The sequence below is a fragment of the Zalophus californianus genome, chromosome 8, assembly GCF_009762305.2.
Source record: "Zalophus californianus isolate mZalCal1 chromosome 8, mZalCal1.pri.v2, whole genome shotgun sequence".
Taxonomy (NCBI): domain Eukaryota; kingdom Metazoa; phylum Chordata; class Mammalia; order Carnivora; family Otariidae; genus Zalophus; species Zalophus californianus.
In genome coordinates this window covers 8,919,007-8,974,640 of record NC_045602.1, presented here as the reverse complement: position 1 = coordinate 8,974,640, position 55,634 = coordinate 8,919,007, and the positions used below count along the sequence as shown (strand labels likewise).

The following is a 55,634-nucleotide window of genomic DNA, read 5'->3' as shown; positions in this document are numbered from 1 at the left end:
CTACTTAACTTCTCTGTGCCTCAGTTTCCCCTTCTGGGAAAGGAGGATGATGGCATCAACACCGACCTCGTAAGGCTGTTGTGCAATCTGAATGAATTGTATGGTGAAGTGCTCAGAAAAGGGCATGACCCCAATTTTTAAGTGTGTTTTGGGGGGGTAATGTTTTGTCAGAAGAAAAACAAATATCTCCTTAGAACCATCTTTTCTAAGTTTGTGAAAAATAACTATGTGATATGATAAAAGTATTATGTTAAGCCATATGAAACTGCCAATATTTTACCACTTTGACCCACAAAAATAGCAGTTCCACGTGGTTCTGCCTAGCAGGTAAATCTCGGGGCCTCAGTTTACCCATGTGTAAAATGTTTCCTAGGCCCTACATTTCCAGGCTGTGGTGAGGCTTAGGGGTAATGTGAAACGCTGGCAAAGTAGGGGCTTAATGAATGACAGCAGCCGGTGTGCCAAACGACCAATCTGCTTCCCAGTTGCGATGCTCAAAGAACACAACTTAAAAGTAACATCGCTGGGGCGCCTGGGTGGCTCAGTCGGTTAAGCATCTGCGTTCAGCTCAGGTCATGATCTCAGGGTCCTGGGATCAAGTCCGGCATCAGGCTCTCTGCTCGGCAGGGAGCCTGCTTCTCCCTCTGCCACTCCCCGTTTGTGCTCACGCGCGCTCTCTCTCTCTCTCTCTGTCAAATAAATACGTAAAAATCTTTAAAAAAAAAAAAAGTAACATAGCCAAAGAAAAAGAGGTGAGATAAGCTAATGATATTACTGGCCCGATTCCCATGCAGACCAGTCAATAACATGTAGGAGGAACCTCTTCCCAGGAGGTCATAGAATGACCCAGCGCAATCACCACAGAAATGAGCAGGAAGTGTGAATAGTGAGAAATGAGCACCCCTGTGGGAAAGCACTGCTAAGGCCAGCCCCCCAAGACAGGTCGCAGGTGTGTTCTCAGCATCTGACTAACACACGGCATGTTGAATTCTTGCAACACCCTATGAGGCATTTATTAGTATTGGTCCCATTCTACAGATGAAGAAACAAACCTAGAGAGGATTAAGTAGCTTGCCCAAGTATAGTTGGGCTCAGGTTTGATACTGGCTCTGCGTGACTCCACACAACCAGCTCTTAACTACACTCCCATTACCTTAACCACCCAGGTCACCCTCATTCACATAGAAGTAGAATCATTAACTAAAAGCAAGACCGACTAAGAAGGCCAGAAGTCGGCAGCTGTGTCGGGGATGGAATGGACTCCAGATTTATAGACGAAAGATCCCTTCCGTTGACCTCTTGCCAAGGCAGCTCTAAAGCAGCTTCTAGAGCAGTGTTTCTTGACCTTTAGCACGCAAAAGACTCCTTGGAGGGCTCCTGAAAACAGATTCCCAGGCTCCACCAGCAGGGATTCTGACTCAGAAAATCAGGGGGGGGTACCCAATAATTTATAACTCTAACAATTTCCCAAGTGATGCTGATGCAACTGGTCCATATCCTACAACTCTGAAGTCTCATGGGTCTGTGGGATGGGAAGTCAGGGAAAATGGCTTGTGTGGGGTACCCTCAGACCAGACTGCCCCCATAAGCCCATCTTCTCAGCCTGGCTCTGTCCAGCCCCACTCCCACTTCGGAGCCAGACAAAAATGGGTTCTCCAACATATTCTGCCCATATAACCTTGAGTAAGTCCACTGGCTTTTCTCCACCTCTATTTCATCTTTACAATGGGAACACAACTCCTCTTTACCAAATAAGGTTTAAGTGAGGCAAAATATGTCAAGTACTTAAGCTTAGGACAAAGTCAATAATGATTTATTTCTTCTCTCACTTTTTCTCAATCAGATTTATTTTCCCTACCTCCCCAAACATACCAGCCCAAATTCTACTTTTTTAAAACTTTTTTCATGTCTGTAGTCATTAGTAAGAATAGCAACAATACTTTCTATTCCTATAGATTATGAACTGCCTCATGAGGGCAGGGCCCGTGGCTCACACATTGTGTGTCCCTCACCACACCTAATGCAATATCTGGCAGAGAGTAAGCATTCAATATGGACTTATTGATCAAACAAACAGGTTGAATTTGCTGTCAAACTAACATTTTGAGAAAAATATTTAACCTTCAGAGATGAGAGCTTACACTAGTTCTCGCTTTCTGCCCAACCAAGAACCTTTCCTCTCTGCTAACTTCTAAGGGATGCTGTAGACAGTCAATAAACAAGAGGAAGTTTGTGATTTGAAGGCGAAGGTAAAATTGAGCTAGCATCCTAGATACAGTGGGGCAAAGCAGCTCTCTTGGAGCTATGAAAGTCCTAATATCTAATTCTCAGGCAAAATCAAGACTACATCTTAGTAAAAGAGGGCCAGAGAAGTTTCTAGACTAATCCTTCATAATAGCCAGTGAGAAAATGCAGGTTCTCAGAAAGAATCAGGAAAGATGATGGAAGGGAAAGGGGCAGATTTATCCTGAGATACAGGTGTTACTCTGACCAGCCCAGGGGCAGACAAATAAGAAGTCCATGTAGAAATTAACCGGAAACAGATGAAAATTTGAAAATTTCATAGAATGGACACAGACTTTTGTTATGCTAAGATTTGGCTTGTCTGTTGTATAGCTCTATAGTCAGACAGATGTGCGTTCAAATCCTGGTACAGCATCTTCCTGCTCTATGACCTTGAACAAGTTACTGAATGTCCCTGGACTTTGGTTTTCCTGCAAACAACATGGGAATGATAATGCTTACTCTTCACAGAGTAGTTGTGGGGAACTGAATGACATACCATCTACATCTGGAACCTGGCCCAGAAGAGCCGTGTACTTCTTGGTTCCCATTGACTTTGCCCCACTGGTAATCACTAAGGGAACAGAACCCGCTCCATCTGACGGCCTAGAGTTCTGCAGTGACTACAAATTACTTCCATGTATCCAACTAGATAACGGCAACGTTACCTGTCGCAAAGGAACCAATTTATAACACTTACGATGAAAACTCTGAAACGTCTACAATTAGATAATACGATCAAACTCCATGGACCCCACAGCTAACTTTGTAGTTAGTTATTTAAACGCTTTCACTAGTCAACGGTATCGTAATCCCGCTGTGTGGTGACAGACGGCGGCTATGCATGTGGTGAGCACAGCATGAACGCCTAGGCAGTACACCTGAAACTAACATAACACTATGTGTGTCAACTGTACTCAAAAGACAATGGGTACTGCCTTCAAGTAATCAAATGTGTTTGGTTTTTAAACCTTAACTAGAGGCGCCAGAATCAGCTGTCCCCTACATGTGCTCCAGCCTCACCCACCAGAAGAAGAAGAGTGCCCTTGTTCCTCGAAGTCCCCCAAGCCAGCACTGGGAGCTCCTGTGTGCTCTTACAAACCGATCCTCTAACTGCAGGATCCAAAACTGAGTATGCTCACCTCAGGGGTAATCCTTGGAATGTGTTATGGACTGAAGGCCCATGTCCACCCCCCCCAAAATCTATATGTTGAAGCCCTAACCCCTAATCCCAGTGTTGCTGTATTTGGAGACAGAACCAAAAGGAGGTAATTAAGGTTAAGTGCAGTCATAAGGGGCAGGGCCCCAAAAGCAGTGGAATGAAAGGTAGTTATGAATCAATGAAATGCTCTCATATGTGTGAGTTCCTTATTTTATTCTCTTGTACTGCCCTGCACACTTCTCCCCAGAGTCTAAGACAGAGCTAAGCATAGGATACTTTTATTCGACAAATACGAAACTAACTGGACTTTTGACTCAAATTCTCCTACATTAGAAGTCAAGATCTCAAAGTAGAACCCTTAATTGTCCCGTTTCTATGAGGATTTGGCTTGGCTCTCTATCCAGAGTTCTGTAAGGTCCTGAAGAACAAAAACTCATTCATTCATCCAATATTTACTGAGCACCTACTACGGACCAGCCATTGTGCTGGGCGCTGGGCACAACAGTGAGCAAAGGAGACTTGATCCTGCACAGCACTTACTGAGTACCATGGGGAGACAAGACCCTAAGCAAGTATTTGTGTCATTACAAATGTGGTGAGTCACATTAAGTGGTTTTCAACCTTTTTTTTTTTTTAAGTAGGCTCCATGCCCAATGTGGGGCTTGAACTCACAACCCTGAGATCAAAAGACACATGCTCTACTGAATGAGCCAGACAGGCACCTCCCAACTGTTTTTTTTTTTTTTTAATGACAATTGCCTACATATACCAGAGTTCAGAAACATTTTATCTCATAATTTCTCCCAAATCTTTTTGTCAAGAACACGTAACTGCCAACCAGATTTCCTGATCGACAAAAGATCTTGCAGTCACTCCACAGTTAATAGCAGTCTGCACAAAGGGAAGAAGCCAGTCATTGGACTGACTTACATGGCCAGATGATGGATAAAAGCACAATTTCCAGCAGCTTTTTGTTTCTGTCTTTTTGAAAAGAGCTCATAGACTCTCGGCTTAACTTCGCAGATTAGTGGTTCTCAAGCTTGGCCGTTCGTCAAAATCACCCAGAGGGCTTATTAAACCACAGATTGCTGGCCACCACCCCCAGGGGTTCTGAGTAGTCTAGGCAGGGGCCTGAGAATCTGCATTTTGTACAACTTCCCTAGTGACGCCGAAACTGCTGGCCCAGGGATTACAATTTGAAGAGTGACCACACTAGACTAAAAGGCAGGCTTTAGCGTGAACAAAGTTAAAGTTGGAAGGAAGCTTACAGATCACCTAGGTCAGGCTCCTCAGGTGACAGGCATAGAACATGAGCCCAGAGAGGAGAACCAATCCTCTCAAGCTCAAAACCAAGCAAGTCAGGCCATTTCTCTAACTGTGGGATCACTGGCCTTTCCGTGACACAGCCTCCTGGCTAATCCACTTCCTTCTGCTGAGCCCCCAAAGACATGCCCTTCTCACTGGATAAGGAGGTAAACTCATCCTCAAAAATACAGGGTTCGGGTATGGTATCATGTCTTAGATCTCAAAGAGATCCAGTAGGGTTGCGGGGTGTGGGGGCAGGAGGGAGATAAAAGAATAAAAATTGTCAAAATGTTGACAATTGTCAAGGCTGGATGATGATCACAAAGAAGTACACTCTACATTCTTCCCACTTTTGTCGATGTTCAAAGTTTTCCATAATAAACTAGGTAACGGGAATCCACTGGATCAAGTCTAGTCATTGCACATCTCTGAGAGGGCTTCAGGTTCTCACACAGCCCCTGAAATATACTCCCCTCCCCCCAAAATAGTTTGAACATCTGTGACATGCCAAGCCTTGGCTGAGCACTAGAGGGATTTAGAGAAAATTAAGACACCCGTTTCTGTCCTCAAGAAGCCTGTAATTTGGTGGAATAAATGAAAAGCATATCATTGTGTTAGAGAGAGAGATAAATGGCAGAGACGATTAAGAGTGAGCTAAGAGATTAAGTGGACAGAGGCAAAACGGCCTCCTTTCCCACTTTATATCCCAGATGTTAAACTTTTTTTGCCTCTAAGAGCAGTCAAGTTTTAGAAATGTGTACTACCATCAATCGGTAATGTTTTATCAAAATGAAAAGACATCAAAAGTAGAAATAATAGGAAAAGGCCAAGGATCTGCTAAAGAAATAGTAAAATTACTATTTTTTATACAACAGAATATAAAATTATTTAAAATGATAATATGAAAGAAGTGATAGGTAATATTCACAACATTTAAATGAAAAAATATACAAAGTGACATAAATAACATATATAAAACACGTAATTTTGAGCAATGTTTAGAAGCATATAAAATTTAGTTTTAATACCAGAAAAAAATACACCAAAGTGTTAACAGTAATTGTAACTGGATCATAGATTTTTGGTGTTCTTTTGTTTGTTTTTAACTCTTCTGTATGTTCTTAAATTGTTTGTCACAAATATACATTACTTCTATCATAACCTTCCTCTCCTGCTTTTTTTAAGTGCAATTAACTTTAAAGTCCTACAATTTATCTGTATATCCAGAAACCGAACCAAAAAGCCAAGAAGGCCCATTAAGCAGTGTATGAGCTGAGGAAAGTAACTGCCTGGAATCTTTCTGAAGAGATTAGAGGTCCCTGGGCCCTCCGGGATGGCCAGGCCAGGCTGCCCCAAGCCAGCTCTCATGGTCAGTTGCCCCCACAAAAGCCCAAGAGACTACCTTTCCCAGTCTGGGCCAGAACCCCTGAAGCATGGTTCTGGGGAAAGGTGCAATTATTAAAAGCAGGCTCCCTTTACCCTCTTGGTGCATGAAGGGTCCTATACCACAGCCTTTGTTTTCATGTCCTGGTCCCTCTCAATTCTGATGACGGCCTGGCATGGTGCAAGGGTGCAGGGGGACAGGGGGGCAGGGGCCTAGGGGCTCAGGGGGGGCAGAGGGGCAGGGGACCTGCCCTCTCTCTTTAAGCTACAGTCTGTCTTCTCATTCTGATTTTTCAAACTTTTACTAGCTCTACTTTGAAATTGCCTCTGAACACTGGAATTGCTAAACAATTCAAATGTTGAATCCACAAAATGAACACCATTTTCTTCAAAAGGGGATTTCTAGTGTCAAGCATGATGGTAGTACCAGAATGAACACCTACAACGCCATGGGGGGGGGTGTCATTAGGTTGCTTACTAAATGAAAGAACAAGTGGTCACTTTCACATTATGCACAGAAACCTTTAGACAGGCTCTAGGAGATTATAAGCTTTCTTGTTAAAAATTCCAAGACAAGGGCGCCTGGGTGGCTCAGTTGTTAAGCGTCTGCCTTCGGCTCAGGTCATGGTCCCAGGGTCCTGGGATCAAGACCCGCATCAGGCTCCCTGCTCTGCGGGAAGCCTGCTTCTCCCTCTCCCATTCCCCCTGCCTGTGTTCCCTCTTTCGCTGTGTCTCTCTGTCAAATAAATAAATAAAATCTTTTAAAAAAAAATTCCAAGACAAAAATACACATATTTAAAGTGTAGCTTCAAAGTACCCACACCAAGTAGGATCACAGGTATTAGTCCAACTGGCTATTTTTCACTAATTAAAAACATTTAAGCCACAAACCGTTTAAACCAAATGCAATAACAAGAAAGGGCAGGATGGAATTTCAGCGGCAACCAAGCTTACTTCTTACGCCATAAAGAATACTCGTTCTAGAAAACAGCAGCGACCCTCGTCCGCTGCTCTGGGAAATGGAAACTGTCACAGATCACATTGCAAATTTTAAATGAACCAGATTCCAGCGCGAAAAGACGTGCAGAAACTTCTCCTCACCTGTTTCATTTCCTCATTTCACATTTTAAATTTGGTTTTTGTTTCCCAGAAACAAACTTTTCTAAGGATTGGTTCTAAGGAATTCTTCAAATCTGCCCAGAGATTTAAGACATTCTCAACGAATAGAGGTGGGGTTCTAACGTCTTTAAACTAATGGCCTTTAAAACTCCCAATTACATTTTCCTACAAAGTGCTGCAGACTAAGGTGACATTAACACATTTCTTTAAGACAAAGCACAGAACCTCCCCAGACCTCCACTTCTCCCCATGTCTACCATCCCGTGTTAATCACAGAAATTAAAATGCTCTCACTGGGAATCAAAGTTTTTGTTCAAGTGAAATGTGCACATTGATTGTTTTAAAGATCTACTAAAAACACCCTTCAAGCCCGGAAGGGGCTCCCCTCTATAATAAGAGTTTAGTCAAGAAAAGCTTTAGTCTACAGATTCAGGAGTCCCTCTTTTCTGTGGGTCCTCAAGACCAGGGATCAAAAGAGGGTTGACAGCAAAATGGCCCAGCATCCTTCCCAGTGAATGGCGGGTCGCCCTGGCCTCCACGCCGGCTAGGCGCCCCGGCGGCCACACACACACACACACACACACACACACTCACTCACTCACTCACTCACACACACACACACACACACACTTTCTCGGACTTCAGGAAACCAGCCTTTGTTCCCAAGACGCAAAACTGGCCTCCAGTTACTAACCCCCCACCACCCCAGGGCCGTAAGCCCCATTTTCTCCCGTGTCCTTAGTGCTGGGGAGATGTGGCTGCCGCCTCGGGCTCCAGCCTTTTAAACACACAGACGCAGACACACACCCTCAAAAATAATCGTTACCGCCGGCATTGTCATCTGTAAGAGCTCTCCCCTGCAGAGGGCTCACCATGTGCCAAGCGCCCAGGGCGCGCTCTCTAACTTTCACGATCGCTCGCACACACGCGCGCGCACACACACGAGGCAGCAGCACCCAGGTCCCACGTGCCCTCGAGACTGGACCCGGCCCCTACAGCGCCTTCTTCGCGGGCGCGGGCCGGGGGAACACCCACGCCCACCCGCGCCCCGCGCTCTGGGCCCCGCGCCCGGCTCCGGAGCCCGGCGGCCCGGCGGCGGGGCGGCTCTCACCTCGGCCTTTGTCCTCCCGCCGACGCAGCCCCGCTCGGGTGCGACCGCCGCCGTCGGAGGGCCAGCCCAGCCTCTCGGCTGCAGTCCCACCCACAGCTCCCGGGCTCGGGCCGGGCGGGGGGCGCTCGGCAAAGCCCGGATCGGCGGAGCGAGGCCGGCGCCGGGGACGCGACCCCTGACCCCGGCCGCCCACCCCTCGAATCCACTTCTCCGGGTCTTCGGGCCGACCGCGCGGTGGGCTCCGCGCCCCGGGACCCGACAGGGAAGGGTCGCGGCGAGGGCGGTGTCTGGCGAGGGGGGGCGGGGCGGCCGGAGCGAGCCCCGCCGCCCTGCCGCCGGGGTTCGCGCCTCCGTGGGACCCCAGCCCCCTCGTCTCCCGACCCGGTGCCCGGGTCCCCGCGCTCAGGCCAGGCCGATGGGCGGGTCAGTCGCCAGCCCCAGCCCTGCGCCGGCGCCCACCTCGAGGAAATTCCCAACTCCCTCCCGAAGCTCCCAGCACCGGCCTAGGTGCGCCGCCTGCGCCCAGGAAATGTCGCTTTCTTCTCGGTTCTCCCGGAGGGAGTCCCCCGCCCCCGCAGCGGCCCGCGAGCCCTCCACCCTGACATACCCCTCCCCCCCTGCACTTCCGCGGGACCGAGACCTGGAGCCGCTCCAGCCACAGCAGACTCCGCGGGGCGGGGGGTCTAGACAGAAGTGGGAAGAACCCTCGGAGAACAGAGGTCATTTTGTCACCTGGGACCCAGGCGCCCAGAGGAGACAAGGCAAGTCTGTGAGGCAGCGAGAGAGGAGCCCAGACCTCGCAGTGACTCCACGCCCAGGGCCCCGGAACCCCCCGCGCCCGGCCGCCGGGGCTGAGACCTGCAGAGGGTCCTTGTCGGCCGGGCGCCCAGCAGGACCCGCGCCCCGCGCGCGGGTCTCCCGCAGCGCAGCCGAGCGGGTCATACAGCGGGGACAGGAGGAGCCTGGTCCCCAACAGCCCTAGTCGGCGAGCGGCCCACGAGGGGGCCTGCCTAAGGCCCGCAGAGGAGAAGGAAGATTCTGGAACTTCGGGCTCCGGCGGGTGGAACCCGGCCACCTTTGCCCTGGCCCCCGTGTCCGGTCAGAAGAAGGGGTGAATGAAGGAAGGACTAAAAAGCAGGAACCTCAAGACTTTGCAGACCTCGCTGGCGCGTGGTGCAGAGGTAGCCAGAGCAATGAGCACAGGGCAGGGGAAGTAGAACTCGAGATGTCGTTCTTCTTTTAAGCAAAAGTCATTGCCCCTGTGATTTCAGGAACCTGCGAGATGCAGAACGAGTCAGGACCTGCCCTGTACCCTCGCTGCCGCTCACCTCCTCGCCCTGCCAGTGAGGTCTTGGGCCTAAGAGTCAGTGACTGGAGAGTCACAGTTCACGGAGCTGGGGGGGTTAACCGAGGAAAGGAGAATGAGGGAAGAGCTCCCAGCAAATGCCTGCGCCCGGCGGGTCCTCAGTAAAAATGTTGCGTGAAACACTCCTGGCAGATCTGTGCTGCCAATGGCAGCACCATCATTTTCCTTTTTATTATGAAAGATTTCAACACACACTGGAGAGATAAGATCATGAGCCCGCCCTGTGTGCCCAAGAACCAGCCAATCCTAACATCTTGCCATACTTTCTTCAAATGTTCCTGTAAAAAAGAAATATCACAATGCATTAAAGCCCCTGGACAGCCCTCCCTGATCCCAAGTCTTCCCTCCCCAACCCCGCAGTACTCTTCTAAAACATCCCAACCATGTTTTTGTACCATTACTGCTATTCATGCGTTCATGAACTCTATATAGCATTTTTCCTAGTTCTACAACTTTCTGTGTTTTGTTCTGTAACCAGGTGGGTTGGCTTTATATTGTTTTTTGTAAGAGCCATCTAGTCATACACAAAGCCCTACTTTATTCATTTTTTTTATTTTTTTCCTAGTTTCAGAGGTAGAATTTAGCGATTCATCAATTGCACATAACACCCAGTGCTCATTACATCAAGTGCCCTCCTTAATGTCCATCACCCCAACACCCCATCCCTCCACCCACTACTTTATGCATATTAACTGCTAAGTGGTATTCCAGGGGCACCTGGGTGGCTCATTTGGTTAAGTGTCTGCCATGATTCAGGTCATGATCTCAGGGTCCTGGGATCGAGCCCCGCATCGGGCTCCCTGCTCGGCAGTGAGTCTGCTTCTCCTTCTCCCAGCTCATGCTCTCCCTCTGTCCCTCTCAAATAAATAAAATCTTCAAGTCTGTTGTATGGCACAATTTATATATACGTTCTTCTGTTGATAGATATTAGAGCTGATCCATTTTTTCGTGATTATAAACAAGACGGTAGTGGACATTCTTGAAATTACATCCGTATTTCTAGAGTACAGGCCATTTTCAACCAGTCCAGTAAAAACATGTACGGAATAGCTATGTTGAATTAACACTAACCAATATGTTTGCTCTATGGTTTAGGGTAGTCACTGCAATTGCTAAAGCAGTAATCGTTGTAAGAAATGCCTGTACTTTTTTTTCCACTTACATTTTGACAGCTTACATTTTATCAAGCAAATAAAATCCTACAGAGCAGAGGTCCACAAATGTTTTTCTTAAAGGGCCAGAAGTAAATATTTTAGGCTTTACCAGCTAAGATGCAAAATTTAAGCTATTCTTTTATATAAGTACTTTAAATTATAACCTTTTAAAAAATGTAAAAAAAAATTTATCTCATGGACCATAAAAAAATTTTTAGGACCCAAACAAACAAAACAGTGAGCGGATTTGGCCCATGGGCCAGAATTAGTTTGCCTACTTCTTGTTATAATAAAGTCATTCCAAAAATTAATTCCTTTCTTTGAAAACCAACATTAAAAAGGAAGTCACTTTCAATAAAGACAAAAATATAATTCGGCTCACCAGAAGAAGCAAAGTGAATTTGATGTTACTGCTAGGGAAAAATTCTTAGAAAGATGTCCCATGCCTTAGCTAATTAATACAATGACTTTGGAGAAGCCATTTAATCCTAGTCTTAAAATCTATAATAATTTTAGAAATGCATAGGCTCCTACCAACGAAGAAGTAATTAGACCAGAAAGGAAATCTGATGAAAAAGCTGTGTGCTTAATGAATCATCTCTCTGTTCCTAGTTTATTGATTTAAACAACTAGCACACAAATACAAATGATGAGATCTGTTTTTTTCTGAACTGAACCTGACCCGGTTATTTTATACGTCTTTATTGAACTTGAACCAAAACTTGAAAAAGTAATTTCAAGATATTTTCTTAAATGAGGAGAATCAACCTCGTTTAAAATGTTAGCAAGAATGGGACCAAACTAAAAATCTGTGGTGGCTAATCTGAAACTTACAAAGGAGCTGCTAATCTCGAAGCACATTGAATAAGCAGGGTTCTGGAGGAGGCCGTGAGGTCAGGAAGGCAATTAGACATGGCTTCTGGGCACATTTGTTTCTCTGACCAGCATTATCCTTAAGAATCACATGCGTACGCTTCTCACACACCTACACACGCACATGCATTCTTCTATCCTTCACACACACTTCCCCATTACATGTCTGTAAATGTGCTAACAAAAGTGTTCCTTACCCGTATCTGCTTTCCTAAATGCATACAGCACACGTGCTTCACATGTATAGCCCTTTTTCACATACAGACGTATCTCTCATACACGTGTTTCTTCCCACAGATACCAAATATTTCTCCTGATTTCACACACACACGCACATGCCTTGTCACACAAACATTTCTCCCCTTGCAGAGCGTTTCTTGCACAGCCAACTCTTCTCATACCTCGTTCTTTCTAACATAGACACAGTTTCACACAACTTCGCCCAGATATACGTTCATTCTCTCACACATTTTCCTATATATGTATCTTTGCTTATCTCACCACACGTACCAATATACACACAGTCCCCTTCCTTTCCTGCCTTGGTACAAACAGCTTCCACTTGTAATCAGTCATCACAACCGCCCAAGGAAAATGCTGCAGAGTGGAATTGGACGAAGCTTCTAGAAGCTCCCATCTGTGTATGTCAAGCAGTTTAGAATTGTTTGCTTTCAGCATGCCACTTATAATGGGGGCTTCTAAATGGCTTAAGGGTACTTAAAGTCTATTCTCTTCCAATAATATTTCTATAACCTGGTGTGTGTTAACTGTCACTTTCTGTACAGAAAATGTCTCTCTAGCGTAGTAAATGCTTATACCCAGCTTGCTTCAATTCTCCCAAAATGTGAATGGACAGATGCATTGGTTTGTTCAGGTTGCCGTAACAAAGTACCACCGACTGGGTGGCTTAAACCACAGAAACCTATCAGCTCACAGTTCTAGAGGGTAGAAGTCCACAGACGAGGTGTCAGGAGAGTCTGTTCCTTATGAACACTGTGAGGGAATCTCTTCCGTCCACTGACTTTGATCTGTAGACGGCTGTCTTCCCTCTAGGTGTATCTGTACCCCAATCTACTTTCTCCTAAGGACACCAGTCGTTGAATTAGGACCCATTTTAATGACCTTATTTTAGTTTGATTACCCCTGTAAAGACCCTATCTCCAAATAAGGTCACATTCTGAGGTACTGGGGGTTAGGACTTCAACTTACAAATTTGTTGGGGTTTTTTTATGATTTTATTTATTTATTTGAGAGAGAGAGAAAGCACAAGCAGGGCGAGCAGCAGAGGGAGAGGGAGAAGCAGGTTCCCCACTGAACAGGGAGCCTAATGCAGGTTTGATCCCAGGACCCTGAGATCATGACCTGAGCCAAAGTCAGACGCTTAATCCACTGAGCCGCCCAGGTGCCCCTCAATTTAGGAATCTGGAAGGGGGCAGGGATAAGGAACACAACTCAACCCATAATAGCAGGATTTGACTTGTTTCCACAGGTCGTTCAGACCAGAGATACCAAATTCTTCCTTGATCAGTAGTACATCTGAAACCTAGATGTGGCAGTTGCTCACTTGAACCTTAAACTCAGATCCGACTGCACCGACTCTACCCCTCTCCACCTCCATTTTAGCGGGGATATTGACCACCCAAAATTCAGAAGCCCTATTCAATGGACTCCCTAAGGTGAAACTGCTCCACCTGGTGGACAGTCAAGGCGATTCACTTCAACAAATGAAAAACCTGCTCGAAACGCCACTGTGACCTCTCCCTGGTTGGTATCAAATACGCGATAGATAGGTAGATGAACAAAGGAAAGAGTCCCAGGAGCGAAACAAAGTTGGGGCAACCGATATATTTCATGGGGGTAGTGCATGGAAGGTGAACATTTAAGTAGAAAACATTTAATGATAAGACATTCGTAAACACAGTAAACTGTGCTTGTATAGAAATAAATCGCATCTGCCTGGTGTGCAGCAAGATTTAAAAACCACCCTCACAATCTCTAATGGCATTTACAGAACGAAACTACGTAGAAAGGAAGACAATGCAAAGGATGTAAACAACATCACTGTAGCTATTGGTACCCATCACACTTAACTTCTTCATTCTCTTTTTCTCCAAAGAGTACCTCTTGGGAGTTGATTCCTGCAGGAATGTAATGGGATAATGTACAGTATGTACATTACAAACATGTATAACAGACCTGGATTGTTGTAATGTATCCCCAAATTCATATTTGCATCTCACTGACGTGTCAGACTTCTATTTAGCCCAAACGTTTGGAAAACCTTTGATAGCATCAGCAAAGAAAAAATTACTACTCTGCAAGCTGGTAGCTTTTTGACGGGTAGCTTCTTTCTATTCAGAAGAACAAGGATGCCTTTGTTGAGAAATGTATTAATCCAGAGTGAACAATGCTATTTCTTAAAGGCCAACTGAAAATGTATTGGCTTTATCATATTTTTCACACCCTCAGCTCTTGCTAGAGGGAAAGTAAGTTGATTCAACTTCTTTGAAAAACAATTTGACAATTCCTATCAAAATCGCCAGTACATCTCTGGTCCAGTAAATCACTCCTAGCCACGTATCTTTTAGGTATACTCACACCTGTGTGAAAGGAAGTCTGCACAAGATTAGTCCATATTGCATGTTGTTCGTGGTAACAAAGTGTTAGAAATAACCTAAGTGCCCAGCCCTGGGGACCAGCACAGGTGATTTATGATACATACACCAAGGGGAATACCATATGGATTTCAAGAAAGAGTGAGAAAAACTTTCATTGCATTGTTATGGAACAGTCTGTAAGATATTTTTCTAGGTTGAAAAAAATAGTATGATTATTAGAGTGCAAACAAGGGGCAGGGGAAATAGCACAGGTGAATGGGTGTGCCTAAAACATCCCTGCAAGAATACATAAAAAACTGATGCAATGGTAGCCTCCAAAGACAGGACTTTGCTGCTGAAGGACAGAGTGGGAGGGAGATTTTTCACTGTTTACTCTTTTGTACCTTTTGAGTTTTGAGCCATATCAATGTAATTCTTCAAAAAACTAATTTTTTAAAGATTTATTTATTTATTTTAGAGAGAGAGAGAACACAAGCAGGAGGGGCAGAGGGAGGGGGGAGAGAGAATCTCAAGCAGACTCCTCTCTGAATGCAGAGCCTGAACTGGGGTTCAATTCTCATGACCCTGAGATCACAACCTGAGCTGAAACCAAGAGTTGGACTGTGGGACCCAGCGCCCCCCAGAAAACTAATTTTTTTTTAAGATTTTATTTATTTATTAGAGAGCGAGCGAGAGAGAAACAGCATGAGAGGGGAGAGAGTCAGAGGGAGAAACAGGCTCTGCACTGAGCCGGGAGCCTGACGTGGGACTCGATCCCAGGACTCCGGGATCATGACCTGAGCCGAAGGCAGTCGCTTAACCAACTGAGCCACCCAGGCGCCCTAAAAAACTAATTTTTTTTAATTTAATTTCCCCGGCCAAAATTCCTCAAAAATTTAAAAATATTTTTCAATTATTGGTATCATAAGTCTGAAATCAATGGGATTAGTCTCTAACATTTAGTAACTTCCTTTCCTTTTAGGGAAGGTATAGTTTATCTTTTTCATTATGTAAATGGTATGTAACTACCTAACAAAAGATTCCAAGTTAGTTAATTGTAATTAATTCAAATGGATATTTATAATACATATCCCCACATACAGAAAATGCAAGAGGAAAATTCAAATAATTCATTTGAATTATTACCAATGAAACTTTGCTATTATAAGATTTTTTTTAAAGATTTTATTTATTTGTCCGAGAGAGGGAGAGGGAGAGGGAGAGAGAGCACGAGCAGGGGGAGTGGCAGGCAGAGGGAGAAGCAGGCTCCCTGCTGAGCAGGGAGCCTGATGTGGGATTTGGTCCAAGGGACCTTGAGATTATGACCCATGCTGAAAGCAGATGCTTAACAGATTGAGCCACCCAGGCGACCCTAGACTTTACATTTAAAGCGAGCCTAGTAAAGATGTTATTCTTTCCAAGTACTATTTGGATGTTTATAATGTAACGTACCTACTGATGGCGAAATGGTACAGGGGCATCAGACCAGGTTTCGGGGCTCATCAGACAACATTGCGGGAGGAGGCTGGGATGCTAGCCTCATCCGAGGGCTCCAGGAAGGCTTTGAGGGAATAATGTTTACAATGAGGATGAGGAGTTTGCTAGAGGAAGCCTCAAAGGGATAATGTTCTAGGCAAAGAAAACAATGCATGAGAGGACTCCACAGTGAGTCCTGGACCGGAGCGAACATCCCTGCGGCTGTGGCCAGAGAAAGCAGTTCCACGGATGGCCCCTGATGGGGGCGGGGGCGCAGGTCCTGCCCTCCACAGGTGTGATGGGGGACACAGCCAGGCAGGCAAGTGACCAGCATACAGGAGGAAACACGAACCCTGAGTGTCAGACAAGCAAGTACACTGACAGATTCAAGCAGAGGAGAGATGAGATCAGATCTGCGCCTTAGAAAGATTTCGTTTAATTTGACAGTGATGCTGTAGGTGGGAGGACGAAAGGTAGGGAAATGAATTAGGAAGCAGTCATAATGGCCGGGAAACAACAACGATGAGGGGGGCGGTGAGGCAGGGGGAATCAGGAGGAGGGAAAAGCTGAAATCCCTGTCCTTTGTTGCTCCTCATTGGAGCTCACTGAGGCGCAAGGCAATAGATCATCTTTCCCACAGCTCCTTTTCGACAAGCTTTCATGGGGATTTGCCCTTGGGGGTGGATTTGACTGCAGGTTTACTTTTTGTTTCCTTTCTGAAGGGGGAGGCAAATTCTGTTGCTAAGTGGAGGGACCGAGTGGCCAGTGAGGACTTTCATGGGCTAGCATCCTCTTGGGAGCGCTCTGCAGAGCTTGTCAAATTCTGAACAAAACCTCGGGGCAAAGAGTTAACTGCACCTCTCTCTCTGTTCCATTTGATGTCATTTTAGAACCGTTTTTAGTCCCTGGAGAGGGAGCTTTGAGACTGGATTGGAAGAGCCTCTGTGGAATTGTGAAGTTCGTGTAAGTCTCGTCCAAGACGAGACCTGCTGTCTACCACCCCGAACACAACAGCGTTCCAGGAATGTTCGCCCCCAGCTTCCAAAGATAGAGACTGAGGGTCCTGAAAATCAAGTCACTCACTGATGAGGGCTAGTTGAGGTGGTTGCAGGACCCACATGGGCCGAAGTCTGTCTGTCCCTTCTTCCAGGCCACCTTCTTGCTCAGAGTCCGGCCATCTTGTCTGTGCTCCTCTCCTGCCAAGTGTGTCTCCTGGCACGTCATGTCACCTTCCTAAGAGTGTACCGATCTGGAACGGAAAAGGCCAGCATTGGAGTTGTGGCTCTGCATCTGTTTGAGCTTAGGCAAGTCACTTAACCTCTCTGTTCTCAGTTTGCTCCGAGGTGAAATGAGAGGTTTTCACTAAAGGATCCCCAGGACCGCTTCCTGCTCTAAGGTTCTGTGATTATCACACACAGACAACTCATGGAGAACAGTCCTCGCTTGCACCATTTCTCCTCTGTCATCTTGTGCACCGGCCCCTTCTTCCTCTGCCTCTCATAGGAGGGTATGTCCAGAGAGAAACTGCGAGATGGCCGTGGACCGCTGCAGAGGTCTCCAGTGTGACCCGCAGCCTCGCTGTGTTTCCCAAATCACTCTCCTCTGCCGCGTCTCACCCCCCACATCCATCTGTCTATAGTATGGCTCAGCACCCACATGTCTCCCAAATCTGCGATTCTGCCATCTCCCCTTACTCCCAGCACATGACCTTGGCTTCACAGACCGTGGACTCCCTCCACTTCCTGTAAAAAATACCTTCCGAGCTTGTCTGCCTCTGTCCTTACACAGTCCTCCCATCTCTGTTGGGGTGGGGCCCCTCCTTTTGCCTTCACTTTCCCCCTCCATTCGGGCTCTGTACTGCATCACCCTGCCCAGAGCCTTTAGGCTTGTCCCCATCACCCGCTGAGTCTTCAACCCTTCCCTTCCTCCTAGCTCCTCCTCATTGACATTGAGAAACTTGAGTCTCTCCCACTTTAAAAAAAGAAAAAGGAGAGGAAGGAAAGAAACAAGGGAAAAAAAGAAAAAAGAAAAGAGAGAAAGAAAGAAAAAAAGAAGAAACAAAGGAAGGAAGAGAAAAAAAACTCATCCCTTCTTTTAATCTCTAAATCATTCATAGTCCAGATTCACCAATCTCCCTGGCTACTCTCTCTCTCTCTCTTTTTCAAGATTTTATTTATTTATTTGAGAGAGAGAGAGAGAATGAGCAGGAAGGAGGAGCAGAAGGAAAGGGGGGAGACTCCCCGCTGAGCAGGAAGCCCAACAAGGGGCTCTATCCCCGGATCCCAGGATCCTGGGGTCCTGACCTGAGGCGAAGGCAGACCTTTAACTGTCCAAGCCACTCCCTGGCTACTCTCTTAATTAGTGTTGTTGTTGTTTAGTTTAAAACAAAAGCAACACAAGCTTAAAATAAACAGTTGTGATAGTATTTGCCAGTTTTCCCCCTACTCTTCTCTGGTTCCGTCCTTGGGCCCTGCCCCCACCCCCCACCTCCGCGCTTCCTCCTGTGCTGCCTGATCCAATCTCCTCTATTCCTGGACTTGAAGTACCCAGACTGCCACCTTCAGTCCAATCCTTCCCTTAAACCCAGTCAACCGCCCACCTCTCTGTCCCGTCTACCTCTTGAATCTGTCCTTTCCCCTCCATTTTTACTACCACTGGCACAGTTTGGGCTCTCATCAGCTGCCCCAGATTATGACGGCCTCTGGTGCATTCTCCTTCCCCCCAGTTTGACTCCTTCTATTGCTTAAGAGCTAAAAATTCTCTGCTGGAGTGAGAGTATATGTAGGAAGTTGTAACATCTAGCAAATAATTCTGTTACAATGGTGACTTTTGGGACTTTTGGATTTGTTCTAAATCCTCAATCCTAAAGCACTGCATTAGAAAAGTTAAGTTGGCTTCAATTTAGCTGGGTTATCAGGCACTTGAAAAGGGGCTGGGGATCAGTTTCTCCACCTGAAAAATAAGGACTGGGCTAGGCCAGTGCCTTGCAGAGTATGCCCAAATCCTGAGAGTCTCTGATTCTGTAGGTCTGGGGTAGGGCCAAAAAGTGTGCATTCCTAATAAGCTCCCATGTGATGGCGATGCTGAGGTCCACAGACCACACTCAGAATAGTACTGCACTTGGGGCGTCTGGGTGGCTCAGTTGGTTAAGCGGCCAACTCTTGACTTCGGCTCAGGTCATGGTCTCAGGGCCGTGAGATCCAACCCCGTACTGAGCCCCAGGTCAGCTCCATGCTGAGCATGGAGCCAGCTTAAGATTCTCTCTCTCTCCCTCTGCCCCTCCCCTGCACAGTCTCTTTCTCTCTCTCTCTTTAATAAATAAATAAATAAATATTTAAAAATAGCACTGCACTAGATTATATCCATACATTTTAGTTTCTTCACCTGTCCTATCCAATATGGTAGCCACTAGTTACGTGGCTATTTAAATTAATATTTGAATTAAATTAAACATTAATGTGAAATTCAATTTCTCAGACATACTAGCTCTATTTGAAGGGCTCAACAGCAACATGTGGCTAGCGGCTACCCTATTGGACAGCACAGAACATTTCCATTATCACAGAAAGTCCTCTTGGACATGGCCATTTTCTCAGACTTATGGGGAGGAAATTTTACTGTAGAAGGAAAGTAAAGCATCCTTTGACAGATAAGGTCTTGCAGCATTCCTAATGCACACGTTTGCACTTGGCCTATATTTCAGCCCTAATTTTAAAGTCTGAAGGTCCACCATTTTGCCCCAGGAAGCACACACAGCAACAGGACTGGAGATGGGAAATAGAGAATTTCTGTGCGGTGAACTGTCTGGGCTCCACTGTGGGGCACGGTGGATAAAGCAAAGGATATGGTGGCTGAAGCCCTGTTAATCCCCGTTTGACCTTGGACAAGGCATATCCTCTCTCAGCTTCTGTATCCAATCTGCAAAATATTCTAGAAATATCTACCTCACAGGGAGATGTGTAAAAAGGCACCTGTGACTTACACCAAATTCAGTTCTTTTTTTTCTTCCTCCTTTGTGCTCCCAAAGCATGTAATACACATTCTAGTAGTGCTTCTGTGTTCTAGTTACGCGTCTCCCCAGGCCGGAGGCTGCTGGAGCCCAAGGTAGGGCTCATGCTCAAATGTGTGAATGATTAAGTCTCAGGCTGAAGCTGAGCCACAGGTATTGTGTCTGGAAGGCTGTCTCATTGCTTGGCTCTCCACAACTGTGTTCATGCTGTCTTCAGTCTGGAATGCCTGCCACCCCCATCCTCACCTACACCCCACCTTTGCTCACCCAACCCCATCTCTGGCTGGAGAAAATCTAGTCACTCTCCAGTAATCTTCTCAAGAAGTGGCTTATTACCTAACTAACCAAATTAACTAATCAGCTGTGGAGTCAAATCCTGTCTCTACCACTGCCTACCCAGGACCCTGGGTAATTTTTGCGATCTTGCTAATCTTCATTTCCTAATCTATCAATTGGGCAGGAAAACACCTTTCAGTTTTGATATAAGATTTACACATAAATAAATCTATGCAGAACATTTAGTAGAATGCCAGACATATAGCAAACAGTGGATTATGTCTTTTTATTAAAAACATTCATTTCTGGTCTCCAGAGCTTGCCTTCCCAGGGACTCTCGATGGTGAAGGCATATTTTAACCACTCTGGGCAATTCTCCATTCTGCAACAAAATCCAGTCTTCTCGAGACTTAGTCCATGTTATTCTCTGTTTCGAGTCATTAATTTAGCAAACATTTACTGAGCTCTTACTATTTGCCAGGCACTGTGCTAGATGCTGGAGCTACAAAGATTAGAGAATGCCTCTCTCTGGAGGACTTTATAATATAGTGGGGAGCCAACTTCCAGTGGAAGCCTGCCCTGCCCCACCTCAGGCTGGGTAGAAACCCCTGGTCTAACTACCACAGGGCTTAGTTGCTCCCCTCCACCCTGAACTTACCACATTGCATTGCCTTTTTATTTCAAGCATTCGCTTGTCCCTGTTCTAAGTAATTTAATTCTCACAACAACCTTATGAAATAAGTACTGTCATTATTCCCATTTAACAAATGAGGAAACTGAGGCACACAGTGATTAAGTAATTTGCTTAAGCTCTTGTAAACTTAATAAGGAGAGAAGCCAGGATTTGAAAACACACTTTCTGGCTCCAGCTTTAAACGTTCAGTTTATTTTTCTGTTTCCTCTATTGGAATTTTGAGATTGAGTCTGTGCCAAATTCCAATGAATAGCTCCTTGTACCCACCACGATATCTGACACAACAGATAATCAATAATTTATTCATCAGATGAAAGAAAAAGAAACAGAAAGAAAGAAGCCTATAAGTAAACAATTGCACAATGGTTTGATTACCAACATTTACTAAGCATCAACACCAGGCAAATGCCTGCGGTGTGTGGAGGGGGCTCAAGGTTAATTAACATCCGCGCGCTCAGAAGTTTCAATAATCAGTGTTGACAATTGCGTTCCCCCCCCCACCCCCCAACCACCGCCTCTTTTCTCTGGCCCCGTTCCTTTCTTCTGAAATTCCAGCTCCACCTCTTCCTCGCCTCTGCCATCCTCTCCGTGGATTTCGCGTCCGGGCTTTCCCGGGCTCCGGCCGCCGGGAGAGGGTTAGTGCACGGGAGCGCTCCGGAAGCGGCGGGCATGCGCACTGGGGGCGGCGCACTGCGCATGCGGGAAGATGGCGGGCTTGGAGTCCTGAGAGCCGTGGGTCACCCTGTTCTCTCGTCGGCGTTGTATCTCCCGAGATCGTGGGGCAGTGGCGCGTTCGTTCGCGGGCCGGCCTAGGCAGCGGCGCCCCCGAGCAGGCCGCGGGCCCGGTTCGTGCTCGGCCCCCGGGACCCGGCGTATTGGGGGCGGCACCCGGCCGGAGCGGGAGAAGGCGGGAGAGCTCGCGGGGTGCGAGGCGAGGGACGGCCGGCTGGGCAGCATGAGTCAGCAGCGGCCGGCGCGGAAACTGCCCAGCCTGCTGGTGGACCCGGCGGAGGAGACGGTGCGCCGCCGGTGCCGCGACCCCATCAATGTGGAGGGCCTGCTGGTAAGTCCCGGGAGCGCCCGGGGCCCTGGCGCTGCGCGGGGTGGCGCGGGGGCGGGTCTCAGGCCCAGCGGTCTCTTTTCGTTCGCTGGGGAGCCGGACCCACCGCCCTCTGGGTCGTGAGGTTCCCCCTGGTCTGGGTTCGTGGTGGGAGCACCGCGTCTCCCTGACTCTCCAGCTGCCCACCCCGTGCTCTGAACCAAGCCGGTCGGTCTTTCATTTAAAACTCTCTCGCCTTCCTCTTTAAACACTTGCTCCCAAATGTGTCAGTCTTACTGGCTTTTACCTAGGGCTAGGGAGCACTGTTGGAGCAAATTGCCCAACTTCGCGTTTTTCTACCTCCGCTGGACTCTCGCTGTATCTCTGCAAGTTATTTGTGTTTGTCTTCATCCTGCTTTCCCATTCTCTTGACTGTAGCCATTTGAAACCCTGCACTACTTTTCCCACCCCACAGCTGCCCGTTCAGCAAATTAAGATCGCGCTCCTTCCCTGCGTAGGGTTAATTTCATCTGTTCTTGTTTTAGACTAGGTGCAATCCTTGGTTCTCAGAGGCATTGATGGAATGCATCGTTTTTCCATTTCTCCCCGTATTTTCAGCTTTTCTGCTGGTTTCTTCCCATAATAACGAAACATTTGCTGAGGTTAATAATGCCCAATCACCATGGTGTTTCAGTGCTCAGAAATAATTTATGAGCATAATCTCCTTTAATTCTCGTAGCAGTCCTGAGAGATTAGTGTTCTTGTTCTCCATTTGTCAGAATAGACTTGGAAATGTTAAGTGGCTTGTCAGTGCTTAGATAGTATCTGGAAAAGCCTGGATTTAACCTCACAATGTCTGACCCCTGATGATAAATTCTTGACTACGTAAACTGCATCCTAAATATTTCCCCATCTTAAAAGAGCCTTCCCTTAATTCTAGATAACCCTGTCATTTGTATCTCTTCCTCCAAACTTTTCCAGAAAATTGTTTGCATTCACTGTGTCCACTGTCATTACCACAGCGGGGTGGGGGGGGGGGACCCCTGCCCTCAGCACAGCCCTAAGATTCTTCTTTTTTTTATTTTTTTAAAGATTTTATTTATTTATTTATTCTCAAAGACAGAGAGAGAGAAAGAGGCAGAGGGAGAAGCAGGCTCCCAAGGAGCAGGGAGCCCGACGCGGGACTCGGTCGAAGGCAGACGCTTAACCGTCTGAGCCACCCAGGCGCCCCAGCCCTAAGACTCTTCTAACCAAGTTCTGCCAGCAACCCTGTCAGTTCCATCAGATGTTTCACCCTTTATCTCTAGTTTCCACAGGACTGACCACTTCATTTTGTTGGAAACTCACCTTTGAATGGCTTCTTTGGCCATACATAACTCTTAGTGCTCCATTTGGTCTCTTCTTGTGCTCCTTTGCAAACTACTCTTTCTCTTTGCATTCCTTACATGTTGGTGTTTTTTGTAGTTTTCTTACACTCTTTCTACACATTCTTCATGTGGGACGTCATTCACCACTCCTAGGACTTCTGATACCATCTTCATTGGTACCATCTATATTGGTAGTCTTCATCTTTGAGGATTTGATAAAAGCCCTGAACTCTCAACTGTGGAAAAACCACTTAATTTTGCATTTAATATCAGAAGATACACACATCCCTTGAAGTCGTAGATATTCTTATCAACTTTGGCAGTTTCAGTTGCCATGTCATAGTAACTCCTAGATCTATAAATCCAGCTCAGAGCTTTCCAACTGTCTACTGACGTCTCTACTTAGATTTCAAACTCCGATCCATAATTGAATTCATTATTATCTTGCCGAAGCAGGCAACAGCTTTGCTATCTCTTACCTTTATAGGAGGCATCCACCCACCATATTGTCCAAGCGAGTCTCTTAGGCATCATCCTTGCCTTTTTCCTTTTCCAAACTGACGCCTTCTATCCTCCCAATCTAATTAAAAGTAATCACCAATACTTGGCACTTCTAACCATCTAACTCTCAGATTGTTGCAGTGTTTTCCTGCTTCTGATCTTGCCCCCAGACTTACTAGATATTCTTCTCATAGTAACTATCGTGGTCTTTTTTTTTTTTTTTTTTAAAGATTTTATTTATTTATTCGACAGAGAGCGACACAGAGAGAGAGGGAACACAAGCAGGGGGAGTGGGAGAGGGAGAGGCAGGCTCCCCGCCAAGCAGGGAGCCCGATGCGGGGCTCGATCCCAGGACCCTGGGACCATGACCTGAGCCGAAGGCAGACGCTTAAGGACTGAGCCACCCAGGTGCCCCTATCGTGGTCTTTTTAAAGCATATTTCTGACCACGTCATTTGGCTTAAAGAGTCTATCGCAGTTTCCTAGGGTGCTTTCAGAACAGAGTAGAAACTTCTTAATATAGTCAGGTTCCTGGATTTATCTTTTTTGACCTGCTTATAGTTTCCACATTTCCATATTCTTTTGGACCCTACATATTCATACTCTACCTTCCCAGAAAGCCCTTTTTTTAAAAGCACACATTTCCTTGTTACCTCCCCTGGTTTTCAGGTCTGGATGTATAGGTCCCTTGTCTGAAGCCTTCTCTGACATCTGACATGTCAAAGACTAGGTTAGGCACTCCTTTTGTGCTCCTAAAGCACCCTGTGCTTGCTTACCCTGTCTGCAGTGTGTGGCTCTGAGGTCCCTGAGCGCAGAGACCCTGTCCATTCCGTTGTTACATCTGCAGTGGTTTGGTGCCTCTCACAAAAACATTTGGTACATAATATGGGATGGCTGAAGTAGGTACTCTTACGTGTTCAAATGTGTGAGTGTTTATTTTCCTGCTTGTAAAATGGTGATTTAAACAGCTCTCTCGGTGTTTTTACTGGCCAGTGACTGGATATTTAGCGAAGTGTGTTGCTGTGCAAAGCTTAGTCATGTATCTGGCTGAGTGTTTGATGTTCTGCAGGTAAATGGCTTGAAAACTGTCTGGAATTTAGAGAAGGGAGAAGTGGTGTTGGTTGGAGGTGGAACTCAGTCTGTACCTTGAAAAGTGAGGAAAATCTGAATGAGTGAGGAGAATGCAAACATCTTGGACAAAGGTATATTTCCAAAGGGCTCTTAAAGGAATATGACTCCCCAAAATAGGCAGGCAGTACAAAGAGACATCTGTATAGAGGAATGTTTAACCAACTTAGAGGCAGTGCTTAAGATTTTAGTCCCTATAACTGACCTTGTGTTCTTTCCTTTGTCATTTGAGATCTCAAATTATAAATTACTCTGCAGTCTTCAGATGTGGGAATCGGAGCAGTAGTAAAATAGCTTCCATTGTGCTGACTTGCCTGTCAGGAGCTGCTGGTTCCTGAGAGCTTATGTGCATTGAGATGGGTCCTGCTGATTTTCAGCTTGGCGGCCTCTGCCTTCTCCATTCATTCCCCAGCCGAGATACAAACAGGCTAGGTATCAAGCCTGAACCAGTCGGGGCACAGAATCAGTTGGAGGGTTGAAAGGGAAAGTTCTTAGGTAGTCCATTCCTAAGGTTTGACTACTACTGAGCTCTCCCTTGGCATCCCTCAGGGAAATTACCGGAGTAACCTGTCAGTGAGACTCCTCCAGAGGAATGGAGCCGGTGACAGCTCCCCCCAGTGGTGGGTGGTCAGCTCTAGAAGCAGTGGCATCCGCGCTGGCGCCCCGGCAGCTTACTCCCATAGAAATTGGAGGACTACCATCCTCAAGATGCTGAAAAGGTCAAAAATAAGTGTCCTGCACAGGCATCACTTTCAAAAGGCTCCCATTGGCCTAATCTGGGACAATCTGAGCCTCAAACTAACAGATTTTATACTTAGAGAATAAAATAAGAATCCAGGCTCCTCAGATACAGCCCAGTCCAGCCCCTACAGATCTTTAGGCCATGAAACGAAAAGCACCATTAGCGGACCCCCCCCAGCACAGCCAGCACACACTAGTGGGACAGACAGGGTACCTGCTCTAGACATTCCTGTTCCTAAAGGAGGAGATGGGAGTCACAGGGGAGTAACTGGTCCAGAGCAGTTCTGAAAATCAGCTTGCTAAATGTTAGAAATTTCTTGGTTAGGTCTCAGGGAACAAGTCTTTGTGCTCCCAGCTCTGCCCTCTGGGCTGTTGGTTCCACTGTCTGTCTTCCTTTCTTCCTCATGAGAGATAATTGCTATTTGTAGCTGAGGAATTTTATCAGCCTGCTTACTGGCAGTAGAATTTTGGGTGTTGAGTAACGTCTTTTCAGTCTAAACAGTGTCCCGTTTCATCCAAGTTGATGGTGTTTTTGCTGATACGATTCTCTCAGAAACCGTGTGGACCTTCTGTGGATCCTGTTGTGGTTCACTCAGCAGACAAACGTCCCACCTTTCTTCTGGATGAACCCTTCTGCACCTTGGGCTCCTGCTGGAAAGGCTGATGGACAGTGCCCCGGAGCTTCGTAGAGGCCCTGGCCTAGATTTAGAGGGTCTGTGGGGCTCGTCCTTAATCTCTCAAGGCCTTTTGCATGACCGCATAGCACTCTGAGGCACCATCTTTGATCCACCTGAGGTCTTATCCAAAAGTTGTACAGTCACACTGTCACTGTCATCTTTATTTTTTTTTTCAATTTTTATGTTATTTTTGGAAAAGGTGGGGGAGCAGAGGGAGAAAATCTCAAGCAGGCTCCATGCCCAGTGCAGAGCTCGACTTAGGGTTCTATCTCATGGCCCTGAGATCATGACTGAGCTGAAATCAAGAGCCAGACGCTTAGCTGGACGCTTAACTGACCGAGTCACCCAGGTGCCCTTCACCTTCATCTTTAGATTATGCCTTTGATTTCGTCTTTCTCAGATGGCATTTCTTAATTTGAGCTTTTGGAGAGGCTGGGAATTTTTTTTTTTTAAGATTTTAATTTATTAGAGAGCAGAGGGGCAGAGGGAGAAGCAGACTCCGTGCTGAGTGGGGAGCCCGAAGCAGGGCTAGATCCCGGGACTCTGGGGTCATGACCTGAGCTGAAGGCAGACGCTTAGCTGAGCCACCCAGGCGCCCCGAGTCTGGGAATTTTTAAAGCCTTTAAGCCCTGGCTTCTTTTTGTTTAACAATCCCTTTCTCGATTTCTCTCTCACACATTTTACTGTAGGCTGCAGGGAGAAACCAGGTGCCACAGTCAGCACTTTGTGTGGAAATCTCAGGTTACCTGAGCCATTACTGTCACCTTCCCACGTAACTGCAGTTGATGGTGTTGCTGAGCGTTCTGTCCCAGCATAACAGACATCTCCCTTCTTCTGCTTTCTAGTAGCATGACCCTCTTCCTTTTGAACCTTCACTGGAGTGCCCTTAAAGTCCAGGTTTCTGCTGATAGTTTCTTTCAAAACTGCTAAGTTCAAACAGACGTTTTGGTAATTATCCAGTGGTTGTATAGGAGAATATCCTTGAGATACACACTGAGTTACTTAGGGTCAGCAGTTTACCCTCAGGTGATTCAAGGAAAAGAATTATGTGTGTATAGAGAAAAAAATAATAAAGCAAATGTAATAAAACATTGATGTGGGGTATTTGGATAAAGGGTATATAGCAATTCTTAGTGCTACTTCTGTACCTTTTATGAAGGCTGAGATTATTTCAAAATAAAAAGAAAATGGGTATCCCTGAGAGGAGCTTATACAGTCAGTTTCCTTTTGAGAGGGGCAAGGCCCCTCCACTTGAGTGGGAGCTCTCTCTATTCCAGCTCCTGTGTCCGCTTCCGGGTTCATACCCGGGGCCGGGGGGGTGTCCATACAAGAGTGTAGAGCCTCGTTGGCCTCCCTCCAGGGGCGAGGTGCACTGCTCTGATCTGAGGGACCTAAATAATTTGGGGCCAAATGCAGGGGTGGCATGGCATTTCATTTGCTTTTTTTTTTAATAGCTTACTAACTTTTCTGTGAGGAAACATTTATTCTGATTTTTTTTTTTTTTTAAGATTTTATTCATTTGAGAGAGAGAGCATGCACAGGGGGTGGGGCAGCAGGCAGAGGGAGAAGCAGACTCCCCACTGAGCAGGGAGCCCAATGCAGGGCTCAGTCCCAGGACCCTGAGATCATAACCTGAGCGGAAGGCAGATGCTTAACCCACCGAACCACCCAGGCACCCTCATTTATTCTGATTTTAAAGCCACTTTGAAAGGAGGCCTGTCTAGTCCTTTCTATTTCCAGAAATGCTCTTGGCCTACTTGTTGAATGCCTTACCAAAGTTAGAGTAGCTGGAAAGTCTTGCCAGGTGTCAGGCTGATCTAGCCAGATAATGAATGATGGATGTTGCAATAGAACACAGCAAATGACGCTTGATAATCTCTCAGGGATCTGTATTCATGGTGTACACAAGAGGGGGTCTTCACCCTGTGTCCTTGTGTCTTAACTACTCATTGTTTCAGAGTTCTGAGTTACTTACTTGTTGAAGTTATCTGTGACAAGGTACTATTTCAACTTCACATGTTAACAAATATTTACCAAGTGCTTGAATGTGCCAGACACTGTTCTGGTTCAAAACAAAATGATAATAGTCTCTTATGGTTGCATAGAATTTTACAATTAACACAATTTCTTTTTTAATCTTCACAGTAGCTTGGAAAATGGGCAATAAAATTATATCAACACATTCTGTTACAGATAAAGGCCCAGATCTCTCAGTGTCTAAGAAGTCAGGTAACTGGTAGTCCAAAACCCGTCTTAAGCCAAGAACTATTTTGAATATAAAGGAGATGAATGTGTCATTACTATGGATACTTTGGAAATCTCCAGTATTGTTCACCTGTAGGATTTATACATCCTGGGATGTCTGCCCCGGAGGGGCCACAATACTGTTGTGATTCCTCCAAGATATTGTGTTTTCATAGTCAAAAGGTTTAAAAAAAAAAAAAAAAAAAGGATGCCGTTGGACTCTGCTTTCCCACAGTTCTCAGTGTAGACAGCATGCAGTGCAGCCACATTTATGGCAGAATGTGTGGAAAAGCAAGTTGTCCTTGCTCCTGTGGTCATGCCTGATTGAGGTATCATCCCTGTGCCAACCTGCGAATGGCAGCAGTCTGAATAAGAGGACAAGAAAGGGGAGTACTGAGCGGGAACGCTGCCCTTCTGGAATGTGCAGCAAGGAGATAGTGAGGCGGCCAGTTAGGATACCCTTAAGTGCTTGTATGTAGGACTTGGCCCTGCTACTCTAAATTAAGAACAGAAGTCTTTTTGAGGCAAGGCACCTATGAGCCCTGCTATATTAACCCTTCCTGTGTACTTTTTTTTAGGAACATATAACAATTTAGGATATTTGTTTATCTGTTTCAAATCAGTGTGCCGAGGATGGATTCTTTCTCATTTAAGAATCTTTCTACAGTAAACTCTGTCTCCTACAATTTTAGCAGAAGGGGTAAATATAGAAATAGCAATGACCGGTAGTCACCTTCATCTGTGTCTAACTTTAAGAGGACTGCCCTTTAGTGGTTCACTGGCGGGGTCCGTGTTTGCAGGTTGCTGTTGTCAGCGCTGTTGTTGGGGGAGCTCGTCGGGCGTAGTCCCTGCCCCCAAGACAGGCCTTCCGGACTCAGTCTTTGCACACCCCAGCAGGTCTGCGTTTTCCGTTACATTCTAACAACTAAGTTGCTAATTCTACAGCAGAATTCTCTTTCAGTAGAATTATTCCATATCAAGTTAGTTAACTTGCTAATAGATGCTATAATTTTTTCATAGGTGATACGGAAATCATTGTGCCAAGGATTTGCTGACACCGAGATAAACAAAGAGCTTCTGAGCTGCGCACCTTGCCTTTAGACTTCCCCATCCCCCAGTCTTTTTGCTGTATGGCTACCATACTCATATTCCTAAACCATGAGCTTGGGTATGTCATATTCTTATTCAAAAATCTGTGGTGATTCTCCACTGGTTAGGACATGAAGTCCAAACTCCTTAGCATGACTTCCATGATCTATGTTGAGTACGGTTCAGCAGGCCTTTCCAACTTCAATGTCATGTTAGTCTTGTACTGACCACACAGGTGGGTCTTCAAAAGGTGCCATGCTGTTTATATTTTCATACCTTTGTTCGTTGCATTTCCTGCACTAGAAATCCTGTCTTCCCTCTTGAAGCTTCCCATGGGTTTGGGCAAAATCTGGCTTGTCCTTCAAGGCTCAGCTGGGGATCCCCTTCCCTGTGAATCCTTCTGTGATAGCCCTCTCTGGGTGCATCCATAGTGTTCCTGCCGATTCTTCTCTTAGAGCACCTATGGAATTCACCTATTCCAGTACTACAGCCAATTTCAGGGCCAGTTTTTTCACTGAGGCAAGAGCTGAACCTGATCACAGCCTGTCTGGAAGCACGTGTCATCGTTGTGCTTTGTTGTAAGCATGAGGCTAATATAGGTTTCTCTTTACCTGGCTTTATCTAAAGGTTTTATTTATTTTTTGCAAAAAAGATTTTTAAATGTATTACAGATGTTTTACTACCAATTTATGTAAACTTTCATAGCTTCTAAATACCTGATAAGATGGTGAACATTGGGAGTGGAGCTGCTACTCATTTCCTGGTCGTTTGAAGAATTTAAAAGAAGTTTTTTTACTAATCTGATACCAACGTTTCTAGTTAGGTAGTATGCATTATTTTCATTATCAGAAATGCTGCTGTTTTTCCATTAATTATAATGGGAATGCATGGCCACCTGTGAAAACTGATGAGCAAATTTTTAGGAGCCACTTACACTTAAATAGCAAGGGGTGAGCATTTGCTACTTTAGACGTATCTTCTACCTCTGCTGAGCTTTCCAGAGTCAGAGACCGTTTCCCAATCATCTTTGTATTCCTTTTTATCCTCAGTATCTGATAGGGATGGTACATTAGTGTCTATTCAGTAGTAACTTCTCATTTGTATTTCTCCCCCACCCCTTTCTGTAACTACTCCATCCATACTCATGGACGCCTGTGCAGCGTTAGAAGCATAACTCTATGAGCGCTGCCAGTTGTGAGCACAGTTAGAGTAGATCCAGTATGGAGGAAGGACTGCTTTTCTCACAACTCATTATACCCCAGGGTGAAAAAAAAAAGCCTTTACATTATCCAGGAGGTGCTGTTCATTTGCTTTTGCTCATTTTGCATTGTTGTCTTTAAATTACTAATTTAAATTTTTGTATTTTCTTTTTTCTAGCCATCAAAAATAAGGATTAATTTAGAAGATAATGTACAGTATGTGTCCATGAGAAGTAAGTTGATCCTGGAATATATTTTAGGTTTTGTAGTTTGAACTTCATATGATTTAAACGATTTATTTTAAATGTACGTAAGTTGATGAGAAACTTAAGTAAAATATATTATTTGTACACTGACTTTGAGCAAAAACTCCTGAGATTGTGGGCTGAATAATGTGCACAAGTGCCAGTTTATTCTTTGTTGCTTTTAGAAATCATTTTTAAAATGGAATGGTCTATGTTTAAGGATATTTTCTCGAAATTCTGTGAGAGCAGTATTGTCGCTGTCAGCAGAATTGAAGGCCATTGACAACAGGCAGGAGAACTGTCTTTGGCCTCAAGATTTCCTTTGATTCCCTTTGCTCTGTCCCATTCCTGCCATGGACCAGCGTGCAGAGTCATCGAAAGGAGAGGGAGTACCAGTTGCTCTGGTTCCCATCCTTCTGGAAATTGTTACCATAGATAGCCCCACCCCTAACTCCCCCTTAATTAGGTCCTGACCACAAGGAATAGACTGTGCATAGGTCCCACATGTAGATCTTTATATATAAGCCCTTAATTTCTCCTCAGCCCCTGCCACAGCCTCACCCATAGCTGGTGCCCACGTTTGGCCCGTTTTACGTTGGAAGTGTGTCCCTTGTCTGATCGTCCTCACCACCGTACAGTATTGTCAACACACACTGAGCTTGTACAGTGCAAGCTGCGTCAGACTTTTTGCATGCATTATCGCAACAACCCTTTAAAATACAAGTGTGGATTATTACTCTTTTTTTTTTTTTTTAAAGATTTTATTTGACATAGAGAGAGACAAAGTGAGCACAAGCAGGGGGAGTGGCAGGCAGAGGCAGAGGGAGAAGCAGGTTCCCCACAGAGAAGGGGGAGCCCGATGTGGGACTCGATCGCAGGACTCCGGGATCATGACCTGAGCCGAAGGCAGTCGCCTAACCAACTGAGCCACCCAGGCGCCCTATTACTCATTTTTTATAGCTGAGTAAACTGGGGCCTCAGTCAGGATTCACCCCCACACCTTGGACTCGAGCCCCTTGTCTTAACCACTGGGTTAGACTGCTGCTTGCAGTGTGGGCCCTCCCTCCCTCCCTAGCTGACACAGCGGGATGGCCTCCTCAGTAGGTTGTCTGCTTTTAGGCTCTTCCACTCTGCCGCCAGGGGGATTTTCCTAACACAGAACTGGGAAGGGATCTCATGCAACCTGGAATTCTTCCACAGTGTTCTATTACAAATAGAGAAAACCCTGACTCGTTTATTTGGTTTTACTTATTTGTATTACATTTATAAGCCACCTCATATCCTTAAAAGAAACTAGGCAGTGGAGAACAGCTGGACAGAAAGACAGGGCCCTTCTAGGTCATTCCAGCTCCACTGGGCAGCCTGGTCTTCATCTGCTGCCCTCACCATCCCTACCAGCTGTGGGTTCCCTGAATCTACCTGTTCTCAACCATGGCTCTGTCTCATTAAGCCCCTTGCCCTCCATCAGAGGGGAGAAGACCTTCCACTCTACCTTTCTGTCCTCTGCCCGCTTACCCCCTTCAGGATTTCCTTACTCCCGCTCCAGTCAGCGTTCAGCTCCTCTTCTTGGGAAGCTTGGGTGCCTCGCTTGGCACTGACCTCAGGACATTGTGATAGGGCTCCTTACTAGACTAAGGAACATCTTTAGTTTGAAAACCTTTTGAATCATGTTTGTATTCCATCAACAACTGTCAGGTTATAGCTTTTCAGTTAATACCTTTCTAAAGTCACTTTCGAAAGTGACTAACATGGTGGGAATATACTTAACCCTGAGCTTATAAACCCTATCATGTTAGCAGTTAGCGTGATTAGATACATGCTTTTTCACGTTAGAATTTCTCTGTTGTAGTCTGCCAAGGCTTTTTGTAGAATGGTGACTTTCTTCTAATTAAACCCCATTTTATTTATTTTTTTAAAGATTTTTATTTATTTGGCAGAGAGAGAGAGAACAAGTAGGCAGAGAGGCAGGCAGAGGGAGAGGGAGAAGCAGGCTCCCCGCCAAGCAGGGAGCCCGATGCGGGGCTCGATCCCAGGACCCTGGGATTATGACCTGAGCCCAAGGCAGCCGCTTAACCCACCGAGCCACCCAGGCGGCCCTAAACCCCATTTTAATTTCTATTTATTCCTGTTCAATCATAAGTGTAGGAGTGGTCTCCACAGAGAAGACATGTGCGTTATAAAATACATACTTGTGTTCTTGGAGTAGCCACCACTGGGCTTTAAACTGACTGTGACGTTTTAGAGGTTCTGGATACGGGGATTTCCCGATTGAAGACAGGATGAATATTTCTTTTGAAGCATACTCACTGTCATATGCTATGAAAGCAGAAAAAAGAGAGATCATATACTCCACACCAAAAGGACACCTGGGTTATTTGTAAAATATTTACTCTGCACAACAAACTGTAAGAAAAAAAACCGTAAGAACTTGTTTTTTAATATCAGGTTGGGAAAAATGAAAGGAACGCTAATACCGGGTTCAGGCAAGCACATGAGCCAAGCCTCTCACACATACACTTTGTAAAGTTGATAGAACCCCCACCTGGATAGCAGGTTTAGTGGGACAGACATTCCCTAAAATACCCTTTTACTGGTCAGTTGCAAATCAGGGAACTTAACTAAAGGAAACAAAGATGCGCACAAAAATTTAGCTATAGGGAGATTTACTGAAGTATCGGGCAAAATAGCAAAGGTGGAGACAGTCAGAATTTCCAGTATTGGGGTAGGTTTAGCAAATATTCCATGCAGTTAAATATTATGCAGCCATTAAGAAAAATGTTGGGGGGGGCGCCTGAGTGGCTCAGGCGTTAAGCGTCTGCCTCCGGCTCAGGTTATGATCCCGGGGTCCTGGGATCAAGCCCCTCATCGGGCTCCCTGCTCCGCGGGAATCCTGCTTCTCCCTCTCCCACTCCCCCTGCTTGTGTTCCCTCTTTCGCTGTGTCTCTCTCTGTCAAATAAATGAATTAAAAAAATCTTTAAAAAGAAAAAAAAGAATAACGTTGAAATACATTTGTTACCAAGTGAGGATGTTCACAATGTTGAGTTAAAGCAGCTTGTTAAAAATAGTCTGTTATTGTTGTTTCTAAAAGTTACGTTTACATATTGACACTTGTGTGTGTCTGTGTGCTGCGGGGGCAGGGTGTGTATAAAAAACTAAAATCGTCAGAGCGGGTGAAGGAGGGAGGGAATTAAAGAGATCTTCCCCCTTCATTTGCTTATCTGTTAATATAGGCTAGTGAATATTTAAAAAAAATAGACATGCCACTTTTCCTCAAGATATGTCCTAATGTTTTAATAGAAGACTAATTTGAGCTCTTTGAAAAACTTCCATCAGGGTTACACTATGACATGTATAGGAACAGTTTAAGTGTTAAAAAGAAAAAGCCAAGTCTTTCTTTGCTTTATAAAGAATTTCTTAACTTGAAGACCAAATAAGAAATTTAATTTTAAAAACCGTTTCTAATCCTATTCCTGAGTGGTGGGGGTAGAAACTCTCTACTTTATGTTTGATAAGATGCCACAGACTCCTCCAAATTCCCATGTCTAGGGGAATTGGCTGCATATTTCAAATCCTCCTTTGAGACTAAAGCCTTTGTTTACCTGAGTTAGGCTGATACATTTTTATCCAGTGTGAGAAATCTATTTCATAAAAATTACCTATGCTGTGTTCAGTGTGTAGAATTTCTGTAGGGGTCTGTGCTTACTGAGGAAATAGATTACTTTTTTTAATGAGCTGAGAAAGAAGTGCTATTGAGAATTTTATAAATTTGTTTGTTTTGTTTCCCAGAAGCTCTAAAAGTGAAGAGACCTCGTTTTGATGTATCTCTGGTTTATTTAACTCGAAAATTTATGGATCTTGTCAGATCTGCTCCTGGGGGTGTTCTCGACTTAAACAAGGTTGCCACAAAACTGGGAGTGCGCAAGCGAAGAGTGTATGACATCACCAATGTTTTAGATGGAATCGATCTGGTTGAGAAAAAGTCTAAGAACCATATTCGATGGATGTGAGTTGGTTTCGAACTTTTCCTGGCTTTTTTCTTTTTTTTTTTTTTTCCCTTCTCATTAAGTGACAATACCATGCATGAAACACTAGATATTAGCAGTGTTTTGATAGGACAAAACAAAGTAGGAGATGGCTTCTTGTTAAGAAAGGATTCTATAAAAATTTCTCACATTGTCCCACAAGGTACATACTTTTTTCCTACTTAGGACTAAATAAAAGCCATAGACCTAAAATGTCATTCTGATATTACGGAAAAGTTGAATGGGATAATGATTAGTTTTAAGAGTTTTGTTTTTCAAAATCATAAGAGGGGGACGTCTGATTATTTAGATTTTTTTTTTTCCAAATGATTGTTGATTATCAGGAGGAAATCAGTTGAGGTTGTAAAACAGTGTAATGTGATAAACACTTAGAGGCGTCCCGCCCCAGGGATTATAATTCATTTGTTCTGGGGCAAAGGCAGGAATCTAATCTACATTCTTAACTACCCCAAGTGGTTATGAGTCAGATAGGCTGTGGATCACACACTGTCCTGAATGTAAAAAACAATCAGTAGACAATATCTAAAAGGCAATTGCTAGGGGCACCTGGGTGGCTCATCACTTAAGTGTCCAACTCTTGATTTTGGCTCAGGTCATGATCTCCCTAAAAAAAAAAGAAAAGTCAGTTGCTAAAGATTTCATATTTGATTAGGGAGGATCATGGAAAAAAGACCTTATGATATAGATGTAGTTATACATATAGATGTGTGTGTGCACATGTGCATAAGAAGAAAGCTATTAATAATTACAATAAGCAAATACTGTGGATCAGTAAGAAACAATTCCATCGTATAAGTACATACAAATACATTTCAGGCAAATGAAAAATCTACCAACAAAGATCACGAAATGGCTCTAAATAATGAACTTTGCTGTTAGAGGAAAGTGGTTCATAAAGGAAGTTATTTTTTTCAGTAGTACAGAAATGCAGATTGAATTCTAATCTGGACATGTTTGCTAAATAACATTAAATAACACTTTCAGGGTTAATATCAGATTGCATTCTGAATCACTAATTGGAATCAGATTTGAAAACTAGTAAACCAAAGGTAAAGTGGCCACAGCCTTTTTCATCTTTATTTTCCACAAAGAAGAAGAAAAAACATCAGTGGCTTGGGTCATATCATACCAATATGATATGGTAGGTAGTAATAACTAGAGAAAGTATATCTTTTAAGAATAATGAATATAATCATTACATTCAGATAGAAGCAAGTATAATATGCACATGAGGGGAAAAATATTCAGAATTTTAGCAGAAGAACTATCATTTTAGTCTGTACTCCTTGTTTTTCATAGGGGACTAAAAGATTATAACTTGTAAAAAGTCTTGCTGTAAGTAGTAGAGCTGAGACTTCAACGGTATTAGTGACTCTTGGTCTGGGCTCGATGACCTCCATCAGCTTTCCTTATTAGTATTAACTTTCCATAGATTTATAATGGTTTGTTGGGGTTTTTTAATCCCTGTGTAAGAGACTAGAAATGGGGACAAAAACCAGTTTATGTATAGGAAGAATAATGGTTGTCTAGAATAAAAGGAGGTCACAGGTGACGTTCAGGTACCTAGTTTTGTCTGTCAGTTTGTGAAATACCTGGTGTCAACATTTGGAGAAGTTCCAGTAATCTAACTTGTATTCTCTATCATCTCCTAGATGTTACTGATGGTGAGTTTTTTTGTTTTTTTCCAAATACGTTTAAAGAGGATCTGATCTTAGCAATTTTGGAGCAGTGCCCCAACAGAAGAAGCTGCAGGAGGAACTTTCTGACTTATCAGCAATGGAAGATGCTTTGGATGAGTTAATTAAGGATTGTGCTCAGCAGTTGTTTGAGTTAACAGATGACAAAGAAAATGAAAGATATCCTTTAACTCTGTCCTTTTTTTAAATGTTTTATTTAAATTCAGTTTAATTAACTTATACTGTATCATTAATTTCAGAGGTAGAATTTAGGGATTCATCAGTTGCATACAACACCCAGTGCTCATTATATCAAGTGCCTCCTTAATGCCCATCCCCCAGTTTCCCCACTCCCCCCCCCAACTCCTCTCCAGCAACCCTGTTTGTTAACTCTCTCCGTTTTTAAAAAAATTTCTCCTTCCAAGGCAGGTTATTTTAAATAACCTTTATTTAAAATAAGCTTGGGGATTTAATTAATATATTCAGAATACAAAATCAGAGCTTTAGAAGTTTTAAAAGCAAGTAAAGGTTTAATCGTGTAGCCTCAGATGTACACAAATAAATGCCTTTTGCTCTTTTGTATGCTGTTTGTTCAGGTTAAATGCTGCCTCGTGACCATGTACCAACATCCGTGTTTGCATTTAAAATAAAAATAGTGGCCCATTCTTGTTTGTTTTTTTAGTCAGAATTCTGTAAAGATAGTAGAATCTGTTGGCGTTTGTGAAATGCAGGTTTTCCCTAATTTGTTAACTGGAGTTTATTTCTGAAAACAGAATGAAATTGTCATTGATTCGGCACTTGCACTGCCGCTCTGGCCCGCAGAGCCTGGTGGAGCTGGCTGCGCCTCTGGGACCAGCAGGGGAGACTGGTCTTGGGTGGCGTTCTTCTCGTGGTCTCCCGGGTCCCCTGGGCCCATCTGCTCCGTTCTTGTTGCCCCTCTGTGAGGAATCACTGATCCTCAGCGGTTCGTGCTTCAGACTGACTGACTCTCTGCATCAGACTCCTCTATTTCCATAGTCTGGTTAGTGGAAGGAAAGTAAAATCTGTAAAGTAAACAAAAAATGTTGGGGAAACCCAGTAAATCACATAATTGGCAAAACTTCAGGCGACATAGTAAAACAAGATGAAAAAATTCACGTAGTGAGATGGAGAAGAATTTGGGACGCAAGAAACCCCATGGGTACACAATGGCCCTGAAACACTGATTCTCCAAGTTGCTTCCCCTTTTTTACAGATGTTTTCCTCCTTGTATTGTAGGAGGTTGTCATCAAAACTGAATATTTTGTCTCCAAAGGTTCTCATAGTAAGATCTAGCAATGAGTAGGAAATGGGGGGCAGGGAGTAGTTAAACACCTTCACCTGAATTGTTTTGTGTGCGTTATTAATATTTTTCTCCAGAAATTGTCGTCATAATCACGACGCTAGAGTTTAAAGGAATGCTTCGAGTTATAAATATTGTAAAACACTTTGTAAAATCTTAAGAATTGTTGATGAAATAATAATCATATATGAAATAATTTTTTACCAATTGCTTTCCTTAATTGTGAGTTCGTATCCCATAAAAACTACAGAGATTCTAACATTACACTTGTATGCATGTATTATAAGAGAGGAATTATCTCCTCAGTACGTAGCATTCTGCTTAGAGACCCTTGACTGATGTTTACACTAGCGTATGTGACGTATCAGGACATTCATAGCATTCAAGCCTTCCACGAGCAGATTGTTATTGCAGTGAAAGCTCCGGCAGAAACCAGATTGGATGTTCCAGCTCCCAGAGAAGTAGGTATCCCTGCATTTCTAAGGATTTTTTTAAAGAGGGAGACAGGTCAGCTCCTTAGGCTGTCACAGTTGTAATGACTTAGTAACCATCACGTGCATGTTAGCTGCCTACCTGATACTGCTTGAGGCACTTCACACACTTTAACTTGTTTCGAGTAACACAGCAAATAGTCATGATTATTATCCTCTTAAAGGGAGGAGTCTGAAGCACAGAGAGATGGACTTTCTCATGATCACACAGTAAGTGACAGAACCAGAATTCAAGCCCAGATGGTTTGGCTTCAGAATCTGGTGGGAATCATTGTACTGGGAGTATACTGTACTCTCAGGCCCCACAGTGCCTCTGTTAGACAATAGTCGACGATGATAGACCGTAATGCCTCTTAGAGGAATCACCAAGAATTGGCCTCGTTGTTTGAAGTTCCAGCAGTATATCTGGTGTCAGCGAAGGCTCTAAGGAATTAACTCTACCCAGGCTCATCAAAGACTAATGAATAAACTAGAACACTGGTACATTCAAAATGAAAAGTGAAATTTCTGTGTGGGTGTGAATATTCTTACCAGCTGCCAGTTGCTTAGCACATGCCCCCGCGCAGGGAAGTTTGTATTGAAAGGTCACTGTCATCAGAAGTTAATCGTGTAGCCTCAGACGTACACAAATAAATGCATAGGTAGGGATGGAATCAGAACCAAGGAGTGTGGCCCTTGAGACAGATCATCAAGTTCTGACAGCCTGGTAGATCCATCGGGTGCTCCTAGTGATACCCTCTGCATTGCTGTAGGGACGCACCTCCCTCATAGTGAAGAAGATTCCCTGCTCATCTGTCCTATCCCCAGCGGACCGCTGTCCAAGTGGGCACCCATGTTACTTGACAGTGTATTATAAATCAGTTAAGGGACAACTTCTAATCTAGTCACACTCAAGTTGTGACTTACGGGTGATGTTTCCTCATTATTCTATTTAGATTTTGATCTATTCCAAGTCGCCTAAGTAACTTTTATATTTAATAGGAGTCGTTTGAGAGATGTTTAAACTTTTTTTAATAATTAACCACTGATCTTTCAACACATCCTTACTTTGGGACATGATGGTCCATGCTGCAGTGACTGATGGGGTTTTGGGTTTTTTCCCCTGTGCTGTGAGCCCCTTTAGGCTATAATTGCTAAATTTTGCTGAGCTTTTGGATCATGCCCAAGACTCAGAGTCCAGTTTAAAGGCTGATGAATGTGGGCCCTGTGGCAGCCATTCTCAGCAGTAAGTGGGAGTCGTAGACAGGGGCACACTGCATTCAGTGTGCCCAACCCCCACAAAGATGCAGGGTGAGATCTGGGAAGCTAGAGCCGGGGTGGCCGTGCTGGCCTCACGTCCAGTCTGGCTGGCTAGATTTTTATACATGGTCTCGCTGGGACACAGCCACATGCCCGTATGTTTAGACATTGTGTCTGGCTGCTTTCGCTCTGTAATGGCAGAATTATATAGTGGTGACAGGGATGGTATGGCCGGCAAAGCCAAAATTGTCTCTCGTCTCACCCTTTACGGAAAACGCTGCTGAGCTCTGATTTGGCGGAATAGGAAGTCCTCAGCTGGCTGCCAGTTCTGAGCAACTGCACAAAAGCAACATACTTTTGTGTAGAAGTGTCTTGGGTTGTATAAGCTACACCATTCAAGTCAGACCAGGCCTGGCGGTCTAGAACCTGAGCATGGATGGTCTTTCTCCCACCTATATGTCTGGTCCCAGGAAGCCGCAGAGAAGGTGACACAGGGATTTGAGACCCTCTGATAAGCTGCATCTCCCTGAGCGCAGTTGTGTTAAGATCCTGGTGAGCTGTGTGGAGCAGGAGGGAGCATGGTGTCCGGACCTAGCCCAGGCCTCACAGCGTGGGAGGGCAGGGAACAGACTTCGTGTGACACTTGAACCCGCTTCCAGTCAGAATAACAAAGGAATCATTTATAACTGAACTGTTCCTTAAGAATTTAGCATAAATTGGTTCATTCCCAGGTTTCGGTGTGCACATGCGTGCACACACACATCCCCCACCCCCCAAACACAAAGAATTTAGCATAATTCTCAGTAGAAGCACCCTACTTCCCGCTATCTTGAGTAAATTTTAAAGCTCCAAAGCCAAAAGATGTGAATAATCATAATTAATAGTCCTTTATATGCAATTCTTCTGAATATTTTTTACATTTCTGGGGTGTGTTTTGTCTGGATCCCATCCCCTGGCTCTTTCACGTGGACAGAGACCGGCCCGTTCAGTTAACACGGTACCTCTTCGGCGATCCGAAGGTCTAAACACACCTTTACCGTTTGAGACAACAGCATGTTTGAGATTTCTCTGTCATCCAGACACTGGTTTTGGACTCTCAAGTACAGACTCCTAGAAGGGGTCAGCTCCTTGAGTAGAGAAAGGTGGGCTCTCGAGTGGGGAGGTGTTTGCACCACGGCCCCGAAGTCCTGACCGGACGGTTGAGTAGCTGGCAGCGCCGTGAATTGGCTGGCGGTCCGGTGGCTGGTGCAGGAGTGACGGAGGCCAACTACACAATTCTCTCAAATGTGTGGTAGAAGGAAAAGCGGCTGGACTTAAAATTTCAGAGATATCCCTTGAAATGAAACTTTGGCAGTTCTAGTAAGTGAAACAATATCATTAATGAATTCTCGCATTCATCCTGATGTGTCTTTTTTATGGTATTTTATGTGTCTTTTGCCAGAACTCTATCACAGTACATATAAGGAGCACCAGAGGCCCCATTGATGTGTATTTATGTGAAGTGGAGCAGGGCCACTCAAGTAGTAAAGTGTCTGAAGGTGCAGGCACCTCTTCATCTAAAAACAAACATCCAGAACACCCTGATAAAGGTAACTATACCGAGTCTGTGATTAGGAAAATTTAAGACTCTAATGGTTTTTGATATATAGTCTTATTGTGCTGTTACAGATATTTTTACACTGTCTATCCACAAAAAAGTTAAAGAATGACAAGGTAATTCTTAACTACGCGGGCGCCTGGGTGGCTCAGTTGGTTAAGCGACTGCCTTCGGCTCAGGTCATGATCCTGGGGTCCCGGGATCGAGTCCCGCATCGGGCTCCCTGCTCAGCAGGGAGTCTGCTTCTCCCTCTGACCCTCTTCCCTCTCGTGCTTTCTATCTCTCATTCTCTCTCTCTCTCTCAAATAAATAAATAAAAAAATCTTTAAAAAAAAAGTAATTCTTAACTACAGTTTAGACTATTTCTAACAACTTGATGGTTAAATTCCATATAGTTTTGATGCTGTGGTGGTGCCACCTGGTGTAGTCTCCGGGTAGAGAAGGCCATCCGCATCCTCTGACAGGTGCCGTCAGCGCGCGTTTGGGTTCCAGTTTGTTCTTGTGAGACTTTACGGCAGCCTTATGCCATTAGCATAACAATGTGGTTCTTGACCAGGGGTCTTCAGCCTTTTTCTTAAGCACTCACGTTATATGTTCTGTTACCTGTCTACCTCTCAAACCCTCACTCAGGAGAATCTCTTCCATGTTTGTTGTTTTTCAGAAGAAAATCCTCCACAGCAAAGTGAAGAATTGCTTGAAGTGAGCAACTGATAGCATTTGAGAATTCACGTACTGAATTCCTGGGGAGCATCCCGTGTGGATGAATTATGCATCAAATTTGATTCTCAGAGCAATAAATCATCCATGAAACTCTCTGGTTCTGTCACAGCGTCAAGGCCAGTGGTGGCTTTGAGAAGTTCACTACTTCGATTACTGGATAATTATGGTTTCTGCATTTGAAAACAACTCTTTTTATAATTACTCACTGCTTTTTGTCAGTGAAATAGACATCTTGCCTACTGAACTCACTTCATCATGAAGAGAATCACGGAGACAGAGGTCAGGCCTGAAGTGGACAGTGCTTCGCGGACTCTGCCCTTTCCTTCAAGGATCGTGTGTCATTATCACAAGAGAAATTGCCTTACACAGGTTTACGTCTGCGGTTAGCTGTTAAACGTTCGATGGGTGTACACAGGCATCTGAATGTGATGTCTTTGTATATATCTGTATAATGTTTAGATTACTTATGTAATATGTCTAAGTCAAACTTTTCACCCTTGTATAGCCAAAATAATGTATATATGGAAAGTAACAGACAAATTCTCTAATTTCTGTGGTATCTATAACTTATTAGAATCCTCTGAATGGGGGTTAGAGGAAAGTTTTTTCCAAACTTCTACATGTAGAAGTATCATAAATATGCTATACATTTAAAGTTCATGGATTTAATTAAAGGATTTCAATATGGTTCCCAGTGCTGAAATTGAAATCTGATATTCTTGATTTCAAGCTCCCTACAGGGTTATTGTGTCTGAGCCGACTGGTGGCGCGCCCTAAAGCTTTAGGGACAAGTATAGAAATACTATCAGGTAATGGCTTAATTCATTGCAAGACGTGAATTTAATCATGATGAAAATTGGAAACTATTTTAACCTTTTTGCAAGCAGATTTTGTAATACGTTTCTGTATGCAGCCTTGCTTTTCAATCAAAGGGGTTTGCTTTTGATGAGTTAGTGGTACCCTGCCCTCTCTCCAGCTCTAGTCCCACATTTCCAAGTACCTAGCTCTCTCTACCTCATTGGGTAAGTCATTTACCACTCTGTGCCTCAGTTTACTCGGTAGTTTACCATTAGACTGTGAGCTCCTTGAGGGACTTTGTCTTAATCATTGTTATACCCGGCGCCTTGCACCATGCCTGGCACATCAAAAGTGCTCAATAAATGTTTGAACAAATCAGCGCGTGAGTGAGTGAATTGTAAAACTGGACTAATGATACTTGGCTTGCCTGCCGCATAGGATTCTCGTCAGCATCATTCAGATTCAGATTTTGAGCTTCTCTTGCTTTCCGAGAGAGATTTGAAGCAACTTGAAAATAAGGCCATGTTAAAAAAGATTTTAAAAAGGAATCAAAAATCAAAATACTGAAAAATACTGCTGAGCGTCTAGGATTCACTTCCCTCCACGTTCTGCGGGGGAGATTGGGCAGATGTCCGTTCGTAAGTTGATGGCTGAAACCGCAGGAGGAGGTGAGCCCAGCGACTGGGAGGGTAGGCCGGAGAAGACGGGAGGCCCGTGACCATTCTACTGACGGGGAAGTACAGGGTAACAAGCCTTTCCTGAGCAGGAATAACGGGCTGGGGAGGAAAGAAGAAGGTAGTGCCTCCAGACCAACGAAGGCAGCATTGGCAGAAGTGACTGTCGTTCCCCGAGCAGCAGGTGGCTCCTTACCTGTGAAATGTGACAACTGTTCACAGTTTGTTCTGAGGGTGAAATGAGATCTTGGAAGCGAAGGTCCTCCGTCAGCTGGAGACATGGTCTATCAATGAACTCTATCTATCTTGGGGTGTTTGGTCTCTGATTGTTACAACTGCTAAAGTAAACATGCTCCAGCCTGGCTCGGCGGCTCTCCCTCCCACGCCCATGCCCACGCCCAGCTCGGCTACCCGTCTCCCTGTGTGCACACCGCTGCTCACCTTTCGGCCACCTAGCGCTGGTCAGAAGCCCGAGTGTCCCCTGTGCCCTTCCAGCCGAAGTCCAAACTCTTGATGTAGAAAGCCTCCGGGCTGGCCCCGATCTGGCTTCCAAGCTTGTTAACTCGCCCGACAAGCCCCCAACCCAAACCAGACCTGAAACGCACGGCACGCTTTGTCACCCCCATGCCTTTGCTCTTACCCTTCGGCCTGGAATTGCTATCCTCTTGTCTGGTTTCAGAATTCCGTCTTCGTTCCGGACCTGGCATAAAGCCCTCCTTCCACTTCCCTGCCCTCGTGCCCGCAGTCAGTACCCGTGTCGGGTGGCCATCCTCCTCAACTGCTGTTGCGTTTTCCCGCCTGGCATTGCGTGCTCTCGGACTGGAGGGACTATCTGATGTGTTCGTGTTCCTCACGTCTCTGTACAGTTCCATACGTTTTTGCTGGTTGGTAAGAAAAGTGACCTGATGTCATTCCACCCAACTCCCAAGAATTTAAAAACCCTGATTTTGCAAAAACACAGACCAACAAACTGAATTTTCACTGGAAGAAAAAAAAGTTAAAATTGTGCCCGTTTTGCAGTTTGTTCAAGGTTACAGCACGCCTGCCCAACATCCTTGTGGTGTGAGCGCGCTGTTTTCAAGAGAGGGGGGCTTTAAACATGTGACAGTTATGAGCCCTTTTGGCCTGGGCTTTGGTCCCAGGGACGCACGTGTGGGCTGGTGTCAAGTTCGATGCTGGACGTTGCACAAGTGAGTGTTCGTGCTGCTAAAGGCTTGAGGACCTGGAGACAGAACCAGCATTTCTCTTGGGAGCATGAATGGTAAGTCATGTCTCAAAATCTCCGAAATCTGCTACTTGATTATCTCCCCAAATTAAAAACGTAAACCAGAATAAAGCCACATATGTCATTAAAAGCGAGCCCCCCTGTCACCCTGTGAGTTGGCTTTTGAAGGCCGCCACCATTGGCTTACCCGCTGCCGCGGGCCGCACAGCTGAGGATGAGGTGGCGCGTCCTGGCTGTCACTCGCTCTGACCACTGGCGGCCTGTTCGCCGTAGGGTCCATCGTCCTCCCAGGTGGGCGGGGCTGTTTGGGTGGCCTTCGGAGGACAGGAGGGGGCGCAGTAGAGAAGGGGTACGCAGAGAGAAGTTAGAGAATGGAGTGAAAAATGAAGGAGAGAAGGCAGGCTCTTCCGGAGACCAGCCCTGGAGTCAGGGGGACTTTAAATTGGAGGATGACGCTTGGCCTCTGCTGTCCCATCACCTCCAGAGGAATAGGGGTGGCTTCTCTGACAGTTTGGGAAACGGAAGTGGGCATGAGAGGCTCAGTCCCTCCCGTGTTTCCTCTCTTCCTGCCTATGGAAGTAGGCGCCTTGACTCCCCCCAGTGGAGCCTGCGGTGGCTAGACCAGCGGTTCTCGACGGGGGGGAACATTCCCCGAGGGACATTTGGCAGTGTCTGGGAATGCTTTTTTGGTCTATAAAGTTTATCTTCGGGCACCTGGGTGGTTCAGTCATTGGAGTGTCTGACTCTTGATTTCGGTTCAGGTCATGATCTCAATGTTTGTGGGATGGAGCCCTGTGTCGGGCTCTGTGTTCCGTGGGGAGTCAGCTTGGGGTTCTCTCCCTCTCTTTCTGTCCCGCCCCCTGCTTGTGCACACACTCTCTTTCTCTCAAATAAATCTTAAAATGATTTTTTTTAATTAAGAAAAAAAATAAAGTTCATCTTTCTGAAAAGTTCCAAAACTAGCATGCATGGAACATAGGAAATTTAAGAAATTAGATAAACTGCTAGTTTATTCCCATTATTTAACCTGGGGTTAGTTTGTTAAGTTAAAGTTCTATATTGGTTTGAGAGTGATTGGTGGTGACAAAAAAACTATCCAGAATGATGAGTCTTGAGATATCTGGGCTTTAAAAGGGTAGCAGCGTCCTGGAAAATGCCAATTTGTATCTTTTAGGAATGGGCCAAATGTAAATACATGTAACCACTGCCATCAAGCACTGCAAACGTAAGACAGTTGCTTATCAACAACACAACCGACTCAATCCATTTGTTGGTCACTAGTGTAATGGGAGTCTAATTCAAATTTATGGGATGATTGCCATCTAGTGGAGAATCCATAGTTGTTCAGATTTCTTCACTTGCTTCCAATTAAGCAGATGCTGCTAGAGAATGGCTTTGACTTTAAAAAGAATTTTTCAGGTCCCATTCTGGTTAATGAAGTGAATTTGATACTGTTTTTTTTTTTTAAAGATTTTATTTATTTATTTGACAGAGAGAGAGATAGCGAGAGAGGGAACACAAGCAGGGGGAGCGGGAGAGGGAGAAGCAGGCTCCCCGCCGAGAAGGGAGCCCGATGCGGGGCTCGATCCCAGGACCCTGGGATCATGACCTGAGCCGAAGGCAGACGCTTAACGACTGAGTCACCCAGGCGCCTTTGATACTGATTTTTATGTGTTAACATTTAAGTAGAATAACTTGGAAAGGAGAAATGTACAGCTGCTAACTTAAATCAGCATAATATCTGGGCTACCTCCATTTTTCTGTCCTTGTTTATAGTCTCGTCTGCAGAGATCTTGCTTGTCTTGCTGCTCCTCAGGACATCACACTGGCCCATGACATTGGACCTGTTGCTCAGGAAGCAGCACGTAGCTCAGGTGTAAGACATACGTGTGCCAAAGTGGTAGACAAACCAGTACTGTCTCAGTCAGGGTCCCGTAAGGAAACCTGGGTAGGTTTTGTTGTCAACTCTTACAACAGAGGTGAGTTAATACAAGAAGGCTGGAGTAGCAAGAAGGGGACACTGAGGTAGCAAATATCTGACGGGAGCCAGAACAAGGAAGAAAGCCCCTCCCTCCTTCTGCTCTCCTTTCTCTTACCCTTGCTTCTTCTCCGACCCCAACCAGCCGGCTGGGGATTCAGGAAGTGGAGGATGCAGAGCCCAGCCCCAGCACAAAATGGGAGGGCGGGCCCGGATCTGAGAGAGCGAACACCCAGCGGAACCCGGAGCCGCCCCGGCTCTGCCCTCGGCCAACACTAGGCAAGTCGCCCCGTTTTCTCCTCCGTAGCTTCATTGTCAACGGCTTTTGTGGTTCACAGAGTCTGTGATGCTAGGTTGGCACCTGACTCCAAGACGACCCTAAGTCCAGGTGCATGCCCGGGACAGGAATTGTTTCTTAGATTTGCATTCCGAGGGTGTGTTTCCTAACAAGCCAGGCTCACGGGGGCTCTCATCTCGCTCATCGGCACCGTCCTTCACTGTGATCAGGACAAGAATTTGATGTATGGCTCCTTCACCTCCAAGGCTTCCTTACATTCTCTTTGTGCCTCTTGTCAGGGTCCGGGCTGAAGAGAGAGGGCTCTTCCCTAGCTTTCGCCTCCAGATAGCCTGAAACTGTGGGGAGCGGAGGGAGCCCTGCAGCCTCTTTGCAACCTGGGAGCAGTGTCCACAAAGGTGGCCACTCCAGCCATTCACCCTGCCGTGGAATTTGGGGCCGAGGATGTAGCCCGCTGGTCCTTAAGCTGTCCACGGTCCAACACAGATCCCCCAGGCTCTTGAACGGAGTGTGTGTGTGGTTGTAGCTGGGAGGTGCTCCCTGGCGATTCTGTAGCATTTTGGTCACGAAGCAGAGGTGTTGTGTAGGCGGAGAGAAAAGAAAACCATTCGCTCTACATCAGGTTGGCAACGGAGTTCCCCTGCACACTTGGTCTGGAATCTACTCTAGGTGTTCACAAACGCAGCTGCTGTAATGGAAAAATAAAGAACATAAATAAAATTGATGGAGAAAAATTATTTTCAGATTGACCCAGACTTGCATGGGGCCTGTTAATACTTTTAAGTACGTAAAGTATTTTTGATGTACAGGCCTGGCACATAGCACATTACTATAGAGGTATTCGATTAGTTAAAAAAAAAAAAATCCAATTGAAATGAAGCTGACCTGAATTCTGTTTTAGTTGAGACTATAATTGAATGGATGTTTATACTTGGATCTTGATTGGTCCATCAGAGGGTCTCCTTCCCTGGTAGGGGCCTGGTGCTTCTTTCAAGGTGCTGGGCTGACCTGTGTGCTAAAGCAGGTGACATTTGGAGCCACCCACAGCCTTCCATGCATACTGTTGCTGCCGTGAAAGCTCTGGCCAAAAGCCAGGTGAGTTTCACCTCCCTAAGTAGTGGGTGGTGATTCACAGGCTTTATGTTCCCCTGAAGAAAAAAACTGCAGTACATCTGCTGTTAATTTCCTACCGCAGCCTATAGTAGGGTGCTTCTGTCTTTGGGACTGAGTGTCAGAAGAGCCTAACGAGCTGTCCTTACCTGTGAATCAGTTCTGTTAAGCCCATTTTATAACTAACGTTATGCCCAAGAGGTCCATAGGTTGGAGCCGGTTTTGTGGATCGTTTGTATGCATTGCTGTGATCGTTCCGTCCCCAAGGGCATACCCTTCCTCTGCGCACTGAGCCTCCTGTGGCTGTACCCACAGTCCTGCCAGGGAGAGGCAGCCACCACTCTGGTGGCTTTGAGGCTTCGGAACATGCCCAAGCCTTTCTCAGTCCCCTTCAGAGTGTGTGCCAGCCATCTCAGGAGCAGGGCAAACATTCGGGGCAAGTGCACCGCTTCCGTCGTCCTGATCCACAACACCAGGGGGACCTCCTTGGATGCTAAGGCGCTCGTTGACAGCCTGCAGAAATCTCCAGGGAAAAATGTGCACCTTCTAGAGAAGGAGACCAGGCAAAGCAAACCTAGACCCGTCATCAAGAAGGCAAGCTGAACGCAGATATTCTTAGGTCTGAATAGAGAGCCCAGATGTGGATGACAAATGAGGATTTTAGGCTGTCACTCCATCTCACGGCTGACTTCAAGTCACTGTGTTGAGAAATGGCAGAGGTGTGGGGCAGGCATGACAGTGGTCCCCAAGGGTGTGGGGAGGTTAACGGCCCGGACACAAAGTCACAGGGGCCGGGGTTAGAGGCTGTTCACTCCCAAATGCCAAACTCCTGCTTGGGGCTTATAACATTGTCATCTTGATAGTGACCCCAAGGCAGGCCTTCCCAAAAGGCTGTTTCCAGACCTGGAATGGAGAGTAAGACAGAAAATGTGGGAAAGAGTGGTCCAATTTCACAAAGAAAAGGATGAAAGTAGACTTTAAATGAAGAATGGATGGTGCAACTCATGGCTTGGTGTGATTCTCAAAAAGAAAATGTCCCTCTTTCAGTAATATAAAAAGTCAGACTTCACATTTTTAAAATAATTACAGGGGCACCTGGGTGGCTCAGTCAGTTAAGCATCTGACTCTTGAGCTTGGCTCAGGTCTTGATCTCAGGGTCTTGAGTTCAAGCAGGAGCCACTAGCTATATGTGACTATTTAAGTCCAAATAGTAATCAATCAATTAATTAATTAATTTTTAAATAGGCTCCATGCCTAGCATGGAGCCTAATGCGGGGCTTGAACTCACGACTCTGTGATCAAGACCTGAACCGAGGGCGCCTGGGTGGCTCAGATGGTTAAGCGTCTGCCTTCGGCTCAGGTCATGATCCCAGGGTCCTGGGATCAAGTCCTGCACTGGGCTCCCTGCTCCTTGGGAGCCTGCTTCTCCCTCTGCCTCCCTCTCTCTCTCTCTCTCTCTCTCTGTCTCTCATGAATAAATAAATAAAATCTTAAAAAAAAAAAAAAAGACCTGAACCGAGATCAAGAGTCAGATACTTAACAGATTGAGCCACCCAGGCGCTCCTAAATTGTAATTAATTTAAAATTAAATAAAATGCAAAATTCAATTCCTAAATCCCACTTGCAACATTTCAAGTGCTCAATGGCCAGATGTGGCAGATAGCTCCCACCCTGGATGGCACAGAGAACAGTTTTGTCTCAAGAAAAGTTTTATGGAACAAAATTCTATAAACTTATATTGTAGCAACCCCCCAATATATAATATAATGTTAAACATTATATCATATGTTATAATATACAATATAATGTTAACACATTATATTATACGTAATATGTAATATAATGTTACTACATTATAACTTCACCAGTTACATTTCATTATGTAAATATTTAATCAACAGATGTTCCATTGTCAAAGATTAATCACAGGGATTCTAATCAGAAGTTAAGCTATTAGGGGTGCCTAGCTCAGTTGGTGGAATGTGCGACTCTCAATCTCGGGGTTATGAGTTCGAGCCCCACACTGGGTGTAGAGATTGCTTAAAAAATCTTTTAAAAAAAGAAGTTAAGCTATTAAAGTAGTTCAGCTGGTTTATCTAGCAGCATGCTTATCAATAAAGCATATTAGCCATGAATTTTGTACTCCTGGTAAATATGGAACACATCTAAATGAAATACAAACTCAGACACCAGCTGGCTGCTTAACCGAAGCGTGCTTGATTAGCAGCATTGAGCCAGAGTCTTGGGTGCTCATGACTGGGTAAGTCTCTCATAGAACAAGTGTGATGACCATCTCACTAAACGGGTTTTTTTTTTTTTTTTAATCTCTACTCATTTTTCCCCTAAAAAGGGGTGGGGGAGGAAAAAGAAATTACATAATCCTTATATGTTATGAGATGAGAAAGCATAAATTAAAACTTCAAAGAAACAGAACTTTGCCTCTTCCTGTGAGTAAAACAAACATGGTTAATAATTTTGTGTATCCGTAGTATCTTTTATTTTTTCTAGGATTGTGCCGTAGCCCGTATAAAGAATCCATACTTTGAACTGATTTCCCATTTGGGAAAATATTTTCAGGTTGGCGATTTCTTAGCCTCTGGTTGACAAAAACGTGTTAGTGGTGGAAAAAAATCAGACTTGAAAGAAACATGGAAATTTGCTTAGTTAATAGCCTTTGGAAAAAAGTTTCATCTAACATATGGTTACTTAATCAAATCGTATAAGCTGGTGAATGAGAGATAAGGTCATAGCACTGACTTGCTATTTATATTGCTGAGTACTTGTCAGCTTTCTGGAGAAGCTGAACATCATGTCCAGTACTTTGCAAAATTCTTTGGGATCCTCTCATGATAACTTCAGTAGAAAATGTCAACCAAGCCAACTTGGCTGTCTGTAGGCAGGCTCTTGTGTTATATTTAACTTCAGGGAAAATATATTTACAGTCCTTTCAAAGAATCATCCTGCTCACTTGCACTGCTGGATTTAAGTCGGTACAAAAGGAAAATTGGGCTGAAGGTAAATGTTATATTTGGACAATGAATTGCAGCAATTTCAAGCCACACCCAGATCTGGCATGCTTTTAGGAATCATATTAGATTTCATGGCTGTTACAACTATTATCTACTCCTAATAATTACTTCTTTTTTTTAAAAGATTTTATTTATTTATTTGACAGAGGGAGACACAGCAAGAGAGGGAACACGAGCAGGGGGAGTGAGAGAGGGAGAAGCAGGCTTCCCGCTGAGCAGGGAGCCCAACGTGGGGCTCGATCCCAGGACCCCGGGATCATGACCTGAGCTGAAGGCAGACGCTTAACGACTGAGCCACCCAGGCGCCCCCTAATAATTACTTTTATTGAGCCCTTATCATGTGCCAGTCACTAGAGCATGAGATATAAATAGTTTAGTCCCCACATTATCTTGTCAGGTGGGCATCATTTCCTCATTTTAGAAATGAGAAAGCCAAGGCTCCAGCAGGCAAGTGACATGCCTGCCCCGGGCTACATAGCTAGTCAGCACCTGCCAGCCAGGATTTGGACCCAAGACAGCAGGATTCAGTCCCAAACTCCCTTTAGAAACAAAGGTGAGGGGTGCCTGGGTGGCTCAGTCACTAAGCGTCTGCCTTCGGCTCAGGTCATGTTCCCGGGGTCCGGGGATCGAGCCCCGCGTCGGGCTTCCTGCTCAGCCGGGAGCCTGCTTCTCCCTCTGACCCTCCCTCTGCTTGTGTTCTCTCTCCAGCTGTCTCTCTCTCTGTCTCTGTGTGTGTCAAATAAATAAATATAATCTTAAAAAAAAAAAAAGAGGGCGCCTGGGTGGCTCAGTTGGTTAAGCGACTGCCTTCGGCTCAGGTCATGATCCTGGAGTCCCGGGATCGAGTCCCACATCGGGCTCCCTGCTCAGCGGGGGGGTCTGCTTCTCCCTCTGACCCTCTTCCCTCTCGTGCTCTCTGTCTCTCATTCTAATAAATACATAAAATCTTTAAAAAAAAAAAAGAAACAAAGGTGACCTACGTGATTTGAGGTTCTAGATTTCCTTGGGCTCATGCCGTAGCTACCAGAACATGTGTTACCTTTTGGATGACTCTTCAGAAGTTGGGGCAGATATTAGCAGATTGGTACAGCCATACCATCCAAGTTCCTTTCTTCTGCCACTGACAGTTCTTCCCATGACCAGTCCTCACAGGTATGAACCCACGCAGCATCAGGACCCTAGGTGAAAAGAAGCAACTGGGCTAAATCACTAGGGCTGGTTTCTGGGTTTGGCTTTCTAATTCACAAATATAGCTATTTTTTAAAAAAGATTTTATTTATTTATTTGAGAGAGAAAGAGAGGGAAAGCACAGAGGGAGAGGGTTAGAGGGAGAAGCAGACTCCCCACTGAGTGGAGAGCCGTATGTGGGGCTCAGTCCCAGGATACCGGGATCATGACCGGAGCCAAAGGCAGCCGCTTAACTGACTGAGCCACCGAGGCGCCCCACAAATAAGGCTATTTTAGCTGAGCGGTGAGCCCCTGAAACTCTAGTTAAAAGTGTATTATATGGGGGCACCTGGGTGGTTCAGTTGTTAAGCATCTGCCTTCGGCTCAGGTCATGATCCCAGGGTCCTGGGACCGAGCCCTGCATCGGGCTCCCTGCTCGGTGGGAAGCCTGCTTCTCCCTCTCCCACTCCCCCTGCTTGGGTTCCCTCTCTCACTGTCTCTCTGTCAAAAAATAAATAAAATCTTTTTTAAAAAAAGTGTATTATATGTCTCACTAGATAGATACATAGATATTTTATATTAAATACACACACACTTGGAGATATATAAAACAGGTATAACCGTTTCAATCTTGATTTCAAAAATCTGGAATATTTATTTTTGTATTCAATTAACGAAATTTTTTTTAAAGATTTATTTATTTAGGGGGGCAGAGGGCGAGAGAGAATCTGAAGCAGACTCCCTGCTGAGCATGAGCCTGACACGGGACTCGATCCCAGCACCCCGAGATCATGACCCCAGTGGAAACCAAGAGGCCACTTAACCAACTGAGCCACCTGAGCACCCCATGGAACGTGATTTGAGATATTTTAAACAGACTTACCTAAAACAACCTGTCACAGCAAATTCAGAAATTATTAATGCTTTGAAATATGGCATTTTTACTTATTCACACTTCACTTTGTGTCAAACAGCACTTCCAATATTTTATGAAAACATGCAATACTACTGTATTGTTTTGTAAAAGAGTTAAGGAAATTGGGGCAAAGGGCAATGAGGGTAGAAAAGAATAAAATGAAGCCAGGGGAGAGAGGTTAGTACACAGAGTGCATGCTGTGAAGTGTGTTTCATTTATAGCATCTCAATTTAAAAATAAAACTGTACAGCCTACTTTCCTAAAAACGTGGCTTCTTGATCAGGAATCTCCATCTATTCTTTTCAGCAGTGGAACTTCCTATCCTTTTTTATACTTGGTTCTTTCTACCCTGCCTGGGGAAATTTTCCACTTGATTATTGTCCGTTTTTCTTTTTCTTCCTAATAGGCAACCGTCCCCAACAGCCTGGGACAATGAAAAATCACTGGAACTTTTTAAAAACAAGTGATCACAAGGAGCATTTGAGGATTCATTTGTCAGGTTAGTTGGAACTTCTGATGTGGGCAAGCTCATGTTTCCAATCTGGGACTCGGAGCAAGCAATCAGCCGTGTAGCATTCTCATCCCGCTTGACGTCAGCACTGAGAGCCGCGGTATCTTTAGGAGCTCATAGTGTAGGGTGACGCCAGCTGGATGAGTCGTCCCCGTGGAAAACAGTTCACTTGGCATAGGTTTGTGGAGCTACAATTTGGCAGTGGTACCAGGACCTTTCTTCCAGAAATTGCTGTTAACCACCACACATGGGAGACAGATCTGAAAGGGGAAATTTAATTTTCCCACCAACTCATCCTTTGCCATGAAGATTATGTAGAATGCCCTACATAAAGTCATGACTTACAGAGTGAAAACACGGATAGCGTTCTTGACATCAGTATTTTCAATGGATGAGTTGAACATGATAAAGTGAAATGTAGACACCTCTATCTATAACTACGAAATGTTTTAAATAAAACTCAAAATGTGGGGCGCCTGGCTGGCTCAGTCGGTTGAGTGGCCGACTCTTGATTTCGGCTCAGGTCATGATCTCAGGGTGCTGGGATGGAGCCCTGCTCAGTGGGGAGTTGGTTTTCCCTCTGCCTTTGCGCCTCTCCCCATCCCAGCTTGTACTCTCTTTCTCTCTCCCTTGAAAAATAAATACACAAATCTTTAAAAAAAATAAAACATGCAGTGTGCATTGTTTTCATTTTGTGCCACTGTAAAAATGAAAAGAAATCATCCAATACACTGGGCAGAATTGTGGAGGGAGAGGGACCTAAAATTCTAAAATCGATGATACTGAGTTTTTATTTTTCCTTTCAATGACTTTAAAAAAAACAGACTTCCTATTTTAAGTTTTTTTAAAAAGATTTTATTTATTTATTTTGTAGAGAGAGAGGGAGAGCATAGGCAGGGGGTGCAGCGGAGGGAGAGGGAGAAGCAGACTCTCTGCAGAACAGGGAGCCCGATGAGGGCTCAATCCCAGGACCCCGGGCTCATGATCTGAGCCGAAGGCAGATGCTTAACCGACTGAGCCACCCAGGCGCCCCCAGACTTCCTATTTCAGAACAGTTTGTGATTTACAGCAAAAATTACACTGAAAGTACAAAGTCCCATACCCGGCCCTTCCTTCTTCTGCACAGTCACCCCTTTTAGCAGCAGCTTAGGTGAGTGCAGTATGTGTCACAGCTGATGAACCGGCAGTGATATGTCGTTATGAACTGAAGCCCTAAGTCTACACTAGGATTTACTCTCTGCGTTGTTGTGTTCTGTGAGTTGGACAAATGCCTCATGTCTTGTATCCCCCGTTACAGTATCATACGAAATCGCTTCAGTGCCCTGAAAACCCTCTGTGCCACACCTGTCCATGCCTCCTCCTCCCCCCTCCTCCCTCCTCCCCCTCCTCCAGCAAGCACGGATCCGTTTAGTGTCTCTATAGTTTTGTCTGTCTTTTCCAGAGTGGCTTATAGTTCGAACCACGTCGTATGTAGCCCTTTCAGATTGGCCTCTATAACGTAGCAATGTAAGCACTAAGCTTCTATTGTGGTTAAGGGTCTTCCGTAACTTTCTGTGGCTTGATAGCTTACTTCTTTTTCTTGCTGAATAATATCCCATTGTGCGGATGTATTAGTTTGTGTATCCATTCACCTACTGAAGGGCATCTTGGTTGCTCCTAAGTTTTGTTAATTATGAATAAAGCTGCTATAAATATTCATGTACAGGTTTTCATGTGGACCTAAGTTTTGATTCCTTTAGGTAAATACCAAGGAGCACGATTGCTAGATCTCACAGTAAGCCTATATTTAGCTTTGTAAGAAACCGC

General features: G+C 45.0%; 1 protein-coding gene across 5 annotated transcripts; it reads left to right on the top strand.

The window, feature by feature from the left end:
- Positions 1-21,200: 21,200 nt before the first annotated feature.
- E2F6 (E2F transcription factor 6) lies at positions 21,201-43,292 on the top strand. Of its 5 annotated transcripts, none has more exons than XM_027623279.1 (7): positions 21,201-21,871; positions 30,971-31,025; positions 34,825-35,041; positions 36,782-36,937; positions 38,425-38,539; positions 41,250-41,397; positions 42,067-43,292. In XM_027623279.1, exons 1-7 carry the CDS (start codon positions 21,764-21,766, stop codon positions 42,114-42,116), a joined length of 849 nt encoding a protein of 282 aa, XP_027479080.1. In that variant the 5' UTR covers positions 21,201-21,763; the 3' UTR covers positions 42,117-43,292. The 5 variants fall into 5 exon arrangements, with proteins under 5 accessions (XP_027479080.1, XP_027479082.1, XP_027479083.1 ...); XM_027623281.1 differs by having other exon boundaries at positions 21,785-21,871; positions 34,901-35,041; XM_027623282.1 differs by having other exon boundaries at positions 21,785-21,871; positions 34,901-35,041; positions 36,734-36,937.
- Positions 43,293-55,634: the final 12,342 nt, after the last annotated feature.

Bases quoted from the DNA above. Each gene is read 5' to 3' on its own strand.
- E2F6 (XM_027623279.1), top strand. From the start codon at position 21,764: ATGAGTCAGCAGCGGCCGGCGCGGAAACTGCCCAGCCTGCTGGTGGAC. The intron at 21,872-30,970 runs GTAAGTCCCGGG...TCTTTTTTCTAG, and splicing joins TCAATGTGGAGGGCCTGCTG to CCATCAAAAATAAGGATTAA. The intron at 36,938-38,424 runs ATATCCTTTAAC...ACTGATGTTTAC, and splicing joins GATGACAAAGAAAATGAAAG to ACTAGCGTATGTGACGTATC.